Genomic DNA, 72,089 nt, shown 5'->3' with positions numbered 1-72,089 from the left:
AGCTTATCAAGCGTCTTGCCTTTGCGATCTCTGTAGTACGTGTTAGCAGTCCGCCTTTTTTCGAGTATCGTGATGTTACGCCTCGCTTCGCCCTCTTCCGCGGTAGCATGCAGGCGCCCCAAACTAGGGTCGTTCTTTTGCTCTGCATCTGCCTCCAGCATCTCTCTGTATACCTCCCAAAGCCGGTCAAAACTGCGCGAAGTGGGCGCCAATACTGACGCTCCAGCGGGCTGGCTATATTTCCTGCGGTTTCCTTTGCGCCGCAGCGGCGTTGATGTCGCCTGATATAGGAACAACCTCGACCCCTTGTTCAGCCACTAGGTTAGGCTCTATGATTTCAGGTTCTGCTCCGATTTCCGCCTGTCCCTGTCCCAGGTCATGAGTTAACCGAGCTGCGAGCTGGCGGGTTTTAGAGCGCGTTAGTGGCTGTACTTTTCCTTCCCCAAAGATCTGTCCTCGCTCGCGCAACAGCCGGACAGACCGCTTTGAGAACAGATAAGAATGTTCCAGCGGAACTGTTTTGGAGACGGCTGCCTCCGTCACGAATTTTCCAAACAGACCTGAAATCTCAACGCTTGCCATAGGTAAGCAAACACTGTGCTCCTCCGAAACGTGTTTAATCTACGTACGTTACTTCTCCCGTGAAATCCTCAGAAGCAACATTGGATGGGTGCACTACATGCATCGTAGCCGCACTGTCCCTGAGCCCTTTAGAAGGCTTGTCATTTACCTCTAACTCATGAAGGCAGGGGCAAAGCAGTTGTAGGCTTTCATCACTACCGTTCACTTACGAGAACGCCATTCGCTAGTTTCTTCATTTTGCAGCGATGCGCCTTGTTTCTTGACAGTTATAACACGCAACACCGCACCGCAACTCCTTTCTCCGCGCCTTTTCTACCCCTTCGTCCTTCGTTTGATCGCCGCTCTTCTCTGGAGTCTTTTCGGTGGCCTTTTTTGAGTTGAACTCTGCCCCACGTTTCCATTTAGAGCCGGCCGTCTAGAAGAAAAATACTTTCTTGAGCTAGTTCCTTTTTATGACTGACCTCGTTCCGCATTCGCCATTGTCCGCGTCGAGAATTCGTCTGCGAGTTGAGCTGCTCACTCGACTTCCTCTATCCTTTTTTTTTGTCCTGCACCCAGAGCTTTACGGACGGTGGATTGCTCCGGAAAAAATGCTCCATACAGACGCACTCAACTAACTTGCCCTTGCTTTTGTACACCCCTGCCCCCTTAAGCCACTCTACAAGGTTGCTTCTCAATGTGTACGCAAACTTCGCATAATCCTCATTGCTTTTTTTTCGCCTTCCTAAAGCGCTGCAGAATTGCCTCATCTGAAAGGCGGTATTTTTTTCACTAGAGCCGATTTCACCTTTTCATAGTTTTCCGCATCCTGTTCGCTAAGCCTGGCGATCACATTAGCCGCCTCGCACGGTAAAAGACCTAGCAGGCGTTGTGACCATAAGTTTTCTGCGATTTTGCTCTTTTGGCACGCCCTTTCAAGGTTAATTAGGTACAGACCGAAGTCTTCGCCCATATTGTAGGGATACATCCAATTGTCTGTACGGGGAGACGCTACCCTGTTTAATCTATCATTAATGCTTGCTCCCTCGTTTTGGGCTGCCAGACGCTGGCTTTCGAGTTGGAGCTCCATCATTATCAGTTGTCTCTCTTCTGCTGCTTGCTTGTCTTTTTTCTCATCCTCTGCTTTCTTTTTGCCATTTCCCACGCAATTTGCATCCCTTCCTCATCCGAATCACTATTATTGATTGCTTTTATGATTGCCTCAAATGGTGGCTGTGCCACTCACTAATGTTCTATGGCTCTGTGCAAAGTGCTCACTCATAGATGCAGAACGATGTCTTCTGATTCATTCCAAACGCTGCCAACCAGTTGTTGAAGGTGGGGATCGGGGTCGCTTCTCGACACAACCTCGGCCAAGATGACGCCAACTCCGACCCGGACAGGAGTGCCGCTGAGTGAAGGGTTCGTTAGTGAAGAAAGAAGACTTGGTTTATTTCACATATTTACAAGCTTTTGAGTTCAGAAGTGAGCTGCTTAAACTGCCTCTGCAGTCCAGTTTTATACACTGCGTCTTCCCTAAATTCCACAGGTAGGGGACGCCTTCCCCGTGGTGAGTGTGGCCAAAACTTCCACTCTCAAGCACAAACGGACACCTCCGCACACATGGACACGCCCCTGGCATAAGTTGAGCCCGAGGGACCCTGCCGGCCAGGACCCCGCCGGGCTGGTAGTGGACGTCAGCTGATTGCCCAGCTCTCCTTCGGTCGGTGAACTTCAAACAAGCCGAGGCGCATAGCCGGAGTGCCCCGTCGGGAGATAATCCTAAGTGTTTATACCATTAGCGATGGCCGGCGAAACATGAGCACGAGCCGCTGTGCGGATTAGTTCCCACGATGGAAGCCCTGTACACGTCCGGATCCCGGGAAGCCAGTAGTAGTCGGGTCGGTAGAGACGCCGAGGAAGATCTGAAGACAGCCGGAACAACTTGGCTGGCGGCGGCGGCCACTCCTTAAAAGGATTTTCGCAGAACACCGCACACCGCTTGTCCCACGCCACGACCAGGCGAGCGCGGTAAGGGCACCCCGCAGACACCTGGCGATAGATGCTGTCTTGGTGGCAATCCTCGAGACCTGCTGGCGCCAATCCTAATTCCTGCTGGCGTCATTTCCTAATACCTCACAGGGCCTTCACGCGCATGAACGTATGTTCCATTAGAATTCAAATGTTCAATGTCCGCTGCAGCAAGGATAGGCTCATGGCTCATGGTGCAGTAGGCAACGGTCATAACGGGCCCTGGTCAGCACGTTAAGGTTTAGAACATGGGCAACAGGCACATTGATGGCAGATTTTGCTAAGAAATCAGGCATCGAATTTTAAGTAATGCCAGAGAATCTACTGAAAACGCACTTCTTGCACATGAGGGGGCACAAAGTACGTTATGGATCGGTACAAGAGACTAGTCCTCAAGCTTTTGAAGCGCTGCCAAGACTGAGAGACAGTCTGAGAGAATGATTACATGAGAAATAATGCCGGAAATATTTGGAAACGCCACACCAATAGCGGGAAATTAAGCAGCAAAAATTGGTGTATAATCAGGGACTCGGATAGAATACAGCAGTATAGTGCTTGGGAATAAACAGCTACTGCTTCTGTTTCGCCATGTTGAGATGCATCTGTGATAATAACTAAGTGGCTCGGATACTGGAACAGGTATTCTTCCAGGAGACCATTCAGCACTTTGGCAGACAAGTTCTTTGCATGTAGCGGCAGGGTATGGCTGAAGTAAACAGCTGATGCAGCCTGAAGACAGCTAACGCATTGCACGGACCTAAGCGAGACTGCAAATCTAGACAGCGGGTAGGTACTCTGTAAACAAAAGCTGAGGTATTCACGGTGCCGCGGCGCTTACTCAGAGACTTTTATCTGTGGATTTTTGTGCGCCAAAGTTGCGCCTGGGCTTTTAGGGACACAGAAGGGGGCGGATTAATTCTGAATGCGCGTAATTCTTCATACACACTGAAACCTCGGTACAAGAGCCACTGCCAGTATTGAACTCTTGACCTCGTGCACGATAACGCAGTGCCACAGGGCCGACACGGTGGTATGTCGACGCGTACAGTAATCGAGATTTTTTGGTATTGTATGCTTGATGTTTCGTTTCTTGCTTTGAATGTTGAGGCTCCTCAGTTTACTGCCGATTTGTTTCCCCTGATTAAGAAAATAATAGACAAACATGTGCTACTTCATTCAAAATGCATTATGTAGGGGAAGTGCATGGTTCAGCAGTCAGTGTTATTAAGGATGTTACATGTAAAAAAATCAGAGATTTCGCATCACCAAAAATGAACGGCTACCTACTGACAGGAGCACAGTTTTCCATCTAGCACTTGCCCCCCCCCCCTCAACTTGTCCTTTTTTGCTTGTTTAGTCCAGGGGTACTGGCAGTATTGGGTCGTCGACCGGCAGATCTTCCAACTCACTGTCTTCATTCGGTGGAGGCAGTGAATGCTCGGGGATAAATGTTGGCTCTGCGAATTTTGTCGGTGGGCTTGGTGCCTTCACCATGCTGGGCATGCTTCCATTGCCGAGCGGTGGGGTTCGCGGAGGGTCGAAATTTTCGTTAAGTAATAGTTGCTCGATCGGTTCGCTTACGTCGTAACCCCAAATCTCCTCGCCCGACTGCGCGGAGCTACGGTCCTGGTCACCGTCGTTTTCAATGCTGCTGTTCGGGGTCGCAGGAGATCGCCTTGGAACCTTCGGCTCACTGGCGCCTTCTCCGCAAATTCCATGCACAGCGATGGTTCGGGTCGTTGCTGGGAATTTGTTGAGTGTCGTTCACTCGGCGTCGAGGTGGTGCTGGTTGAGGAGACGTCGTTTTGTCTTCCAATTTGCAAAACAGCTGAGATGAGCGACATGGTGCACGAGGAGGGGGTCCGTGCTCTGCACTGCGCGCGGAAATTGCGCGGCACAACCGAAGTCGACCCACTAGAGGTCACTCGAGCGGGCACACGGCAGAGCGGGCACACGGTGTCATGCGCAAGCAGCTAAGCGGAGAGGGGGTGCTGACTTGAAAGTGCCCGAACAGGTACGTGGTTCACAAAGTGATCAGCAGGCTTGGGGCATTGATAGCACAAACTCCACCTCAACTGACTTCGTTCACTTGAATAGTCATGAAAAATAAATAGTCACAATGACGCGCACACAACTCCACAAAGACCTCTTAAATGATAATAAAAACGAAACTGTAGGCACGTGCACTTCTGCAAAGTACCAGTTGTCCACTCACTCTAGTGGGACGTCCACTATGTCGTCTTCGACGCGGCAGTCTTCCTGGCAGGAGTGAACGTCGACGAGCAACTCACCCGGAGTGACGTCGGTTCCAGGCGCAAACTCAGGGGGGCTGCTGATCTCCTGATCGTCGTCAGAGGAGAATTGGAATAGATAGAGGAAGCCTCATTCGAACGAGGGGATCTCCAAGTAAGAGCGAAGGAAACCGTCTGCAAAAGAGGAAAATGATCTGTGGACTCTTTTTTTTTATTCGAGATGTTTGCCATTAGGCAAATAATGAAAAATAATGAAATTTTTGTGTAAGTTCTATGCGTTTTGTTTGATCTGTAAGTTTTTAGTTAATATAATCTGTAATATATGTTTCTTTTGTTGATACTCTTACAAGTGTTGAGAGTGATGTATAGCCTTTTTTTTTACTAACTTGCTTACTTAATTTTGGTATATTGTTGCCTGCATGCTTGTATACATTTTCTCTATTGGACCCGTTACTAGCCGTTGGCTATGGGTCCGAGCAGTGTTTGTGTACAATTGTAAAGCAACAAAGATCAATAAATCAAATAAAAAAAAAGCTAGGAGTGTACACAAGCTTTGCTTAAAACGTGGCAAGAATTCGGCTGAATTTCGCCACTAGACTTGCAGAAGTTGGTCAGAGATAACCCTTATAGACATAAATAGAGATTTAGTCGCGGTATTTTGCAGCGCAAGAGGGTCATGGACGCCTCACATTGCCTTGAACTGCACAACCGCACATTCCAAGGAAATGCCAGGTGCTGAAAATCCGCTGCAGCAAGGAGAGGCTCAAAGCTCAAGTAGTGGAGACTCTGGAATCGTTGGAGGCATGCTACAGTCAAGTAGACAGTATTTGGGACGAACGGGACAATATGTCCACCAAGGGCGGGCGTTACTAAAAAATCAGCCCTCTCATTAGAAGCATGCCACAGTGCCCAGGAACCCTATGAAAGCGTAGTTCCGTAATATGTGGGGGAATAAAAAATCGAAGGGAACGGCTGATTGAAGTATGCCTCAACTTTTCGAGCGCTGTCAAGAGGGAAAGATTGTCTGAAGGTATAATAACCTGAGAGATATTGGAGGGAATCCTTATTAAGGCCAACTCAATGGGCACAAACTCGGCGACAACAATAGGGGCACAATCAGGGGCCCGAAGAGCCCTTGAGTGAATGCCAATGGCTGCATTCTCATTTTGCTGAGATGCGTCTGTAAGCACGGCAATATGGTTAGAAAAATTATCCACATACTCCTCAATAAGCACATTTAATACTTTGGCAGGCAGATTCTTAGCATTCCATGGGCACGTGTCGTCAGAGGAGACTGCTGTATCATGCCGGCGGTGGTTCTCTGGCACGACTGAATTTAATTGGTACAGAAATTCTTTATAGCAGCGAATTAGTGATCACAACCTGAGGAAGATTATACCTAGTCCAGAAAGTGCTAAGGATCAGATACGGGTTCGTTGTAAATACGTGGTTAGCCAATCGAAGAACAGACTCCAAAGACATTAACATAAAGTCCACATAGTAAGAAGCTGAAACCGCAAATTTCGAACAGGAATCTGCGCTTCCATGTACAGCACAGCATTAGCCACTGATTTAGGCAGACCTAAGCAAAGGCGCAGAGCGCGTCGCTCTGTAACAAAAAGGGGTTCAAGCTCGTGCCTTAGGCACCCAGAAAAGAGAACTGAGCCGAATTCAAGTATTGGCCCTACATAGGTCTTATAAAGTAAGAGCAGTGTCCTGACGCATACCTAATCTTTTGTTGCTGAACCCCACCAACCCGGCCAAGGGCACGCTCACCTTTAAACACAATGCTCCTAATTTGGGGCCGCCAGTCTAGCTGCGGGTCATATTTTATACTCCAATATTTAATAGAATCAACTTGCGGGATTAGGATAGTGTGATACGAAAAAAAAAATGTAAAAAAGGGACGACTGTGGGAAAACAAGGACGGCACGCTTGCTGACATTTAAAGTCAGTATGCTATAAATATAATGCTATAATGTGGAGAGAGGAAAATCAGAGTTCATCAGGGTTCCTTACATTCCCTTTAGTTTTGGTTCCCGCGCGACTGCTCTCCATACTTCTGTTTTTTTTTAACAACTGGTGAGGGAGTCGAGCACCTTATCAGGCGCCACTAACTGAAAAAAAGTTTTTCACAGCAACTATCCAAAGCGAAATGAACGGCTAGAAAATGCATGAAAAATTTTTTTTTCAGCTGGTTAACGCCTTAAATGGGTCATATAACTCCTCTAATGTCTGGTTCAAAAGACGTTTCAGAATCTTACTTGTCGCCGTAGTATAAAAAACGTTAAAAGTAGTCTATGGAATAACTCTTCCAAAAGTCGTAAAAAAGACGCCTAGAATTGAGCAGCAGCAGAATATTGTCTCCACGAATGCATGTAGCTTAGAATTCGTTTACAGTGCGATTTGTAGCATTAATTTTTTACCAGTGAAATTTGTTCGCTTTGTGCAGCGAAAGAGGAGCCTAGGGAACTCTATCCCCTCAGGCCCACATCAGGCTTGCACGGTGCACAGCAAAGTAACCCTACTGCACGCTGCAAGCTTCATGCTGGCGATTACTGCGGCTGTTCCGCATATATGAATTACATAAATAACAAGACCATACTGTTCTTTATGATGAATAAAAGATCATATCCAGAACAAACGCACAAGTAGCGCCGGAGCTGGTTGCACTAAAAGGGGCAGCGGTGAAAAGAGTGCAGACCTGGAAAAATTGTTTCATGAGCATCTGATACAGATGAATGGTGCATAACAAAAAACACTACGACACAAGCAGATAAGGTCTCATTCGAAATCTCCGGAGACGTGCTACTTTGCCTAGTCGCGCTGACATTGTGCACGTGTATGCCTACGCTTGTTATGTCGCGAACCATTCGTTCGATGGCGGGCAGTTTCATTAAAACTGCTCGCATTTGCTGCCCTCCTCACCCCGCAATGTAGGGTAGCTACTTGTGCTACAACACTTTACTTTGGACGCGGCACACGCTTTGGGTTACAGCACTAGAGGCCTGCCTGTGTGGTTGCGCGGCGGTTACCGCGCAACCACACAACGTACACAACTACGTACTGCGCGGTTCGTTATGGCTTCTGCTCCAAAACTGACGCCGTGACACTCCCAGTTTTAGTTCTCCTCCCCCCCCCCCCCCATGTGACTTTGCGGTCGACGTGGCGACGTGAATGCGCCCGAGAACCCAAAACTATGGTGTAGAATATGGTTTTTATTTACTACTCTCTGATAGGTTGCTCTCTTCATCCGTAAACCTATGGTGTAGAATATGGTTTTTATTTACTATTCTGATAGTTTGCTCTCTTTATCCGTAATAATTTACTGCATTCCTCTCGTCGCAGATAAGTAAACAAAAGCGAAGGTCGGTCCAAACATAAAACATATGTACGTAAAGTTTCGAGACTGATTTATTTTCTTCTCTAGAAATTATTACCCAAAACAATTGTTTGTGCTAGTGTTCCTGCATATGCTGCCGCAGGGAGGAGAGTTGCGCGAAGGTCCGCCATCATGTTCCAATCTCTGCGGGAAAGCCACCGCTCGTGCTCAGAGGGGCTGCGTACATGGGCTCGCTGTGCAGAGTGCTTGGGCTTGTTTTTTTTTTATTTGCGTAAAAATTGTACTCGATCGCAATTTTCTAAACGTAACGCCAAAAGCTAATATGTGATTTGCCGAGGGTGTGCATACAGGATGAAAAAAAATTACGCCATATGTTAACAAAAAATTGTAGTCATGACAAATTGACAAAAAAAATACTAGAAACGGCCTGCGAGTTTTTTTTCTGGAAAAAAAATTTAATGAACAAGCAGTCCCGTTCCGGATGAGACAGCGTCTGTCCCATCCTATTTTCTTCTGTGTGCGTCTTAAGAAAAAAAGGGTATTGCGGTGAATTACTTTCTTCACCACTAGCACCGCCGCGTGTTCTGTGCGAGTTATGCACGGAAAATATTAAAACGCATCTCCCTAGAACCACATTAAAATGATTTTGCAACTTGTTGCAGGCAAGCAGACTGAAGCATTACCAATGCATTGAACAGGCGAGTCGGATCTTAAGAGAAAATTTCAAACTCAATTGCTTGCCTAAAACATTCTACAAAATGTACCCCGTTGCTAAATGCAGTGAAATGACGAACCTTTAAAGGACCTTGAAAGTATTTTTCCTCGTTGATATTATTAGCTTACGTATTTTTTATTAAAAAGCATCTTTTCATCTGTTAAGTTATATTTCTTCGCGCTTGAAGCTGCGCATTTTCAAAATCCACTTCAATTGCCGACGCACTTCAGCCGCTGAACTTCCAAATCGCAGTTCGTAAAACGCTTTGCCGTTTCAAGTGTGGTTCTTGCATTTTGGCGCACTGCACGCAGTCATAGCTGACAACTGCGTGGCTCAATGCCACAGCAGAACCCCAAACCTGACGGCACAGGTGTGCACGGGAAATGTGTTAAATGAAGCCAACGGCGTGGGCTCACGTGAGGCGTCGAGCTGAGGAGGGGTCGCTCGGCAGTGCGCCTGTGAACACACACCTGACGTCACGAATATCATGTGACCGCCTGTCGGCAAATGGCGGTTGGAGCGGCGAGGCAAAACAGATGCGCAACTCTGCTACCTGCTGGAGCATGTACAGAAACAGTCTGGGTCAAGTTGGTGCGCCCTCTGCGGGCAGGAGCCGCAGCGGTGCCACACACAGTGAAGCCCACTCCATGGTAGGGGTACGTACAGCCGCTTGCTCCGCGCGCGTGGTCCTCAAAATCATATTAGCCTCGACAGCAAGGTTCACAGCTGCGCGGACGGACTCGGGACGCCAGAGGCGGACCTAGCGCTGGACTTCTGGGTTCCGAATGGCGTGCGGGCCAAGCCCACGGTTCTCGGTGGCGCACCCGGCAGCGACTGCGACGCCAATCGATGAACTGCCGCAGAAAGGTCGTGGTAGCTTTGCCCAGGCTCCTGCCGGCAAGCACGCAGTCGCTGGTATTGGAGCCGGAGCTGGCCCGACACATAATGGTCGGCGAGGAGGCCCGCAATGGCACCGTACCTGCCTTGCTCCGCGCGGGGCAGGTTCGTGAGCAAGCGGAGGGCCCCGCAGCTTGGAGACGAGCATCATAGCCCTCGTGCTGGCGTCCCATCCCTGCGCCGCCGCGATGTTGTCCAGCTGTACCTGATAAGCCTCCCACGGAGCAGTACCGTCGAAAACCGGCAAGTCCACCGCCATCTCCACCTGGCGGACCAGAAGGGACGCGCCCGCGCCGTGCATCGCACAATCGTACTGCGGGGACAGCCCGGCGGGCCTGGGTGCGGATGATTCTATGGTGGTGACGGAAGGCTCCGAGCCGCCACAGTTCGGGTAGATGCTGGGGCCCACGCTCGACCCCCTCCAACCTCCCTCTAGGTGGTCCAGTCGCCGATTGAGGCGCTCAAAGGCCGCCTCCAGCGCCAGAGAAAGGGGCAGGCCGTCCGAACGCCAGAGATAAGAGGCGCCGTCCGCCGTGCCGTGTGCCGCGTCCGCCGGAGATAGCTCGCCGTCCTCGGCCCCTTTCCCAGACTGTTTCCGAGCGCGGGTGGGCGCCAACCCACCGCTTCCACCAAAATATTCAACGGGACGACGGTCCCGCCCAAAGGAAAGCACACAAAGTCAGCGAGCAGGAGGAACACAGCCGGCGGCCCCAATCTTAATCCTAGTCTTAGCGCACTCGCTCTTCCGCGCACTGCTCGCGCCTCATCTTCCGCGCCGGGCACTTGGTCGGCGTACGCCGTACCCTGGGCGTTTATTCCTGTAACGCTATATATATATATATATATATATATATATATATATATATATATATATATATATATATATATATATATATATATATATATATATATATATAACTCTCAAGATTAATTCCCAAGGAACTTACGTCTTCTTGAGTATTTTGAAAACCACGAAAACCTCGGGAAATGAACATACCAGGGACATCCGACAAGTCATGGACTCCAAACGAACGCAGGTATAAACATGTGGATATGTACATTACTTCCGTTGAAGAGGATAACCTATAATCATATTAAAAACCAAAACCAAAAGCGATCCACAACAACCTCTCGTCCGAAGAACGCTAGGCCCTTAACTCTTTAGGTCGGCGGTCCGACATCATTATCAAACCTGCGGACAAAGTTGGCGCTATCGTTGTTATATAAAAGTCCGAATACCTAAAAGAAGGTTTCCGACAATTGGAAAATAAAAATTTTTGCACTAAGCTCACAAGCGACCACAGAGGAGACTTCAAAATCGAAATTAAGTCAGCTAAAATCTCTTCTCCAAAAACAAAAGATATCCCAGGACATGTTTAAAGCAATGAAGCCGGTCAAACTAGTCCCCCGGCGGCTCTACCCTCTCCGCAAAATTCACAAACCAAGCCGCCCGGCCGTCCCATTGTCTCAAGTAATGGCACAGTCAGGAAAAAATTTCCGGCGTTCTCGACTGTCTATTCAAGGACGTTATACCAACTATCCCCGCCTGCGTTCAAGACACTAATCGCTTTTTCAGAGTGGTGTCTAACACTGAAATTCCTGATGAGAGCTTCTTAGTCACAATGGACGTGACGCCTACATATGCAAATATCCCCCACTCAGTCGGCCTACGCGTGGCGGTGGATGCATATCTGACGGATCGTCCAGTTCACCTGGATGGGGAAACTCTCTCTGCTATTCTTGGTTAAGTACTCAGTTACAACCACATCGAATTTGAAGGAAGGCACTTTCTTCAGGTGAACGGTACGGCGATGGGGAACAACATGGCACCTGCCTACGCCAGAATATTCATGTCGACAGTCGAAACACAATTTCAGGACACTCATCCTTCGAAGCCACTGCTCTACAAACGCTTTCTGGACAATACCGTTCTCATCTGGCCTAAATTTCCACAGTGGAACAACAACAAATTTCACCCATCTATATCGTTCATCCGCAACATCTCCAAAACATCTATAAACTTTTTGGACGTAACAATTTATAAAAAAGGAAACGTAATTAAGACAACTCTCTACGGAATGCCCACCGACCGCCCGCAGTATCTACATTTTAAGAGCAGCCACCCGCATCACGGCAAGACGAGCATACCATACTCGCAGGCTCATAGACACCGACGGATATGCTCTGAGCTCGTTTACTTTGACCGCCATGCTGAACAACTAAAGACAAACCTTTTACAGAAGGAATATCCCGCCTACATCGTGGAGGATGATATATCCTGAATGCTCGCGGTCTACACGAATAAAACACCGGGTTTCCCAAAACTTACAGCTTGGTGAAAGGCAAACCAACCTCGTTCTCCCACATACATCAAACATACCACGCGTGAACAATATCCTCTGTAAGCATTTTAACATTATCTTACAAAGCAGTGACCTGTCCCGCATTTTTAAACAGCCACCAAGAGCGGTATACCGGCGCATTTGGAAACTCATAACATTTGAGTTAAATACAGAACTTCGCCCAATACTAACCCGAACCCTGGGTGCGAAGCCTGCCGAAAACCCTGCTCCATGGTTTGCAGTCACATGCTGGCAACTAACATTGGAAAAGGTACCTTCTCTGACGTTACTTTCACAATCAAAGAAACGCTAAATTGCGACAGTGCAAATGTGGTCTACATGCTTCACTGCGGTGTGTGCGGCATGCAATACATCGGCCAGACAGGTTGTGATTAAATAACCACAAGGCCCTCATTCACACACTGTCCAACCTACCCTTTTCTAAACACCTATGTTTGCCGCAACATACATTCGAAAGCACCCGGGCCGTCCACCTCCAGTCGGGTTTTCAAACAGGCCGCCAAAGAGAATAAATAGAGTCGCATTTGATACACAAATTTCAGACGTTAATCCACGACTTCAATGAGAAGTTCGGCAATTTTGCCTTCCTTCAAAGCCTATCCAACTGAAATAGGAGAAAGAAGCTCCCTTTTGTTATTTGTTTTTATTTTATCCTGCTCACTATGCGCCCCCTCCCACCCTCCTTTCTCCTTTTCTTCATGCCGGTTCCCCTTTTCCTTCTTGTCCTCCTAGCCCCCTTCTCGGATTTGTCCGCAGTTGGACGCGCGGCGGAGGCGCCCTCTGACGAACGGCTAGTGGTTGCTGTCTGCAGCGCATCGCTGCGGGATCGGGTTTCCGCACGTCGTCTGGACGACCGCTCTTCCGCCGCTGTGGCGACCCGCCGCCGTCGTAACGGCCACTGGATTCTCTAGAGCAGGGCGAAATGACGCGGTCTTGACAGCTTACAGTAAATTACGTTCCAAGACTCCTTAACACCTGCACCGCTGGGGAGCGGGTCATGCTATGTGCGCTGTTGTGTTCTGTCTCAGTCTATTCTGGTGCGTTTCTTTTTGTAATTTCCTTGGTTTCCGTTTTTTTCATTATTTTCTACCCTTGTGTTCGAACTTCACGCTTCCGCCGAAAGAACCCTTTCTAGCTTGCCTCTCCTCGGCGCAAACTTACCCCTCTCCGCCACTGCAAAAAGTCTGCTAGTTCTGTATGTTAACTTGTTTAACTTGTTTCTTTCGCAATCCTCCTTTCCCCTTGATAGACGCCGACACTCTTGTTTCTACTCCGTGATGTGTGTGTATGTTTTTCTCCTACAATAAAAGAGAGAGGAAATGATATGAACGATGTAGTGCTCTCCCATTCAACGGCACCACAAAAAAATAGAAATCTTTTCCATATACCTTGTATTCGGTGGCTGTTGGCTTCCTTAATATACTTGTCAAACGAGCCTCTTATTTCCCTTTCCTTGTCTGCTAAGTAGCTTAACGATGGTCTCTGTTCTGGCAGCCTAGATTCCATAGGTAGCATAACAGGGTTCTCGCACCGGTTCCGCCCTCGCCGTTCGACGACGTTTCACGTCACACTCTCGGCAACACAGGACGTACAACGTCCGCCGTTATCGACGAAGGTGGCGCTGGTGAACGCATTCAAGGTTCACTTCCACTACACACAAATACCCACGAAAGCAGCAGATTGCACAGCCGTCACCGTAGCTCAGTTGGTAGAGCACTGGACACGAAATTCGGAGATTCGAAAGTCGTGGGCTCGGACCCCACTGGCGGCATTGTTGTTTCTTCTTCTGCTTTATATTTATTGTATTTAAGCTACCGGTTAAAGTATTATTGTGCCACTGATCAGCACCACAAATAAAAAATTGAAACGTTCCCCCTATGCACCTTTGCTTCGGTCTCTGAGGGCTTCCTTTATATATATATATATATATATATATATATATATATATATATATATATATATATATATATATATATATATATATATATATATATATATATATATATATATATATATATATATATATATATATATGTGTGTCTCTTCCCTCCCCCCAAGTGTTCTGAACTCGTGCTTTGCTGTAAACTTGTAAACTTTGTAACTTTGTACCTCGCGCATTCTCTATAAAAACTGCGTGTTTCAAACGCTGTACTACACTCGAAAAAGGCTGGTCCTCCAGCCGAAACGTCGTGAATTAAATCCTGTTATGTTTCTTCAATTTTTGGTGATTTTATATTATATTGACCAAATCAGCTGCCAGAAATCACTTTTGGTATATATATATATATATATATATATATATATATATATATATATATATATATATATATATATATATATATATATATATATATATATATATAAATTAAAAGTTGAGAACGCTTCATTTAGCCATAGATAAATCTATGGCTAAATGAAGCGTTTTCAACTTTGAATTTTTGCCTCTAGCAACCAAACACGTTTATCGTTCTATATATATATATATATATATATATATATATATAGTGTGCTTCCTGGAGCGGGCCCCGCTTCTGGCGTTGGTCCGGGCATATTCCGCGACGCGGGCACACCAAATTCGGTTGAAGGCGCCTCCTGTACAGATCAGCATCGACCAGTCGAACGTGGAGTTTGCTCTCTCCACACGTAAATTGGATGTTTCGTTCGGTTTAAGGAAGTTTCACGCCTATAAGTGGCGGCCTCATTTGATGACACGCTCCAGCCCCCCGCCGATGCTGTGGCATTAACTCACTCACGATTACACGCGGCGGACATACACCTTCATTCTCACTTGTCCGGATACAACATGTACGCAGACGCCTCATACAGCGCAGTTTCGGCTGTGCATCATACATAGCCTTCACTAATACTGCACAGTTACTCTCAGTAGGTTGCTTCAGAGTGGAACTAGCCTGCTGGTCGCCTTCGACGTGGCCCTAAAATATTCATCAACATTGCCTGGCACAACGCCTGTACACAATTACACCGATTGTTTATCACGTTTAAAAACACTAAATAACTATAGCATAACAAACCATCACATATTTGTAATCAAAATGATTTAAAAACATTATCGACTTCCTGACCATTCCACTCATTCTATATTTCATCTCACACAGGCGTTCTTGGCAACGAACTTGCCGACCTCATCGCTGTCCGCGCCAGGCGATCCACACGAATCAGAACTTCTAAAGTGTCACGAACCTCCATTCGAAAATTTTTACAAACCTGTGTAACTGCACAACGGCAACGGTAGTGGAATGATAACAATGAAGGCGCAGGAATACACACACGGATACCCAGCGTTTACAAAATTCCAAACACATTTCCCTCACCGAAGTCTCTCACCACACTCATCACGGGACATGGCAGAATTCCATCTTACACAGATTTGGTTTGGCCTCTCTATCAGCGTCTCTCTGCAAGCCACCCTGACGGTGACCTTCATCATTACCTGTCATCATATCCAATTACCCAAAACATAGCTGATCGTCTACCGTGTCCAAACAGCCATGTGGTTGCTGTGGCTGGATGACTGTTATTGCGTCGCTTTTTTGCTACGAATTGTATCGATTGTCTGTAACTCGCTCCTAAATTACACACGTCCGCATTAAAACGGCATACATTTCACTCACTCACACACATGAAAACGACTGTGTACCGTATCCTCCGGGGGGACATTCGACCCAATTATGGGTGGACACTACTGTGTCCTCCCTTCCTGTGGCGGCGTGTCACAGTCTCACAACACACGTACACTATACGTTTGTTCTTTCACACTTACTTCAGTAAACTCCTTCACTAGACTTCCCTCACATCTTTTCCTTCCGATCACCTTTCTGCACACTTCTGATCTTGTAGCGCCCTCTCTTGGGTGGCGCCGGGAACACGGATAGCGCGCTCCAGCCGGCGAAGAAAGACGGCGCCAGGGCCCGGATTACGGAACTCGCTCCGGCCGCTCTACAATTGAGAGCGCTCTAAAATGCCCGCTCCTTGGTCGCCAGCGCCATTTGAAATGTTGCGTCATGGGAAGCTGCAATGGCGTCACAGACAAGAAAAAGCACATGCCGTTGCACAACTAATTATGCCCGTGGTTTTAGACTGTAAGACTTCGTCTAAAGAGTTTTAGAGGGAAAATGGCGGCGGTGGCGTCTGCTATTTATTGGTGGCGGAGGCGGCAACTTCGGCGCCAGCAACGACGAAGGACGGTGCACGAGGACGCGTATGTTTTGCCGGACAAGCTGTTCCGTTGGTTATTTCGACTCGATAAGAAGAAACTGGAGTGGTTGTGTGACGCACTTGCCGACGTACTGCGACGCGTACGGACGAGCGCTTTGTTAGTGTGGCTGCAGGTGCTGTGCGCTCTCCGTTTTTTTTTTTTTTGCCTCCGGGGGCTTTCAAGTGTGTCGGCAACAAGCAGACCGTCGGCATCGCACAACCGACGGTCAGCAAGTGCGTGCGGCGTGTGGCTGAGGCCATGTACAAAGTCGGCGCACAGAAGGGATGGGTGCGTTTCCCCTGTGCACCCTGAGGAAAAGGCGGCAGCTAAGGCGATCTTCCTTCGCCGCGGCACCATCCCCGGTGTCGTCGGCTGCTTCGACGGCACGCTGATTGCCATCAAAGAGTCGCGGGAAGACCCATGAAACTGGGCCGCATTCTGGAGCCGCAAAGGATACTACGCGGTGAACACCATGGTCGTGAGTAGACTGGTTTTCTCACCGCATGTGTTCGAAAGCCTCAACCTCGACAATGCAATTTCACGACTAAGATTGTCTGCCTGTGCTTCTCGCAGATCTGCGACGCAAACATGAAGGTTATTGCGGTCGACCCTCGCTGCCCGGGGTCTTGTCATGATGCCTTTTCTTGGCGCTATTCATGGCTGCGTCGGAAGGGGGAGCGCGGGCTGCTGGAGGATGGAGCGTTTCTTCTGGGTAAGCAGCCTATTGATCATCGGGTCACTTCGACAGCACATATTAAGCTGCAGTACTGTGCAGTGGCTCATACCTAAATGAGACGGGCTATAACGTAGATGACATGTAACAGTATGATGTATCGCATTTATTTTTGTGTATTTACTGTTACTACCGGAGCAGAGGCTCAAGACACATTGTTATAAAGTGAATCATATATCAAGCGTAAAACACTAAGGCAAAAGAGGTGTGCACATCGCTGGTGTTGTGTAGAATATCACAGTACAACATTAACTTAGAGCGCTGCGCTTACAGAGGTACCCTTTAGTCATGAAACTTCTACATGCATATGAATTCTGGTTCAGCATACTGGTTTTGAGCTCCTTGGTATGAATCATTTATTACATAGGCAACAACACACTTCACTGCAAACTTTGGTGGTGCAGGAGACAGCGGATATCCACTGGAGCCATGGCTGCTCACACCAGTGTCAGGGCATCCTGATGCAAATAATGCAGAAGGCCAGTAAAACGCAGCACATGACTCAATGCTATGTGCTGTGGAATGCTGCATTGGCGTTCTGAAAAGCCGCTTCCGGTGCCTTCAAATGTATCGGACACTCAACTACGAGCCGGAGCGGCCGGTGGTCATCATTGCAGCATGTGCTGCGTTGCACAACATCTGTCTAGAAGAAGCCCTGGGAGCAGACGAAGACGACACTACTGATGACCCTGACAACAAGGGGCCACCTCTGCTTGCCGGGTACTTGGCGTGGACAGGATCCCGCATGACCTACCTGCGTGGTAGAGCAATGCGAAACCGTATAATTAGCCTCTTTGGCACAAACCCTCCGCAGAGGCGAGCACACCTGCAGATGGTGCCGCGACAGCGGCAGCGGCAGCAGCAGAGGCAATAACAGCACCACCGGCAGTAAGCTTTACACCATCTGGCAGCTGTGGCTGCAGTGACTCACCGTGCTGACGTGGCGAGCTGTCGCAGCCACTCTTGCTACTGGCAGTGCCATTGCCTTGTCTTAGTGCGTGAGCCTCTGTGTGATATGATGCCCTTGGCCACAGGTAGCCACATTCCAGCATTTCTAAATTACTTTTTCTTACGTGTGCTTGAAAGCCTCCAGTGGCAAGATATCAAGTGCATACACCAGCTACTACTGCTCCACCGAGAGTGCTCACAAGTATGCCTTTCAGTGCATCAGCAAGCTTGCCGCACAGCTACTGCACTTTGTTCTTCTCAAGTCGAAATGCACGCCAAAACAGCTCGTCCAACAAGTGAAATGCATCCTTGTACACCATCTTTCGCCGTTACTTACGTCGACCTGCCCATTTAGCCATACAGTCGCTTGCGGTCACTACGTGTTTGAGGAATGTGCACTAGGAAAAGTGTAGTGTGGAGACCGCAAGGCACCAGTAAAGCGTTTGTTTTTGCCCCACATTTATTCATTGGTCACAATAATTTTTTTTCGCCACAGCTGTTCATACCAGTTTCCCCAACTGTAAAACACAGCAGGGAAACAAAATCATGCAGCATCAACAGTGAATCGCATATGCCTTGTCGAGTGCTGCACAGAGATTGCACAAGAACAGTTTATCTTACACTGTGGCCAAACCAGCGAGTTGGCTGTATATTTTTAAGGGCGGACAGTGCGAAAGACATAGCCGGAAAGCAGAAGAAACACAGGACAAGCAGACGTCCTATGTTTTCTTTGCTTTCCGTCTGCTTACGCGCTGTTTGCCTTAATAAAATGCTTCATCATGACTGCAAGCTTGGATGCTAGTAGTCACAGCTTTGGCATGTTGTGCATACTTGTAGGCCCGTTGTAGCCCAGGTTTGCACTTTGCTGAAACACATTACATAACTGGTGGAATGCACAGCAAGTCTTATACAAGCCATTGCTCATCGTAGATTGTACTGGACTAAAAACCATGTTACATGTACAAGACACACGAGTATCACAGACGATGATTCCAACATGGCTGCGTTGGAAGTTGTAAAGGGACCCACAAACGAGAGCCATAAACATTGTTGCATCATACCTTTAAAGGCGGAGCTCAAGCGTCCCCAAAATATTTTTTGCCTGCATTCACACCAGCTCAGAAGTGACTTTGGACGAATGCTGGCAAGTCTCAATTTTCCTCGAGTCTCTTGAGGATAGAACACGTTACAATGCGCACAATGGACACTGTACAGAAAAGCAGGAAAAGTAATGCGACAAAATACAAACATGCGAACAAACTTAACAGGAACAAAATCGAAATGTTCAAAATTTATCCAGAATGCACATATTATGACGCCCCGCATAGCTACAGTCACTTCAGAACACTCTGCCCCACATATTGCACTTGTCCCACATATTGCAATGAAAGAAAACAAGCACTAGAAATTGCACCTTGTGCACCTGCCATAGCTGCAGGTAAACAATTTAAAGAAATGAAAAATAAAAAGTATAGGAGGCTTCCACAACTGGAAGAGCTTAAAATACATAACTGGAAGAAAATGAAAAGTCTGTGTGGAGCATCAGGGCCTGCAGAGCTTACAAGAAATAAAAAATTGATGCTATGGCACATGCCAGAGGTGAAACAGCACTTCAATAACACAAACTAAAAATGGTACGCATCGGCAACTTGCAGAGAAGCAAACAATGTAAATAAAAATAAACACAAAAAACGGAAATTTTAAAATGCAAACTAAATATAGTTCAATGAGTTTGCATCTGGTAGAGATGTAAATAATGTTTTTTGAATAAACATAAACATATGAAGCTTTTCTTTCAAAAGTATAAAAACACACAAATAATGCAAAAAAAATGAACAATTCAATGCGGTGCAGGTGGCTCAAGCTGCTTTTGTAAGGTCAGCGTCAGTAGGTTCACGTTCCGGATGAGCAGCTCTTGCTGCCCATTGATGCCTGCACAGCATCTGCCACCTCACGTATGGCCTGCATGTAAAACAACTCCAATTACAAATTATTAGTGACAACCAACATTGAGATATCGCTGAAGTAATATGTAAATGTCAGGTGCTGAGATAATTTGGGCAGATTATGGTAGTAGAAGACTCGTGTCAGTTTCATAAACTCAGCAGTCCCAACCACGTCCCTCAAGATGCGTCAAAACAGAAGTAGATGTGCTCAAAAGATAGCACTGATATTTATGCTTAAGGTGACAGTTTTTACTCTGCAAAGTGCAGTGTGCACTGTGAGTACGCATCTCCAGCACGCTCTGCTGAAAAGCAGTGTGCTGGCGGTTCCGGACCTCAGCAAGGTCTGGCAAACGATGCGATTCATACAGCGTCTCGGGCAGCAGCTCACTGGCCTCATCTAGGCGTCGCTTCCCAAGAAGGCTAGAAGTGGCACGCGGTGAGGGCTGCAGTGGGGGCTGCGCCGAGGGCCCCGGTGTAGCGTTGGGAAAGAAAATATGCTCATCACGCAATGCGTCATGGAATAAGCAAAGAATTTGGTACAATGTGTTAAAGGACTTGACATAAATACACAGGAAAGCAATCTCGGGCAGCATTTTTGTAGCATATTTTATGTGCATATTTTCTAGGCTAATAGGAGATATCTCAGCCTCACTGCAAGAGAAACATTCTGCACAGCGTAGCAAAGCCGGAGAGAGAGTTTTGTGGATTGTGCAAAGTCACTGCAGTTATTCGGCTACTGCTGCAAATGCTGCCAGCAAGGATAGTGCTATTACTTTCAAGCAGCTGCCAGAAAGGGTAGTATGGAGCTTGAATAATGGCAAGCCAACTCACGGTCTGTGGGGCTCAGTGTGTCTTGTCGACAACTTGCCGAGGCTCCCTGTTCATCTCCTCTGCTGTAACAGGGTAAAAGGTGCGGCTGGTTTGCACTGGCGAACCATGATGCTAAAAGAGCACTAGCAAAAAAGAAGCAATCAATAATGCTAGAACACTAGTTTATGCATTCCTGCACCTCCTCCGAGAATAAAATAAATCACAGATGGGATAACCAATGCTTGTAAGGCGCAAGTCACAGACGTAATGTTTTTAAACGGCCGGCCCCTCGTTGTTGAGAATCGACGCGAGCTGGTTCCACAGCTCGCGCTTTTCAACAGCTGTGTATGAGTTCGTTAGGTCGGCAGAAGCCCGAGCTAAGATCGGATGGCACTCCATAAACTCTTATATGATTAGCTCTTGCTCGCTCGACTTTCTTCGTGTTGGTGCCATTTCGAGACTAGAATTCCCGCGCAGAGAATTTCAGCAGCGAACACAGCGGGGAAAACAGGCAATTGTTTCTGTTCCGCTTTTTGAAAGCAGGGAATAACAGGAAAAAAAAACCTTTGCTCTGGGTTCAGGCTGATATGTTTTTACAGGAATATATGCGCGTGCTGCGCTGCACCAACTTATAGCACAGCCATGAACGAACGAAAACAAGCAAGGTTATTAGTGTGCGTCCAACCGCCTTGCTTGGTTTTTGCTCCTTCCCAACTGAATCATTTGTGCCAGACGTTCATGAGGCCAAAAAAGTTTATTTTATCGAACAAACCGTGCTTCGTTGTCGTCTTGTATTTCGTAAAGCAAAAGAAACAGAACCCAAATCATATACTTGGCACGTGGCATCTTTAAACTAACAACACAGGCTTACCTCAAGTTGTCTTCGTAGATTTTCAGGTCCGACGTTTCTTGCAGGTTCCTTTCTGGAGGCCCGTGGCCTTCACTGGCTTCGATAAGTGTTTTCTGCGCACTTAGGACAACCAAACTAGCCGTGGGATCAGCTGTTTTCTTGAAGGCCGCCATGTTCACTGTTTACATCTGCCAGCGCGCCCTCATGGCAACAAATTTTACCCACGAAGACAGTTATTTGCAATGTTCTTGTTTTGCTTCATGGTAATAAAAGTGAAATACACTTTTATGAAAGAATAAAACATTGTTTCTTTTATTCACAGCCTGTTCTTATAAAAAAGTTAGCATACGGCGCCTTGCCGTGCAGATAGGCCTCTTGTCGTGCAAATAAACGCTTCCCGGGCGGCACCCTACTATTCATTGGTTGATTTCGCGTTCCGTCACTCGTTAACGTCTCGCCTTGTCGTCATGCTGTCGTCATTTTGACGTCACGCCCTACAACTTTAGAGCGAGTTTGTAATCCGGGCCCTGGCCGTGGCTCGTGCAGCCATGGCTCGCAGTTCTGTTCTGGTTTCGGTTTGAAGCAGCCGTCTTGCTCCTTCGCTGCTGAGGTGTTTAGTCTACAATCTCTCCCCATATCTCTACTACTTCTCTTCCTGCGGGCAGCTATATAGGAGCTTCTCGCCATAGAACAAAAAAGGGCGAAGAGAAGAAGAAAATTTTTCTTTTGAACTAACTTTTGAACAGTCTTGATCGCCGAACCGCCGCTTAATGCTACTGCGGGGAGCGCATGGGCCAAAGGGACGGCACTATCACAGCGCCTTTCCATGTGCGGCGCTGTTTGTAAACAAAAACAGCGTTTAATAGGTTTTGTGACACATGGTGCGGCAGAATCATCAGAGAAGCAATTGAAACAACATTTCCGTGCGTGCTGGAGTGCCCGAGTATGCGTGTGGGATAGATCTTGCACATGCCGTACCACGGCTCCGACTAATGCCTCAAATTACTACAGCACAGTGAGACGGCACCATTGTACAATCTTTTATTTTCTCCGCTTTCTTGAACACGATTCTTCATGTATGCGCAACTGAAATGGTCCGTGGTCTTTTCTCGGCACACGAAAATAAGAACTTCCTGGAGTGACGAGGGTGAAAATAGGGAGCGTGAGGAGAAGGAGTCGTGACACCACTTCGTCGGACACCGTTGAGGACAAGCAATGCTCAGTTTCTCTAAGAGCAGCTGCTGAAAGAAAATGGTAAGGACACTGTCACCGGGCATGGAAATTTTGGAACCAATCGCAGAAGTCGCGGCCATGTTGCGCGAGGCTGCCTCGCTGTCACAAATGCGGGGAAACTACCTTTAACGACGAACAGCAGCTCCTGCGCAGTGAAATAATAGAGAAACAAAGAAGCCGCTCCTTGCATTCGCACACGATAGCTTGTTTCTCAGAACGTACACATTCAGTTGCATAATCCTGCAAACTCGCGGCTCTCTGAAATTCATTTTCCACAAAAAGGTATATGCACTGTTTTCTGTAGAACTGTAGTAGTTATACTGACATTTCAGAGAGGTGCGTCTTGAATAGGCATTGCCTGCATTGATTTTTGTTCAGTGAGATCTGCTTGTGGGAACTGTTGCGCCTTGACAAAAGGCCGGGCCTAAGCCATGTTTGCGGCGCGTCTATACTTCTGCTTGCGCCCGCAAAATCGCGCGTGGCGATAACTGTTGAATCACGAAACATGTCGTCTGCGACATCGTGACGGTTAAGCCAAGGCATGCAGTCGCACTCAGGGGCTTCGCAGCAATTCCACGCGCAGCAATGTGCAGAAACAAGATCGCGCATATTCTAGAGGAAAGGATGTGCTCTTCAGATCGGCAGCTAGACGCGTGCCTTCTCCGAGCACCAGGACTAACGCACACTCGGCTAGGTGGGCGTCGTCGACGTACTGAGTATTGCAGGCGGGCACGGTGAGCTCTTCAAAAATAGCGTGCATGCCTCCACGGCGTAGCGCGGTAGCGAAACCGGCAAAATCTCACCAATCAGAGCTCCCCTTTACGCTCTGAAAGCTTGACCAGTGTTTTTGAAGAGGCTTGGAGCCTTGTTTCTTTCAACTGGATCTCCGAGAGGTACGCTTGGCAGCTGGGGAAGAATGCGTGAAATCTAGTTTTGCTCGCTTTCAACGCTGCAACAAAGCCAGCATGTTCATTTACGTGATACTTTGATTAGTACAAAATTGACTATTAAGTTTATATGAAAATGTAAGTGTAACAAATGTAAGCTAGATCGTGCGGCATAGGGCTCATTTCAGTGAAGCGGTTTATACGTGTGCAGTACTGCTATATGTTAAAGACGTGAACATAAAAAAATAGTAAAATAAAGTATACCGATTGCGCTACAGTAATAAGCGGGTAGAGGTGCCAGGGAGCCTCTCAGCAGTGGCATCAGGTCAGCGACATAGCCGGAGGAAGCTCAAGTCTCAAATTCGCCACCTTTGCAGTCATCATCATCCTTTTCATCAATATGCAGGTAGAGTGTGCTCTACGACAGCGTCATTAGCAAAGCGGAGGTTCTTCTTGCATTAGTCTCCAAAACCTTACCACAATTTGTGCACACCATAGCGCTTTCAATACCACCTGTTGGCATGCAGTGAGTAGCAGCCGTAATGCATAAGACCCTTCCCGACTATTACACAATCCTCCTGTGTGGGATGAAACATCGCAACTTAACACCTATAAGTAAACGATGGTCATATGTCGGGACTTGTTATGCTCAATAAATTTGTGTACATCATTACTGGTCATCTTGCAAACCAACCTGTTTGTCCAGTAGGGCAAAGTCTAAGAACGACGTTATTCTAACAGCGACGAAAAGAGTGAAAGAGAAGGGGGGGACAAAGTGCAAGCCGACCAGTGGGCACATTTTTCCACCCTAAATATCAACCTTTAGATATATTATGTTAATGCGCCGCCTTCTCTATGATCCACCTGAGGCTGCCATGCATTATCGGAACGAAACTTGTCCGCTTTCATCAATCTGATCTGTAGTCACCTGATAATCTCCTGGCTTCTTTTACTATTGCTTGTGGTAAAGAGTTTTAATTTTACTTCTACAGTTGCGGTCATGATGTGCAATCTTTAGAAACCACAATGTCTCAATTTAACCTCTCTAGAGGGCACTCGACCTTCAGAGAAGCTTTCCACAGTCGCGCCGCTCGGCTACGCCCATGCTCGTAACCAGCCAGGCAGAGAGGTTGGTTAAAAAAAGTACTCCTCCGATATACCCCAATTGCACAAATCCAGCAAACTTAACCTTAAGGAAGAAGCTTCGTGAATAGCCTGAACAGCCATCCTTAGCGGTAACCTTGCTGTGCAGCTAAATACAAACTACAAATGAAGTAAGAACAGTGCGTGCATATTCCTGCGAAATCAGAGTGCGAGACACCCACTCTGAGAGGCTTGTGTGTTTGGATTAGCGTCCGGACAGTGCACTTGGGCTACGAGAGATGCCGCTGTGGAGAACTAAGGATTACATTCAACCACCTTAGCAGGTAGAGAAGTTCACCATCTGTATTTCATCTTTACGATGATGATGATTTAGTTTTAATGGCGCTTCGGCAGCTGAGGCCAAAGAGCGCCGCGCCAAAAATTGATTTCCTGTGATCAAAATGGAGTCAAAGAAGCGGAGCATCAGGACTGGGATAAGGTTGTGCCTTTCAGAAACCAGTCGACGTAGGGCATCGAACCTCGCACCTTCCCTATACGTTGCGGAAACTCAAATGACCAGGCCACCGCTGTGGTAATTGCGACTGTGGTGCTATCTTTCATGCTGTGTAAATATGCGCTGAGAATAAGGTCTTCCTCACTTGTTGCAATAATGGAAACATCACTTCTTTATCCCAAAGCAGCAAAACCGTCGAGAAAAACTTCTAAACTTTGTTTACCGACCGCCGAATATTATTCCTAAATGAGAGAATCACAACATGATCGGATGTTACCCATCCTCACACCTGTTATGGCTCCCAGCCATGCGAATACACACTGCCTTCATTATTGAATCAATCTCTAAATAACCATTTATGAACCCCGCTCATTGCATGCAATTTCATTAATATGCATTTTAGCGCGATGATTTCTCCCTGTGATCACCCTTCACCTGTGCTGGAATTGCTTTTCCTCGAGGAACAGAGACCACGTCACTCTATGCTGAGGGGTTTTGTGTGAGTTTATTTCGCATTAATTTCCGGAATAGAGTTCGCACACAGTAAAAAATCAGCAGGACTCAATTGCTGAAGAGAAAAAAAATATTACAGTCATATCTCGCACCTGCAATACAGCTTGCGGAGACCACCTCGAGGAGAATTAAATTCCCCCTGCAATGCAACTGCTCTTTTCAAGGCATCGCGACCCTGCCTTCATTGTATTCATGACTGGAGATGTGCTTTAGTCTCATTTTAGTCACAAGTCATAGAAACGACATCATTCTAAAGGAAGACACCAGTTAGAACACACAAAACCAGTCATCTGCACGATGAGGATGGGAGGCCAAAGAAACAAGTACTGAGACAAAGACCAACGAAATAGCGAGAAACACATCGTATATCTCGTAGTATTATCTTTAATTTCGAGAAGAAAAATGTTATACAGCCAGAACGTGCAGATATTAAATAAAGGAAGAAATTTTAAATTTTAAGCATCCTTAGTCCGCACACGCATTCTGGAAAATATGGTATTTCTGTTCAGTGCACAAGAGAATGTCTTCTTTGTCCCATATTTCACCGATATCTTAAGAATGCATATGTTCTGGACATTTTATACGTACAAAATACGTTTTTGTTGTAAAAGCCAGCAAAGTTATCAGTGCATGTGTGTCGTAATACTAGTAACACTTGTTGAGTTAGATTGTTATTCAAGAAGCAAAAGAACGGACTCGTCACAGAGGACACAGAAAGGGAAGACGAGTTCACTGACTAAACACTGAAGTTTTGTTGTCCTTACACCTCGGTTAATGTAAAAGGAGCATAAAGAAACGAGAACAACAAAGCCTCATGGACGGACATCGGAACCAGAAATGAAGCAAGAGAACCGTGATTATTCACCTTCCGATAAGAAGCGCGGCTCATAATCCAGAAAAACTACGGAAGGGGAGCTGACACAGCGCTATTCTTTCAGGCTCGCGATTTTTGCGGCCACAATGGTTTTTCTCGTCATTTTGTCACCGCACTTACACGGCACGCTCGTCTTCCTCAACTCCGTAATGCATTTACAATCTCGGCAGCGAACGTCCAGATGGGATGAAATGCGCTCTGTCAGAATGTACTCCTCTCATAATCTTTTATTAAGGCACCTGCCGGCTTGCCCTACGCATGCACGGCCACAAGAAAAAGTTTCTGAGTACACGAAGCCTGCGGAACAGGAAGCATAGCTCTCGCGATGGTTTATGGTGCAACCGAATTATCTCCACCCTTTTTGATTTACGCGCTTGCACAGACTTTACTAGCGATCCGGAGCCGAAAGACGAACGTTTGTTCTCTTCCTCTTGACTTTCTCAAGTTGTGTGAAATCCTGTGTGCGTTGGAAACTTTTTTATCTACATAAATGACATCCTTCTCATTACTAACCCGCGACCAACTTTCGTAATACATTCTGATTATACGCGCCTATTCTCCGCTAGCAACACAAACGACCTGACCGAAGAAGCAAACAGTTGCTTAGACCTTTTAAATACCGGGTCCATGGTAACCTCATTAGCCAGTATCATAAACAAAACAAAATCCCTGCTTTTCAGACCAAGAAATAAATTAGTGCGCGATACAGAGCTTCCACCTAAAGGTGGGTCAGCGCTTTTGTATGTGGTCCCTGTTGTGTAAAGTCTTGGAGCCTTAACACAGCTGTCATGATAATGTCACCGAAAGCCAGCAGAAAGGGCAGAAGGGCACACCAGGACTAGCCAGGCAGACACTCAGTGAACGAACGCACGAGCCGGAAAAGACAAAGATTAGCAGGTGCTGTCTGCCCGCACGGCGGCGCCAGTAAATGGCTAACACTGTGGCATTGCCCCTCCTCTTAGAAAGGGCATCGCCCCGATGCCGCGGAGTCACGAAAATCCGGACTTGGCAGGATAAGTCATAGCGGGCGTGGTAGGGCTTATCCTGGCAACGTGGACGATTTCGGATGCCGCCTGCCGCCTGAAGGAGCGAACAGACTCTTGTGGGAGCACTTCGTAGTTAACGTCACTAAGTTTGCACAGTACCTCGTAGGGGTCGATGTAGCGGCGCAGAAGTTTTTCGGAGCGACCTCGCAGACGGATTGGGGTCCACACCCAAACTTCATCGGCAGAGTGGTAATGCACCTCCCGGTGATGAAGATTGTAACGTTGAGCGTCGCTTTCCTGCTGGGTACGGGTTCGCTGTCTAGCTAGCTGGCGGGCGGCTTCTGCGTGCCGAACGAACTCTTCAGCGCCAGTGACAGAGGGACGTGCAGCGTCTGGCAGTAACATTGCGTCCAGCATAGTCGTGGCTTCGCGACCGTGCACCAAACGGAACGGCGTGAAGTGCTTCGTCGCTTGAAAAGCAATGTTATTATATGCGAACGTGACTTAAGGCAAGATCTGGTCCCAGTTCTTATGGCCGGCGTCGACGTACATAGAAAGCATGTCGGCAATGGTCTTATTGACTCGCTCAGTCAGTCCATTTGTTTGAGGACGGTAGGCAATGGTTTGACGGTGACTGGTGCCACTGAGATGCATAACTTCCCTAGTAAGGGCTGATGTAAAAGCCGTGCCTCGATCATTTAAAACGACTTCAAGGGCACCGTGACTGAGGACAATGTTAAAGATGAAAAAGTTCGCAATTTCGACAGCGGTGCCGCAGGGAAGGGCTTTCGTCTCACAATAGCGGGTCAGGTAGTTGGTGGCAACTATAATGTACCTGTCGCCCAATGATGATGTTAGAAATGGTCCCAGCAAGTTCATGCTGACCTGGTGGAAAGGGATTCGAGGCAGATCAATGAGTATCAATAGCCCGGCCGGCTTCACATGTGTGTCTTGCGACGTTGGCGCTCGCGGCAAGACTTCACGTAGTGCTGGACAACTGTAGCAAGCCGGGGCCAGTAATACTTCTGCCGTATCCGCGCCAACGTGCGAGAAAAGCCGAGGTGGCCGGAAGAAAGGTCGTCGTAGCATGCGTGCAGAACTTCGTCTCGAAGCACCACTGGGACCATGAACAGGTACGGAGTGTCAGTGGGATCATAGTTTCTCTTGTAGAGGATGCCACCGCACAAGCAGAACGATGATAGCCAGCGTGTGAAGAAACGGGGCGGCGACGAGGTGCGACCTTCGAGGTACTCTATGAGGGGTCGTAGATCGGCGTCATCTCGCTGTTGTTGAGCAAGGACGGACGTGGTTAAAGTGTAAAGAAAAGCGGGATCGTCTTCCGTGTCAGCAATGGTGTACGGGAGAAGAGCACGGGACAGGCAGTCTGCGTCGCTGTGTTTGTTGCCAGACTTGTACACGATGGTAACATCGAATTCTTGCAAGCGGAGACTCTATCGCGCCAGCCTCCCCGATGGGTCTTTAATGTTCGTGAGCCAACAAAGCGAGTGGTGATCGCTCACGATTCGAAATGGGCGACCGTGCAAGTATGGGCGAAATTTCGTTACCGCCCAAACTACAGCAAGGCACTCCTATTCCGTGTTAGAATAATTCGCTTCTGATGGAGACAGATTGCGGCTTGCATAAGCAATCACGCGCTCAACAACATCTTGCCACTGAACGAGGATGGCACCTAGACCAACGTTGCTGGCATCGGTGTGTAGTTCCTTGTCCGCCTTCTCGTTGAAGTGGCCAAGAATGGGCGTAGTTTTGAGGCGGTTCTTGAGGTCATCGAAGGCCGTCTGCTGTTCTTGGGCCCAGATGAAAGGTTGGTCGTCCTTTGTCAAGCGAGTTAGATGCTCGGCTAGTCGGGAGAAGTCTCGCACAAAACGTCGGTAATAGGCGCAGAGACCCAAAAAACGGCGCACAGCACGCTTATCAGTGGGGGTAGGAAACGCAGAAACGGCAGCCGTCTTGTCAGGGTCAGGGCTAACACCTTCAGCGCTCACGATATGACCCAGGAACTTCAGCCGTAGGAACGCAAAGTGACATTTCTCTGGTTTGAGCGAGAGGCCCGCCGATCGTATGGCCTCCGGTACTGCACTCAAGCACTTGAGATGCTCCTCGTAGGTGGCAGAAAAAATGACATCATTAAGGTAGACGAGGCAGGACTGCCATTTGAGGCCAACGAGGACAGTGTCCATCATTCTTTGAAAGGTGGCAGGAGCGGAAAACAAGCCGAAGGGGAGAATCTTGAACTCGTACAACCCGTCAGGAGCAACGAACGCTGTCTTCTCGCGGTCCCCTTCGTCTACCTCAATCTGCCAGTACCCAGTGCGGAGGTCAAGAGAAGAAAAGTAGCGGGCATGACGCAGCCGGTCTAAAGAGTCATCGAGTCGAGGTAACGGGTAAACGTCCTTTTTGGTAATTTTGTTAAATCATCGATAGCGACAAAAAATCTCAGTGTCCCGTCCTTTTTGGCGACCAGCACAACGGGCGAAGCCCATGGGCTTGTAGACGGCTGTATGACATCATCCTGGAGTAATTCGTCCACCTGCAGTCGTATCGCCTCACTTTGCCTACGACACTCGATAGGGGTGTTGGCGAATAGGCCACTTACTGTCATCAACTATGATGCGATGTTTCGTTATGGACGTCTGCCTGACATTAGAGGTGGTCGCAAAGCAGTCATGAAAAGAGCCAAGGATGGTTTGCAAGCGGCGATGCTGATCAGCGTTCAAATCAGGGTTCACGTCAGCCTTAACTCTCAGACTAGGTCGTCCAGGAGGGGTGTCCCTGGAAGTTGACAACGCGCAGTGGGTGGCGGGCGCGCGAATTTCATCGAAATAGGCGATGGCTATACTTTTCGCCAAGTGGCGGTATTCTGCGCTAAAGTTCGTAACCAGAAGCTCAGTTCACTGGTTCTGCAAGGCAACGACACGCCGTGCGATGCAGACTTGTGGGCTCAGCAGTAAAGACAAGTTTGCATATTCGATGCCGTTGGACGCGCGGGGGTTGTCGCAGTCCACCGTAACAAATAAGCTGGCACGCAGTGGTAGAGTGACGTGGTCGCTGGACACGCTAAAAACGGGTTTCCTGGCGCACTGCTGTCGGCTACTGTGCATAGGGCGGAGAATGCCACGAGTTCGCCAAGGTCGATGCAGCCCCATTTTCTCGAAGAAAACCGAGACCGAGGTTCAGGTCCTTGGAGCACTCAGCCAGCATAGCGAAGGAACCAGTAAAGATTATACCGCGAATCTCCATCCTAGCGGTGCAGACGCCGAGCGGCATCACCACGTGACCGCCAGCGGTCCGAATTTGTGTTCTGTGCCAAGGTGTCAGCACTTTTCGCAAGAGGATAGCAAGACCACGGCTCATAACTGAGAAATCTGCGCCGGTATCGACGAGGGCAATCACATGGTGGTTGTCAGCGAGGGCTGGTATTTTGGCTTAAACAACCTCATTTTCTGGAACTCGCGCAGTGGATCGTTCCGGAGAGGAGGGTCGAGGTGTTCGTAGATAAGGGGCGTTGAGCCGAGGCTGTTCTGGGCGTCGGAAGGGGTCGGAGCAGCGGAAGATCGTGTTGAAGGGTCATGTCGGGGAGCGGAGGATCTTGTTCGAATTGCAGAGCAACGGCGGCCATACCCCCAGAGGTCGCCGTTTTCAGTTTTCCAGGCGTGGACTACGGGCCTGCCGAATGGACGGCTGCCGACCTGGGGTAGAGAACCGACGGGGCGACGGCGACCTGGACAGGCGCTGTGGCGAAGGCGCAGAGGGGACGCTGGCCGACAGGTACTGCTCGATGTCATGGGGTCGTTCACCATAGCGTGGCCGGGGTGCATCTGGTGAAAACCCTCGCAGGCCCATCCGACGATACGGGCAGTGGCACAATATGTGGCCGGCTTCACCGCAGTGGCAGCACAGTGGCCGGTTGTTCGATGTGCGCCACGCGTGTGCTTTGCTGAGGGGTGGTCGTGCGTCGGAGAGGGCAGTCGAAGTTGAAGAGCGTTGATGCGGCGCAGAAGGAGCAGGGCAGTAAAACGCCGGTGGTGCTGGCGCAAAACTGCGCAATGCTTCACTGTACGTCATGACATACGGCTCAGGCAGCCGCTGGGGACACGCCATTGGCTGCACCGCTCGACGGACTTCGTCGGGAATGACATCCGAGATGGCTCCGACACCCGGGTGTTGCTCGACAGGGCGAAGCTTCTGTAGCTCCTCACGCACAATGCTCCTGACAAGCTAACGGAGGGCTTCACTCTCGGTGCCGGACAGCGGCATGTTTGCGTCCATAGCAGTTATATTCGCCGGACGGCCGTAATGCGCGAACCTCTGCTTCAAGGCGCGCTCCATGCTCGACGCCTCCCGAGCAAAGTCAGCCACTGTGCTAGGAGGGTTGCGCACGAGTCCTACGAAAAGCTGCTCTTTCACCCCTCGCATAAGATGTCGCACCTTCTTCGTTTCCGATATGGTAGGATCTGTGCGGTTGAAGAGCCGCGTCATGTCTTCTACGAACATGACGACGCTCTCATTTGGCCGCTGCGCTCGAAACTGCAGGGTGCCTTCAGCTCGCTCCTTCCGTTCTTTGCTGCCGAAGGTGTCGAGCAACTGTCGCCGGAAGTCTTGCCATGTGGGGATAGCGGATTCGTGGTCTTCAAACCACGTCTTGGCGGTGTCTTCCAGGGCAAAATAGTCATTGCGTACCTTGCGGTCCTCTGACCACAGGTTAAACCAAGCGACTCGGTCGTAGCTGGCCAACCAGTTTTCCGCGTCTTCGAACTTGTCGCCATGAATTGCGGTGGGAGAGCGAGGCACATGAAGAAGCAGCGGTGGGGAACTGACGGCATTCTGGGTGGTCTGACTTGTCGAAGTGGACGTTATTGCGCGGGGTCGTGGGCTCATGCCTTACGAAGTGGGCTCATGCCTTAGAGAAATCACGAAGGATGTTCATTTCACAGATAAGGACTAATTACGGACCCCAAATGCTCATAATCGTTTTGCCATCATTGCTGAAGTCCTTGTGTTAATCTCAACTTCTTGTGTCTCAATTTACTCGGTCGATGTTTCTGTGCATTTTTCTTTTATTTTTCTGTAAACGGTATCTCGCTCATTACCTCCTCAAGTGAAATTACTTTGTTTTTTGTTGCCAATGTATAGGAGAATGTGTTCCCTCACCAAAAAAAAGCCGTGCTACAAGTCCATTTCGAACATATTTATTATTTCGTGTTCATTTTCTATATTTTGTTCCTTTGCTTAAATTGCAATACGAATGCTTTCTAAATATGTTAGGAGTAATATTTTGAAGTTTCTCAGAAATGCATCAAAAAACAGATGTGTTCACTTTGTATATTTATTATATATTAAATATATACAAATATATATTTTAAATACATTAAAATACACTAAAATATACAATAATTACATTAAACACTTAATAAAAATATATAATAAATAGCTAAAAATATACTTAAAAAAATATGCGTTTAATACATTTAGGTGTACCAAAAAAAATACATTAAAAATATTAACTACACTGGGTAGGTTCTACACGGGGGGTTCATATAGATGGATATGACAGTATTGAAGCAGCCGCGGAGGCTCAGTGGTTAGAGCGCTCGGCTACTGATACGGAGTTCCAGGGCTCGAGTTCGACCGCGGCGGCGGCGTTTTTATGGAGGTAAAACGCCAAGGTGCCCGTGTGATGTGCGATGTCTGTACACGTTAAAGATCCACAGGTGGTCGAAATTATTCAGGTGCCCTCCACTACGGCAGCTCTTTCTTCTTTCTCCTTTATCCCTTCGCTTACGGCGTGGTTCAGCTGTCCGCCGATATATGAGGCAGACACTGCGCCATTTCCTTTCCCTAAAGCACAAATTTCAATTTCCAATTAAAACCGTTTACATACTTACTCGCGTGTTCGAAACGTATTCCAATCATGTTTTAAGTGACGTATACTTCAGACGAATTGATTTCGTCTTTACGAAAGTACACTTTTAATATATTGACAAGATGCTAAAACCGTATTCATAATTTTTCACGTATTTGAAACGTGCTTGAACCATGCTTTAAGTGAGGTATTTTTGGTAAATCTCAATATATTTCGAATACCAACCATAAAATTTCAGCATCCTATTTCGGGCATATTCTTAGTGCATTCATGCATACCAAAGATGTTTAAAACACATTATAAATATCCCGAAGTATATAACAAGCGTATTATTTTTCTCTAAGCGTTGGTTTGCGTACCAAAACTTTAACCATTGTACGTGAGCGCAGCCGCACAATAAAGCTCCAATGTTAGTTTTTTTTTTGTCTCCGCCCCTAACATCTCGATTATGTAAATAAAGAGGACGAAACCAGACTCAATTATTGCTGTCTAAAGTCTCGTACAGTAAGCGCTCATACTCACCGCGAAATAATGGCACTCACCGCGAAATAATGGCACAGATGGTGCAGCGAGAAGCAGCCCAGTTTGGCTAGGATGATGCACTCGTAAGTCTATCCAGGACGCTGCGCGCATACTTGAGCCCGAGAACAACTCCGGCGGGAATCCACGCTCAAGAGTTGCGAGGCGGTACATGTAGATGGCATGGTCGCGGTCGACAAAAGACACCGCGGCCATCAGTAGGCACAGGCGAAACAAATTTGAGATTTCCTCACACTGCTGCAGCAACTTACAGCTTGCCGCCGTGACCACTATTGCGTGGACTTTATGTTTTCAGCGAATTTCCGGTATCTGCTCGTGGCGCCTCTGATTGGTCGGATTGCAAAAATTTCATACATATGATGTCGAGGCAGTTCATTTTTCGCACAGGTTTCAGATACGTGTTTCGGTACTTTCATTTTCGGTTTCCTGAGCAACCACCTTTCTCTGTAGAAGAAACACCGCTAGTGGTCCCGAGGAACAATCTATCAGTCTTGCCTACTTTTACATGACCCCTTTATTGTCCCTTTAAGTTAGTGAACATACGTGGTTGCGCCCTTTTTCGTAAATATTAATGCCAACCAAGAGCAGGGAAAGATATATGGAATATGCGAGCAGTCGTGTGAAAAACTGCAGACACCACGGGAATGGGGGCATAACGAGCTAGAACTAAAAGAACCGCGTCCACTTTCCCTTCGCCGCCATTTCGCTCATTAGCTGCTCATGCATTGGGCACGGCGGTTTCTAACCGCACTTCGTTAGTGATATCTACTTACAGCATTTAAACAACGTGTTTCATAGTTCGTGTGCCCTTTACGGTCAGGGTACAACAGCACAGTATGCTCAGGAGTGGCTTCTTAGTGCGTATTTCGCCCGAAGCTGTAAATACTCTTTTCGCGATCTCATCCGGGAACAACGATGAAGCACGACGAGCCATCGCCTCAACCCAGTTCAGCTTGATGAATTTCCTCAGACGCACAATCTGTGGCTTTGCCAAGCAGAGTAGCACGTCCGCTGCAGCCATCGTACGCGGGGCCCCACACTGCAGACCATTATGCTGACCCTTCTTGTATTGCTGGGGTTTCGATGACCAAGGTTTCTTTCATTTTGCTACGTTTCGAGCAGGCCGTGAACTGTGGATTAAGTGGCTGTTTAAGAATATTTCGCAGAAATTAATTTCCGGAGCACTGTTTAAGGACCAATTGTGCTCCCCTCATATTGAGATATTGAGTAATTTTATCGTGGATCCTATCCACAGTGGTGCGAAGGAATAAAAGATTGACTAAGTGACATTTTCAGGTGTTGCAGCCTTAGCCAGGAGATAGGATCACATATAAGCCATATGCTCAACTCGTTGATTACATAATCGTGCTCGCATAAGGCGCCAATTGCTCCGACATCTTTTTAGCTCATCTTTGAGTTCTAGACGCTTCGCGAAAACAATAAGGACAAGCCATAAATGTGAAAAGAAAACAAACCAAAAGTCGACCGAGAGGTAAGGAAGGTTGCCCTTTAAATGCTTCCTTTGGAGCATGCACTTCATGGGTCAGCCTCGAGCTGAAATAAAGAGCAGTCACTGAAACCACTGGTTTCTCTTCGTGAAGGGAAATCGGTCATAAGAATTTGCCGCGGTGTTATTTCTGTTTACTGACAGAACAGTAAGCTGATCTCGGAGATTTCCTGAATTGTCGACAAAGTTTCGGCGCATTTTTCTTGGACAAATTTTTGGCCAGGTAAATATTTCGGATTCACGAAAAATGGGAAAAATAATTAGTTTGCAGTAACAATACGTCTCTGATTAGTTCGAAGTCACATACACGAGAAAAACAATTACACAGACCGGGTGCTTTGTGTTGCTTTGTTGCTTCTTCTCTTTTGTCGTGTGTGTCGCAGAAGCGTACAGTTATCAGATGCGTAAACAAGTGGACCGTTTCTTAGCACGGCTAGGCACTGTTTCTAGTACATCGTTCGCGCTTTATGTGCAGAAGTGTTTTTTTTATCGCATGACGTACGCGTTTCAGTTGCGCGCAGTGATCAGATGCGCACTCAGCTGGCTCCTGTCTTATCATCGCCTAAATGCAACCTCCCTTCAGTTCATTCCTCATAAATATGTTACACTGAATAAAAGGTGCATATACGAAAATGCGCGGCCAAAGCACTGCTCACGCATAGTTCTGTCTTTTTGTCCCACCGGCACTTTGCCAAGGTCGAACCTCAGATCTCGCCAATAAAAAAACTGCAGCCCACTGTTACCCATTTCGTATTTGCTACCCTAAGAGTACACCCACGTTGTTCACTACGCTTTAATCATTCAGAAATCCACATCTGCCTTCTTCAGAGGTTGTGCTCTGCCACCAGAGAAAACGAGGCTCTGTCAACAGACAAGACTACGCAGAAGCGAAGGCCGGGGTTCTGGAAAGAGGTAACAACAGTTAAGAACCGAGGAAGGAAAAGCGCCATCAATGTGAGAATGTGACCTGCAGTTACGCATATGCTCTTACTGGAGGTCGGGCACTGAAAGAGAAGCTCTTCACCTATCTCCAAGCGAAGAAAAGGCGGTCACATCGAGTTCTGCACTTCGTAACTTGCGGACGCGATGCCAGAAAACAATGTGACCTTATCAAGGCAGTTCAGTTACCAATATAATAATAATTGGTTTTCGGGGAAAGGAAATGGCGCAGTATCTGCTCATATATCGTTGGACACCTGAACCACGCCGTAAGGGAAGAGATAAAGATGGACTGAAAGAAGAAAGGAAGGAAGAGGTGCCGTAGTGGAGGCATCCGGAAATAATTTCGACCACCTGGGGATCTATAACGTGCACTGACAGCGCGCAGCACACGGGCGCCTTATTGTTCTTCCTCTATAAAAACGCAGCCGCCGCGGTCGGGTTCGAACCCGGAAACTCCGGATCAGTAGCCGGAGTTCCCGGTTACCATGATAAAACTGAATTTTCTCCAAGTGAACATTCAATAGCACCACCCCGAACTTTTCGAGGAACCGAATATTCATTGCCCCATCCCCCTCCTCTGTCCATAAACTCAGTGTGACTAGTTCCACTGCGAACACAACACCGGATCTCTTGGATTCGAAACGTGGAATACGTGGGGAACAACCTTTGTTTCGCAGCAACTGAGAGCAATGGCAAGACAACATAACATGATGCGAAAACTATACTAATCGAAGATCTAAATAGTGTCACGGCGTCGCGGCCATCCACATTTTCTGTAAAAGAAGGATTCCCCTCGAGTAAGGTGAACCTACGCAAAACAGGCATACCAATAGCACGCGGAACTCCAACCTGTATGTAACAAAAATGGACGTTGCTTTAAAAAAGCACCCCCCTCCCACAGAGGCCGGCAGAGCTTTAAATGCAAGGAGAAAAGTTCTGCACGCGAGTAGCATTGTTGCATCAAAGTGAAATGCGGTACCCAGAGAGGGAGAGCGAAAAAGGCTACAATAATATCGATGCCAGCATTCTTATGCATGCTGTGCTTCATGGACACCTTAGGGGGTTCACGAAGACAGAACAGACGAAGATGAACAGAAGTGACACATGACGTTGGGCTATTCTGGTCATAGACTCAGTAATTACAAAATTGCGCGAAGAAGACAGGACCAGAAGAGGTAACGACGCAGACATCATTGAATCTTTCCTCGTCCTGTCTAATTCGTACAGTTTTATAAGTGCTGAAACATTATACGGGCCGTGAAAAGTGTTCCTTATTGACAATCTAACGTTCATTGGCTAAAGATAAAGACCTAATCTATACGACAATTCGGACCTGTCTGACAGCGCTCTTCTCAAAAGTGACTAAACTTCGAGTGCCAGGTGCTGTGCCGGAAGAGATGAACGAGAAAATGGAACGAACTGCTGCAAATTGCCCGGTTTCTCCTTACCTACTCGTACACTGCAAGACCAAGTAAATGCGCACAGTTGTTTACCTTAGCTGTCTTGTTCCAGAAATGCGCCTTCTTCAGGCAGCTTACGTGGTTCAATTGTCTCTGCTTCCTCTCTGTTCATTCCCAGCATACGACTGGTTTGCAACGCTTTAGTTACAGCCTTAATGCGTTGAATAACTCAGCTACAGAGCGAGAAACGGAGGCCGCTTCCGTGTACGACAGGTGGTGTTTTACCCATCATGAGCATTTGTTGCATGGCGCATATCACTTCAAGTGTGTTCGCCATGGCACGCTATGACAATTACTCAGAAGATAAACGGCATAGCTACGGCAGCTACAGGGTTCGGTCAACAGCAATACAGCTAGTGGAGCGCTAAACCTTTGAAGTCATACCGCCTAGCAGTTGCACTAGAAGCGAGTGGTGACAGTCATTTACTCTATCTCGTAATACCCACCTCCCTTTCCTTACGAGACGAATGCTTGAATATCTCTGGTGGCGTGTGACACTCACAGGGTGCAGCCGATTGACCTGGCGTCCACCTCAAAGCTGTGCCCCTTCTTGGCCAATATATCGGGAGCAATGTAGTTGGGGGTTCCGCACAGTCTTCTTGCGTTTTCCCATGTGACCAAGCCGGGTGGCGAGACCAATGTCGCGCACTTTTGGCTCCAGATTTTCGCTGAGAAGCAAACTGCCGAGCTTAATATCACGGTGTATGATCCGCTGCTGCAACATGTACCGGAACGCAAGCAGCGGTTGGCGCAGGAATCAGCGTGCCTGGGCATCAGTGAGGTACTTGTGGCGGCAGTGCACCCCAATCAAAGACTGCAAAACAAATACGAAAGGATAGCTAATCCTAAGGACACGGTAACTTCTACAGAAAAATGCTTTCAAAAAAGCCCGAAGGAAGAAAGTACCAGTTCCAGAGCTGACTGATAAAACATGAACCGGGAGAATTCTGTCCGAACAAAAGAAAGTGGTGGCCAGTTGAAGCGCTATATTCGATACGTCACCTTTAAGAACTGTATCTCCTGAGTAGTAACAACAGCCACGTGACCGTATTCCAGAAGCGATGTTATGTATAGGCATGCTATTAAGGAGAAGAGGCGGGGGAGGGTGTCGCAATTTGAAGGAGATACAAGTGTTTTGCCATCCCAATTTGCCTTGCCAACTTTGTGCCTGCTGCGGGCTTCAGTACACAGTGACAATGTAGGATACGTGAACAACTGCTATTATACAACGCCGTTAAAATATCAAGCCGGAGTAATACGCGTCAACAAACATAAATTGCATACATCGTAACACTAGCCCACTCCCATTCTTGCGTACTTGAAACAAGGCTACATGTAGGAATTGACGAGTAATTATTGGTTGGAAGCTAGAAATAACGGCACTACATGTTCTCTCTAAGAACGTACGAAGCATCGAGCAGAGTGCTGCTTGGCATATACGGCAGCAGCTTGAGGCTCAAAAACCATAAGATGAATCTAAGCAGGACTGTGAAAAAGTCATGGTGCATGAAGAGTGAACATACCCATCGGGTGCAGACCTCCATTATTATGTAGATGTTCTTGTCATCCTCGAAGGAGCCCCTGAAGCCAACAATGTGCTTGTGGCTAAGGCGTCTGTGTATTTTAATCTCTTTAGCAATCTGCATATAGCACAAATAGGCTATGAGAACAGGACTGCACGATAAAGAGGTGATAAGCGCAGCCACAAAAGCTGCGGCAGGCATCGTGCATTTATTTTTAGAGCAGTCAACTTCCCTTGAGAAGGTAATGCTGCAATACATAGCTCAGTCCAGTCACGAATATATGTAAGTTTGGAAACATGCGCCTGCGTAGTTCTGGAAGAAATAAATTTCCACAAACTACGAACACCTTTAGAATATTAATGGGCGGAATTCATACAAGAAATAAACATTTGTGAATCTAACTAAACGCGTCAATCAACACAAACCTCACAGAGCACTCACCTTTTCCTTGTGGTGAGACTTTACGAGGAGAGCCTTGGTGCCTTGCCTTCCAAAATGGCGTTCGTTTTTTCGTCCACGAGTTCGACATCATTCTGCGAGCGCACCCTAGAAAAAAGAAGTGGTTTTAGTTAATGCAATAACAGTGCCAGTCCCTCATAGTCAGGCATAAGACTCTAACCGTTTTAATGATTAATGACAGCGTAGCACGCACTTGAACCATGTGCAGATGACAGTTGTGCACCGCACGGCAGCGCGAATGCACTCGTCGCTGAGAGCAGCAAAGGTTATCTGGTTGAATAATCGGGGCCCACGGCGAGCCTTCTACGGCGACAAAGGTGAACAAAACTGTAGCGGAAAGTTTACGCACCAGAGGCAGTTACAAGGAAGTTACAAAGAAGGCTCGAAGCACCGCTGAAAACGAGCGTCGCCGCAGGACACATACGCTGCTTGGCTAAAGCAGCACAGTAGTGGTCAGATGCAATAACGCTGCGGCGTAGAAAGGCGGACGGCAAACACAGCAAGAAATGGGCAGTGGGTTAGCCGGAATTCATTCGAACCCAAAGGGTAAATGGAAGGGCGATGGGGCAGAAGAGACCGTAGTCCACAAACCAGCACGGTGCTGAGCGTAGCATTGGGAACTTGAGTTCTGGGTCCCCTGCCTTACGGAAGAAATCCACTGCGCGGCCCAAAACCGTGCTAAGCGACGCATCGCCCGCCTGTAACCCAAGAGCTCGCTTCGCCGAGTAATTTGCCTAGAATATAACTTGTGTTGGCTTTCCTGTCAATGAGACCATAGAACCTTCGAAACATGCTTGCAATAACAGCAGGCCCGGCAGGGAAGGCGGACGCCATCAAGCATCAAGAAACCTTTGCTGGCCGTTTAAACCTGCAGAAGCGCCAAGTTCTCAGCACACGAACGACCGAGTTTGAGATTACGCGCAAAGTCAGTCTTCATCAGTCCAGAAGGCGGAGCTCGGATGCGGCCTAAAATTAAGCACACCAACTTAAGTGCCAAATTGAAGTCTGAGGACAAACACGAAAAAATTAATAGGTTACATATTTGGGCTTTATAAGCATTTAAAACCCTATTTTACTAGTTTTAACAAGTTTTCCTTGTGTAGGCTTGTCTGGAAAGGACAATGTTTTCTGGTAAAAAATTATGGTGGTATAGCAAAGGTAAACCACCATCAATCTCGGAGCTGACTGGGTTGCCCTGGTCTTGTCACGCTCATCTTAAAATCTCTACCACGTACGAAAGAGCGCGCGCGCACCCCAGGAGACCGGCCATGCCCACATCGACGAGCTTACAGAGAGCACCACAACTGCACCACTTTCGCACGAGCACAATCCCATCAAAGTTTCCAGAATGTCCGTCTGATCTTTCAAATTAATGCACCTCCAAGGATGTCCTTGACTGGAAGCGAACGCGTCTTGAGTCAGCTGTTTTGAAAAAAAGCGCTTGAAGAGTCCGTCGAAGTATTCCGCAGAGAGCAGGAAGTGGTAAGATTCTAAACTTGACAGAATAAGTAACCAGCAAGATACATTCTGGCATATTATCTAGTGAAATGAACGTATTATTTACTGCACATGTTGAAGACCAAGCTGCAGGCATCACATATTCAGTTACAGTAAAAACTGACTTTATCTTGACAGTTTACTTTGTAAAGAGAACGATAATGAAAATGGGCGCCAATTTCTCCATTCCATCTGTAGCGAAACAGCAGAAATCGGCGTTGGAGCTACTTGTGAGCATTGAGAACAGCTTCGTCGACCCCAGTTGATGTCCCAAATCCGCAAACGACGACGACATCTGCTTGCTATGTTGTAATTAGGTGGATGGCGAAAGTGTATATATTTGTCTTGAGGGCAAAATCATAATAAATACTTGCGTCACCAATAAAACTACATACGCAGCTGTGAAGCTGATCGACTGTGTTTCATTTCTAATTATAGCTGCGCTCCATAAAAGTGTAGGTACAGAATAAGGAATGTAAAGGTTTTAAAACAGAAGTAAATTTAGTTAAACGAATGTACAAAGGTAAACGTTTACTGGGAACGACAAGAACGCAAGAGTTGCTGATATTACTACCTATAAACAATGTTTACAAGGCTGGTTAATGAATATTGCCTCTAAAGAAATGCCTCGTAAAGTGCCTGCTCTTGTTTCTAGCGTTTGGCAGAAGAAAAAGTGTGGATATATTAATGGAAGCTTATTTCTGCTAGGTGATCCCTGCCGCAATTCCACATACCCCATCGTAAGTGGCGGCGACTGTGGGCCTCTTTTCTTGACGTCACGGGAGGAGTACTCAGCCTTCTGAAATTCTCTAGAGGCTTTTGATTGTACCCCAGGCAGGAGGAGGGCCCCTCCAGACCTGCTTCCATTCAACGCGGAGGTCGTCTTGCACTTCTCAGAAGGAGAAAGTCGCAATAATTGTGATGACGTCACTCGCGTGCGGCGTCTGTCACGCATTTATGCCACGCGTGCCTGCCACAGCTTTCTGCCTACGCCCGGTTTTCGCACGAGCCAACTAATGCTCTAGCTTCAAAATACACTTTAATTACAGTAAATCACCTGTTCCGGGGACGCGTAGCAAGGAAGGCGCCACGACGCGCTCAGGGTGACATGGACAACGACGCCACCAGCACGCCGCTGAGTTAGGGGGGCTCCACGCGACAATGCGACAATGCTGTGATCTCTCTCGCAAGGCGTGGTACGTGTGGTGAATATCACTGGACCCCTTGAAGTTATATTAACTGGAAAGTTTTCTGGGCTTCTCTCCTGTTTCCTTTCAACAATTTCCCTTTCATACAGCTAAAAAGGCACCTCTTCACTTTTTTTTGAGCAAGACGGTACACATTTCGTCTGTGAACGAAGGTGTTCATTTGGACCGCGCTCAATATTCTGAAACTTGTCCATGCCGCAACGCAAAAACGAAGTTCACGACTTCGCAAGTGAGCACAATCAGATAGCCAAACATTCCGAGGACGCAGACCATAGAATCAACTTTGACGAAAGCGCCATCTCCGGGACCGTATAAAATTACCAAAAAAGGCTCTTACTCGAATCTTGGCACAATCAAACGATCCTTAACCAGGAGAAAAAAACCTGCCAACGACCGTCCCATACCTTTCACATCATCGTTTTCCTTCTTTTGGCCACCTTGCGCTCTACATAGAACTTTAAAATATGCCAGTCACGGAGGAACAGGAGAAGAGAGCGAATAAATGGTTTGCAATGAATATTTGCCCGCGCTTGTCTTTGTGTCGTCTTTCTCCGTTTGGTTCAGGGTTTGGTCGATTTCATGCCGCGCTTTAAATGTAGAGTTAATTTTCGCGTTTTCATTGCTACGGTATGGCGCGGAATAAATAAACAAAAAGAAATCCACATTTAGCTTCGACATTCAAGTGTATGAATTCCTTTCTGCCGTATAAGGTCTAGCCTTCTGATATGCGTACAGAAGGAGTATGTTTTGGGACATTGTATGCATAAGAAAGAAAGAATTGAAGGTCAAAAACATAGTGCACTGGCTGACAAAACTGGGTAAAGTTGAGACCTAATGACTTGCTTTAGTTAATTATTAATTAGTTTTTGGCGAAAGGAAATGGCGCAGTATCTGTCTCATATATCGTTGGACACCGGAACCGCCCCGTAAGGGAAGGTGTAAAGGAGGGAGTGAAAGACGAAAGGAAGGAAGAGGTGCCGTAGTGGAGGGCTCCGGAATAATTTCGACCACCTGGGGATCTTGATCGTGCACTGACATCGCACAGCACACGGGCGCCTTAGCGTTTTTCCTCCATAAAAACACAGCCGCCGCGGTCGGGTTTGAACCCAGGATCTCCGGATCAGTAGCCGAGTGCTCTAACCACTGAGCCACCATGGCGGGTAGCTTAAAGTCAAAATGCAAAAAAAAACGTAACACTGAGATGCGATGGGCTCTTTACTGCCGCTAGCCTGTAGACATGCCTCCCTGGTAGGCATAGAAGCCTGTAGCTGCCCCTCACGGAACGCAAAGATCTGAGGCCGCTACATGCGTTTTGCAAATAATTAAGAAACAACAAAATAACTAGAGCAAGCGCTTTACAGCCACACACAGGTAAGGTCCACCGAGACCAAGCGAGGCGGCCAATAAACTTTTCTCGTGTTTAATAATCTAGAGTGCAACAGCCACCTAAATTATACATAAGGAAACTATGAAACAGCTTTGCATCATTATCTCGAATAGAAGCTAATAAGTATTACGAGTGCATAGGAAACCTGATGAGACTGACCACGACTCATAATGATCAGAATGCAAGCCTGGACTTACCATGAATAATATCACGATCTGAATGTGAGCCCGTACTCATGGCTCAGATCACGATCTGAATATGAGTTCGGGCTCCCTCACGACTCAGATCATGATGTGAATGTGAGTCCGGGCTCACTCACGACTCAGATCATGATCTGAAATGACCGTGAGCCCAGGTGAGTCCACTCACGAGTGATTTCGCCTACCTATGTTCCTGGGCCAATTAATCCCAGTTGCAGGTACCATCCACACATGGGAACATAGCCGACTGACTGGGCTCGCGTCGTCATGTGCTGAGCAATCATATTTGTTCCCGCGTAGTACATCTTACAGCCTTTCTTCTCCCCAGCCAGACCACTCTAGTCGAGACACCCATACCGGGCTGATAAACCACTCTGGCATTAAGACCGCGGTTTGAGGACCATCTGATATGAGAGAATGCCAAGTGCTTTACAGAAAAAAATCTGGCATAAAGTTTGCTTTCTGTGACAACGTCACTGTTGCGAATAACATCAGAGTTAGGCCTTCTTTCTCGCCGTCCAATTAGTGACTTTAAAGACCCCGGGGACAATAATATTAATAATACCGCAAAATAAAAAAAACTTTTGACTACTCAACAAGGGCCACAGCACGTCCACCCCATAATAAGAGTCCGGAATAAAATTTATTCAGGTTGTCCCCGCAAGAACCACTGCACCAATTTTTTTCACGGCGTTCCTGATGCACTTTGTCAGCCGATGGGGCAACTTCGTTTTAAACTTTCTGTTCAGGTCATAAACTTGCTGAAGGGGCAGGCAGGCTACTTCCTTCATCGATGAATATCAAGCGCCTTTCAGCGCTCGCATGCAAAATACAAATACTGTTCGTACACTGCTCCTCTATCCATCACAGTTCCGAGGGGGCGGCCAGTTCCTATATGCTCGTTTGACGTTGCGCTCACGTCATGCTGCAGGTCCACGGCGCACCGTCCAACCCTGCTGCGATGAACAGCGCCCGCAGAGAAACGCCGAGTAAGACTTAGGACAGCTGTATTCAGCTCTCTTTGTTCTATGGCTCTGCATGGGTATTTTTTTTTCGGTAGCAAAAGCCGCTTCTATTCCTGAGAAAATTGCGTAATTTTTCGGTCCCCCCATTCAATCTCGTGACGTCTACGCCGAAAAGGCGTCACCAGTGTTTTCAAGCTAACGCCTGTGCAGCCAAGCCGCTGGGATCTGCGTGAAAAAGCTGTGCTAACGCACTGCTGTGGCCTTGTACAATGAGGGGGAGGGGGGATGCGGCACCCGTATTTATTGTTTATGGCTTTTTCTGTCTTGTATAAGTCCTGTTCTCAGTGAAAGTGGCGCCTTTGTTCTTGGAATATGGTAATCTATCGATATAGTCGAATTTATGTTCAGAATTTCTGCAAGGTTACTTCCTGACTGGACCCTTGTAAGATATGTTGCGATGAAAGAACCGGCACAGTACCTATGACTCTGTGTGCACACGCGAACTGCGCCGTGAGAAAATGAATGAAGGGAACGTACATCGGGATGTAAACGTGACAACAACACTCCAGCAACAAATAGTTAGGGTGAAGAAGACACAAATTACTGTCACCACGAATTTCCCATAGTGAACAAAAACACACATTGTCGCATTCCTTCGAGCAGTTCGTCTATTCGGCGTTACCTTCCCTTTGTTTGCCATACTCATAAGCTCGGACGTAGGAATTACTGCTTCAGTGGCATCGGGGCCGAATACCAATTTGAAAACCACCTATTTTTCTGCGCCTGGAAAGACAGAAAAAAAATGTAAGACGTCACTCTGTGAACGCCTGACCGCGATGAGATTCACACTGAATATGACACCCTTCTTTGGAATAAATGAAGCGCGCACCCACATTAAGCTCCAGCGTCTTGTGCAGGAGTTCGCGGCACTCTTGCGTCAATAGGACCAACTCTTCCTTCTTGTTCCTCAGGGACTTGCGAACCTCCTCGATGTCTCGTAGGAGGGCCTTATTTCTTTCAGCCACCCGTGCGTGCTTTCTATCCAAGGCATCCTTCTCCTTATGGGCGCAACAAAATTTAACGCTTAAGAACACGTATGTTCATTTCTATTGCGGCAGTTTCCCTTGCTTGCTGTGCCACATGTGTTCGCAAAAGAAAAGCGCAGTTTCTTCCAACAAAGTGAGCACACATCAAGTGCAAAAGACCGATTACGATACGATGAACTTCATGTCTCCTACTGCACTGACAAACAACGTCATTCATATGTGTATTATTCCAAGTCGATTGTATGCAATGTCACAATTTGAGCGCTTTGCCATCAAGACAGCACTAGTAAATTTTCAACTCAGTTTGGAGGGGGGTGCTTAATCTTGAAATGCACGTAGCAGAGCTCCGTGGTGTTGCACAGTATCACGTTAGCAGGCACCGTTTTCAGCTGGTCCATCTAGACATTATTGAGGCTCCGCTATAATCTTTCTGCGCCTCTGAAAGTGCTGAAAATGATGTATATTTTTCGATATTGCTCCCACAGGGTTGAAAAGAAAGCTTTTTTCTAGTTCGGTTCGGGTTCATGCCTTTCGGGTTCATTTCTGGGTTCGGCTCCAGACCGACATTCCGTTCTGGTTCGAAAAGGTTCTAACGTGTTCGAACCGGTTCAAACGGATGAAAAAATTCTTACGACAAAACAAAATTATGAACGTACATGGGTTTCTGTCAGCACTGTTGCAGACTTACGTTCCTGTGTGAAATGTTATACAAAATAAAAATGCATAATTAGTTTTATAGCAGATGTTCCCACTGTACCCACTTTAACTGTCCGCGACAAAAACTACAGGCATTTACGGCAGGAGCCGCAAGATCAAATAAACTCAAAATTAATGTAAATGGGCTATGTAAACGCTATACTCCATCTGATGATGGACATAAGAAGAAAGGCTGTGCATTTTGCATCGGCAAAACACTGCAGCTTCAGCAGTTTTGGAGACACCATCGCTCTAGTAATGAGGTCGTCCGTGAAGCTTGTGTCAGTAGACAATTTCTTCTACGCACAGTATTAACGCATGCGCAGTCAGTCCATCCTCATGTGCCCTCTACCTTACCACACAATATTAGGAAGATGTCCTGCAGCCGAAGCGACAGATTGCAGCTTCGAGGGAACGACTGGGCGAACTAGTCCAGCAGTTTTGGAGTGCAACCGTATAACTTTTGTACCCACGCGCTGCAAAAAACGATTGTTCAGCCCCGATTTTTTCTACGAAGCACAAACCCCGGACTTGCTAGACGCCACAGCGGCACACCGCCGAAAGGTGTTAGGTGGAATACCCTATAGGCGCCGCTGCGGCGGAAGGCAGACAGAGTTTCGTCAAGGCTCGTACAAGTTCGGTTCCGTGTTTACCCTGTGGTTCAGCACAGTGTTCTGCCTCCAACCGCGGCCTCCAAATCCGGCCCGGGCCATACTTCCAGCGCGTCTATACTTCTCTTGCTTGTGTCCTGAAAATCGCGCATGGTGATAACTGCTGAATCATGAAGAATATAGTTTGTGGCAACGTGCTGCAATGCGCAGAAACAAGATCGCTCATATTCTAGTAGGAGGATAAAATATTTAGGTCAGCAGATAGACGCGTGGCTTTAGGGAGCACCAGGAAACACACACACTGCTAAGTGGGCTTCGTCGACGTACTGAGCGTTGCAGGCTATGAGATCGGCAGGGCAAGCTCTCTAAAAATGGCGTACATACCTCCATGGTGTAGCGCAGTAGTTAAAACGGCAAGCTCTCACCCACCTGAGCTCATCTTCATGCTCTTAAAGCTTGAGCAGTTTATTGAAGACGCTTGGAGCCTTGTTTCTTTCAACCGGTTCTCCGTCAGGTGTGCTTGGCAGCTGGAGAAGAAAGGTGTGAATGCTAGTTATGCTCGCCTTCCGCACTGCAATAAACCCAGCTTGGTCATTTACGCGATACGTTAAGTAGTGCATAAAAGAGTAATAAAAAAAATGTAGAGGACAATGTAACGGTAATTAATGCAAGCTGGATCGCGCTGCATAGGGCACATTTTAGGCCAGTGGTGGAGACCTTCGTGTTGCAGAGCATGTATCGGGTACCTGTGCAGGCATATGTCCTGTTTTATGTTAAGGAACAGCTGTAGCAAATGCGTGAGCATGAACAAATTAGAAATTGCCCTACATAATAACAGGGGTCAAAGTGCGAGGGCACCTCTCAGCAGTGGCCTCTGCTCAGTGACTAACAGCAGGAAGAAGTCTCAAATTCGTCATTTTTAGAGTTATCATCATCCTCGCATTAATAGGCCAGGAGAGTTTGCTGCAGGACAGCGTCATTAGCAAAGCGAGGGTTGTTCTTTCAATAGTCTTCAAAATCTTACAACCAATTTGCACACCCTAGCGCAGTCAATACCATCTGTTGACACGCAGTAAATAGCAGTATTAACGCATATCACCCTTCCCGATTCGTGTTTTCACAATCCTTCTATGTAGGATAATGACCAAAGTGTAGTACTTGTGAGGATATAGTCACGACTCGGTAGAACTCCGAGGAGAGCTAAAAGATGAAAACGGTTTAGCCGGCACCACAAAGAGTCCTTTCTCGAGATTCTAGCCTCGAGCTCGTAAACCCAATCGCCGTCTTCATTCGGGAGCAACATGGAATCCGGCATACTTGTCACTGGTCACCCATGAAGAAGGCTGAAAGGCGTCATACGAGTCGTGTCTTTTGCCGTATTGTAGGCGAACGTGACGTGGGGAAGAATTGGTTTGAAGGCAATAGGCCGTGGTTTCATGAACACTTGTACCGCTGAGGCGGAGAACCGTTTCCAACAGCTCGGTCGTAAAGGCAGTTCCTTGGTCAGTTATAATGAGTGCCGGAGCACTATGCCTGGGGACAATGTTCTCAATGAAGAACCGAGCTGCTTCGACGGAGGCACCCCTGGCCGGAACCTTTGTCTCCGCGTAGCGAGTCCGATAATCGGTGGCGACAATTATCATTTATTCCCGGCAGTAGACGTAGGAAATGGTCCCAGGAGGTCCACGCCAATTTGCTTGGAAGGTTTCTTTGACACTTAAAGAGGGTGGAATAGACCGGCTGGTTTTGCAGGAGGTGATTTACGGCGTTGGCAGTCTACGCACGTCCGTACACGCACGTAGTGCGCACGTAGTGCTTCACTGTCGCCGGTAGTTTCGGCCAGTAGTATCCGCACTGTACTCTAGCCAACGTGCGGGTGTAGCCTAGGTGGCAGGCGGTAGGCTCGTCGTGGCACGCTTGCGAGACTTCCGTACGGAGAGCTGTTGGGACGACGAGTAGATGACCGTTCCCCCCGGACGGAAGTTCTGGTCAATAACGTCGTTGCGAAGAATGAAGAGACGCTACGTGGGAAAATCCTAGGCGCAGCCGTATTTCGCTTCTCCAAGAAATCAATAAGAGGGAGAAATTCCTGGTCCTCTCTCTCCTGTTGGGAAGAAGTTGCGTCATCTATGACTCCTAAAAAAGCAGTGTCTTCATCGGTCATGATGGAGGGTTAAACCGGTGCTCGCGAAAGGCCGTCAGCATCCGCATCCTTCTCTCTGGATTTCTAAATAACCGTCATGTCGAACTCTTGTAACCGAAGGCTCCAATTCTGTGAATCTCCCTGAAGAGTCCTTTCAGTTAATCAGCCAACACAGAGTGATGGTCGCTAACGACTTGAAACGGGCAAGCGTACAATTTCGGAATTTCGTAACCGCCCATACCACTGCAAGGCATTTTCTTCTGTTTCCGTGTGGTTCGTTTCTGCGTTAGACAGAGTCCTGCTGGCGTAAGGAATCACTTTTTCTACAACGTCCTGGCGCTGCACCATTATAGTACCTAAACCCACATTGCTCGCATCAGTATGAAGCAGAGTAGCGAAATCGTCATCAATGTGCGCTAGGACAAGTGGCGTCTGCAGAAATCAACGGAGCTCATTAAAAACTTGGTGCTCGTCATCCTCCCAGCGAAAGACAGCTTTGTCGCGTGTCGGTGAAGTTATTGGCCAGGCCAGTCGTGAGAAGCCAGCAATAAATCGATGGTAATAGGCACGAAGTCCCAGGAAGCGCCGCAACGTCTTTGTCGGTAGGTGTTGGGAACTTGGTGACTGCAGAGAGCTTTTCGAGATCAGGCCGGCCACCTTCCAGGCTAACGACGTGTCCTAAGATTTGCAGCTCCCCGTAACCGAAGTGGCACTTCACGGCTTTTAGTCTGAGGCCCGCAGATCGTACGGCCTGAAAGACAGCTAGAAAACGGCGTAGATGCTCCTCGAATGTGGCCGAAAACACGATCACATTGTCAAGATATGCCACGCATGTTTTTCACTTGAGTCCCAGGAGAACAGTTTCCATCAACCTCTGAAATGTTGGCGGTGCTGGGCATAAACCGAATGGAAGAATCGTAAACTCATACAATCCGTCGGGAGTGACGAATGTTGCCGTCTCCTGATCTCTGTCATCTACTTCAATTTGCCAATATCAAGTTTTCAAATCTATTGACGAGAAGTAACGTGCATTTCGTAGCCGATCAAGGGAATCATTGATGCGATGGAGGGGGTACACGTCTTTTTTGATCACTTGATTGAGCTTGCGGTAGTCAATGCAAAATCGTAAGCTGCCGTCCTTTTTTTTTTTAACAAGTACCACGGGGGAAGCCCAGGGACTCTGTGACGGCTGAATAACGTCGTCTCGAAGCATTTCGACCACCTGACGCGAATAGCCTCGCGCTCTTAGGGAGCCACACGGTAAGGATTTTGTCGAATCGGGCGAATCGCGTCATCCGTGATAATGCGATGTTTGGTCAAAGGTGTTGGGCCAACCCGCGATTCTGAGGCAAAACAGTCTCGAAAGTGATCTATGAGATCCAAAAGACGTTCCCGTTCTAAAGACGACAGATTTGGACTCACATCGACTGAGTGCGGGCGCCTTGCTCACTGATCCTTCCAGTTGCAGCACGAAATAGTCTTGGTCACTTGGGACGCTATCGAAGAAGGCCAGAGTTGTGCCTTTCGGAATTTGCCGACGCTCGTCGCTGAAGTTTGTCAGCAGCACTTCGGCGTGCCCATTGGTCAAACTGACTAGTCCTCGAGCCACACGGTAAGAATTTTGTCGAATCGGGTGAATCGCGTCATCCGTGATAGTTCGATGTTTGGTCAAAGACATTTTGCCGATCCGCAATTCTGAAGCGAAACAGTGTCGAAAGTGATCTATGAGATGCAAACGACGTTCCCGTTCGTTCTGAAGACAACAAATTTGGGCTCACATTGACAGTGTGTGCGGGCGCCTTGCTCACCGATTCTTCCTGTTGCAGCACAAAACAGTGCTGCGCAATTGGGAGGCTGTCGAAAAAGGCCACACAGTTGTGCCTTTTGGAATCTGCTGACGCTCGTCGCTCAAGTTGGTCACCAGCACTTCGGTGTGCCCATTGGCCAAATTGACTCACCCCCGAGCTAAATAAACACCTCGGCTGAGTATCAGGGTGACTGCCCGTTCGGCGACACCACCGCCGGTATGCGCCACGTCGCACTTTACTTCAACAAGAGAGCATGATCGCGGAGGTAATGTCACCGTCTCATTGGCGACGCGTAAGGTCATCAGTGGTACTTCCGCATAACCAAGGTCTCCATGATGTTTGGTAAAGGCAACGATGTTGTCCCGAAAGCTGACTACAGCGCCATGAAGGCGCAGCAAGTCCATGCATAAGATGATGTCTTTGCAGCAGTTAGGGAGAATAACGAAGCTGCCAAGAAACACGGAGTTTCCTATTCCTGTTCGGGCAGTGAACTTGCTGATCCCCAGTAGCTGGTGCCAGTACCTGATCCTCAGCACTTCTTACTGGCCCAGTCTATTGGGTTTTTATTTTGTGCACCGTGACAGCCTGTTTTTGGCTAACAATTGAAAAATATGCCCCTGTATTCACCACAGCGTGTATCTCCAGATCAATGCATATGGCATATGGCGTGGTCAGCGCTAACAGTTTTGTCTGTGTTGCTCGTCTCTTTCGAAATTTGCGGCGGAAGTGCGCTAAGGTCGGCGCTGTCAGTTTTGTCGCCGGGGCTGCTCATCTGGTGCTGCATTTGCGGCGGCAATATAGGCGGTATTTTTGGTGGTAGTGCCACAGCGTCAATGTGAAGAGCGGCGTCAGAATCATGGGTCGTGGTCGGCAGCTGCAGCGGTAGTGAGGGCTTTGAAAGTTTTCGACTGGTTGCAACCTCCCCTCGCGAGGTTGCAGCTGTTAGTATCTCCGGCGAGGGCTGGGGTCCGCCGTCCGCTGACGTCAGCATCGCTACGACGCGTTGCCGAAGAATAACGCTGCGGAGATGGGGAGTGGCGGCGGAAGCCCGGTGAGTCGGCTTCCCTGCTGAGCGGCGGGTCCTCGATTCGGACACGGCCAGCGTCGAAATGGCGGCGAGCAGAAGCAGGCAGAAAGGCCTACCCTTCGTGGCGGTAGCGGCAGTACCGGTACATATGACCAGGTTGTCCGCAGAAGCACAGTGGTCGGCTGTCATAAGAGCACCACATGTCAATTTGGCGCGGTTGAGAGCGGCCGGATGGTGCCCGCTGAGGCCCCTGGAAGAATCGCGTCTGCTGACGGCTCAGTGAGCTGGGGGGGGGGGGGAGTTCTGGCGGCGGGCGATGAAGGACTTCTGCATAGCTCGCGGGTTGCGGCTCGTAGTAAGGTGCAGTCATGACTGCCGTGTTGCTGTCGGGTTGTGGCACGTGGTATGTTTCGCAAATGTTTCCCCGCGTTGTCAACTGGGAGAGACTCATGGTATGGTGCAGAGGTGACAGGGCGTACCGAAAGTCTTCCCTAACAACTTCAGCGACGGCCTTTGATGACTGAACGCTCGTAGAAGTATTTCGCTGCAGCTCCTTAAGGACAATTTCTCGAATGAGTTCTTGAAGAGTGGTCCTATCGGTTGCAGTGGGCGCCACCGCAGTTGTCCGAACACCGTTGAAAAGTCGGTCGTACTAGCGGCACCGTTCTTGCAGGGCTCACTCTATAACTGTAGCGCCCTTGACGAACTCACTGACGGTTTGAGGTGGGCATCGCGCCAAGCCGTCAAACACCTGCTCCTTGACACCACGCATCAAATGCGGTAGCTTCCTTAGCTCACTCATATCGGAGTCGGCACGGCGAAAAAGGCGAGCCATGTCTTCCGTAAACGTAGCTATGGTTTCATTTGGCTTCTGGACGCGCACTTCAAGCAGGCGCAGCGCACTCTATCTTCGATCAGTGCCTGCAAAAGTGTCTACCAGCTGGTGGTGGAAGTCATTCCATGTGGACAAACTCCTCGTGGTTTCCAAACCAAGTCCTAGCATTATCCTGAAGGGCAAAATAAACGTTGGAAAGCTTCTGATCCGCGCTCCACTGGTTTAACATGGCCACTCATTCAAATTGGTCGAGTCAGTCTTCCACATCTTCAAACGCGATCCCGTGGAAGCACTCTGGCACATTGGTTTCGTGTAGAGTCACCGGTGTAGGGTTGGAAGGTGCCATGGCTTGGGAGACCTGGCGAACTTTGACGTTTGAAGCGTCGCCCGGCAGATGACTGTACTACGGGGAAAGGCCTAGACGGCGGCTGCTATAGCGCGATGGACAGGCGTGGCGATGTCCGGGATCCGTTGTGGACTGCCGGAAGGAATGCATACTCAGCACGCTCCACCAGTGTCATGACTCGGTGGAACCCCGAGGAGAGCTTAAAGATAACATCGGGTTACTGGTCAACCATAAAGAGTCCCTGCGTGTTTCAGTTTCTTTCTCTTCCAGCCTCCCGCTCGTAGACCCAGTCGTCATCTTTGGCATCTTCTTGCATGTGGTAATATCCTACGATATACGTTATTTTAATCGGTTACGCTCTGCTCGCACGAATAAGTTATATCCCAACTGAACACCTATACATAATGATCACGTGTCGGGACTGGTCATGCTCAAAACATATGTGTACCTCGTTACTGATGACATGAATAGTTTCTATTGCTAAGTGTCATCTTACAAAACCAGACTGTTTTCCCGGTACATCAAAGTCTAAAAACGCCGTTATTGTAACAGCGACGACCAGAGTGACGGAGAAATGGGCGACAAAGTTTAAACCGACCAGTCGGTAGATTTTTCGATTCTAAATATCAACCTTTAGCCGTATGAATATATTTTAACGCACTCTCTTGTCTATCATATACCTGGGGCGCTGAGGCATTATCGGAACGAAACATGTCCTCTATCTTTCAGCTGAACTACACTCACCTGATTTTCTACTGTCGTCTTTTACTCTTAGTTGTGGTAAAGAATGCCGTTTTAATTCTACAGTTTCGGCCATGATCAGCACACTTACACCAATATATCTATTTTAACCTGTTTAGAGGGTCCTCGACCTTCAGAAAAGCTCTTCACACTCCTGCCGCTCGGCTACGCTCATGCCGGTAACCAGCCAGGCAGAGAGGTTGGCTTAAAAATGCTCCTGTGATATGCTCCGATTGCATAAAACCGGTAAACTTCACTTTAAGGAAAAAACATCGTCCATAGCCTTAACAGCCGTCCATAGCGGTGGGCTTGGGGTAATAATAAATACAAACTGCGAATGCACTAAATACAGTGCGTGCACATTCAAGCGAAATCGCCGTGCGAGGCGCCCACTCTTAGAGGCTTGTGTGCCTGGGTTAGCGTCGGGATAGTGCACGCGGGCTACGAGGGACACCGCTGTGGAGAGCTAAGGATTACATTCGACCACCTTAGCAGGCAGAAAAGCCTAATATCTTTCATCCTGATAATGACGATGATATATTTTTAATGGGCACAGGCAGCTGAAGCCAAACAGCGCCATACCACAAAATAATTTTCTGTGCACAAGGTCACACTCAAATATACACTTACATGCATTTCACCACAGAGAAGCAGGGAACTCGGTCAGGGATAAGCTTATGCCTTTTAGAAACCATTAGATAGCAAGTTTTACAATCCTCGGTCAGATTTTTGCTTTTTTTTCTTATCTCCTCTAGAACGCTCATGCTTACATGCAGGATCTTTTATGCAGCGTTCCCTCTCGCCTATGTAGGCCTTGCCACACCCCTCATTTGCCACACCCCTCATTGTATTTTGCACACCCCTCATTTCGCACATTTTACAAAAGGTTTTCCTTGCTTTCTGGCACAAACACTTTGTCTGCCGCTCTCCTTTTGCCGTGCGAGAGCAGAGCTCTTCTATCTTAATAAGAGCCCGGTGTTGGCCAATTTCTTAAAGGTGTGCTTGACCTTGTGCATTTAAGGTAACAGCAGAGGTTTCATGCCATAAATGCTACCACACGTGCGAGGTTTTCGAAGACGAAGAAGTGGTTATAGCTTCCAGACAGAACGCCGATGACTGCATCGCGAAGCGGACGCGTCTGTGCGCTGGCCACCACTTTCTTCACCAGGCATCGTGGGTCTCCTTCAACGAATGTGGTCCACAGTACCAGTGATTCTGTGCTCTTATTCGCGCTTTTCCCATTCATTTTATTTTGATTTCCTTGACGAATGCTTTTGATGCCAGGAAGGTTTTAAATGCTTTTAAATATGTAGAGTATTTTTAATTCCTTTAAAAGAGCAGGTCGAATTTGTGTACCATGACGTGAAAGTGGAGATTTTAGGTGCTTTTAAACGACTGGATAAGTTTCGGTCTTCACGCTTGAGGTTTGTACTGCGAACACATTAATATATTTGGACTTAAAAGTGCTCCTGTCGGATGTTCACGACGGTTGTATGTTCCAACCTGGGGTAGCAAATGACCTACTTTCTTATGAGTCGGCACTCAGCGTTCATCAAGTCGCAGCAGCACAAAATGAACGAGACCTTTTAGAAACGTGTTCCGGCTGGACAGGACAGGCTACTAATGTCTATCCTGACAGCGGTGACTGAAACTCTGCTCCCGAAAATAAAAGAACCCGCATAAAGACAAACCAAAGATACGAAACCTGTTATGGTACCTTATATGTGCAAGATCACACATTTTCAAAAGTGGCCAACAGTACCCAGTACTTTCGGTGTTCTCGGCTCATAGGAAGCTAGGGCTCTGCTCTCGCACGGCAAACGAAAGAGACAGTGGTTGTGCCAAAAAGCTTGTAAAACCCTTTGTAAAACGCACGAAAGGTGGAGTGCACAAAATACCACTAACTTTTGGTAAGGCCTACATAGGCCACACAGCATGCTGCATATATTATCGTGGAGGGCATAATGAGCGTTCTTTAAGAGATATGGAGAAGGCAAGACTGAAAAAGCATTGCAAAACGTGCAAGTTTTGACCATGTCTTTATAAAGTAAAGATTCTTAGCAGGAGAGGAGCGCCTTATCGCAGGAAATCAGGAAAGCGTTCCTTATAACAACGTGCACAACTCTAAGTCACACTTTAGTGGCGTTATGCGAGAGTGATTTAACAAATTTGAATTCTGTCTTAGAGAGTGTGCTGATGGTTGCATGTTTTTCCCAGACGTGTCGTAAAAGTATTTTACGCGCATGCGTTGACTTTTCTATATCGGGTGATGGCAGCCTCTGAATAAAGCAGTTATATGTTGAAGCTCGCCCCGTCTGTGTCTTTCTTTGTGTCTTTCTTTTAGCGCAGTTCCTTATGGCTTTATAAGACGGTAACGAACAAGCCAGACACTTCTTGCTGACCATTTTCATGTCTGTTAAATTTAAAAAAGTCGGCAGACGTTCTTAAGAGTGCTTACGTGTAAAAGGTAAGCCCGCTCACTGGCTTTGTGAACGCAGCCGCCAAGCGGCGTGATGTAAGCTGATGTCATGTAGCTGGCAATTCTACCTCTGCATGGCTCTACGCAGCTGGCGCCACGACGCGGCCGCACCCCCTCTCTTCTTCACGCTGATCCGCCTTAATGGTTATGATGCGATAGGTAATGGGTTAATGCTGAAATATGCAGAATTGGTTTTTTCTACTTAACACTCACAGGCCACTCCTGGCGAAGTGGTTTAGCGTTTAAACGGTGCGCCACTGCCCTGGCAAGGTAGGTGCTGCCACCAATGGAATTCGTGCGATTCACGTTGCTCTTCCTCAGCAACATCGTGCACACAAACACAAACATACACGCGTTTTCGCTCAATGTCCCAGAGCATTGGTTCTAGTGAGGCATTTTCTTCCGCAAACTCCTGTCAACCAATTTGCACTACTTCTCCTTCAAGGAATGATGAATGTGTTGCAGCACTAATTATAAGTATCAATTTTTTCAAGCAACTCTTATTTTTTACGCGGCATACGGCAAACTACCGAAGACACTTGCCACTCAGCCACTTCCGCTGCAAGTGTACAAGTGACGCGTAGAACACAAGTGCGCTTTCTAATATTTCCAGCTGAAGAAGCGAGTAACCGCGGTAAAACATTTTTAAGGCCAAGCTCTCGTAAGACCAACAGCCACCTATGTTCTGCAGGAAGAGGAGGGTTATAGTTCTTTTGCGTCATGCTAAAGGCATATTATTCTGTTTTTTTTTCTCGCAGGTCATGTAAGCGACGTCCAGCAGCGCCTTATCATAGGCTTTCGCCACATGGTCATCGAGCGAGATGTTCCGTCAATCCTGCATGCCACTTGCAGGGAACATCGTTTGTATACATACTAACGAACGGAAAGGTTATATTCAGCTTTACTCATTTCTATTTCGGTTTTTTTCATTGGTAACACTAGGTGAAGTCACAAACGACTTAGCCTCACATGAAGAAGCACCCACCTTTCCTCTCGGATGGTTCGGTATGCTCGAACTTCGCCGAAGGAGCCTCGTCGAAGCTTCCGGCGTTCTTCGGCAAAGGTCGATACGGCTGAACATATTGGTTTAGATTCCGGCTGTAACGACACACAGGAGCAGAGTTGTTGCTAAGCACGCTCATGAAAGCACGTCCCAGTATATGGGGAGGGGTGAAGGCTTGAGCGCGGTGGGAAATGTATCTCTGAAGAGTGCTGCAACGGTTGGAGAAAGCGGCAACGAGTGTCCCTTCTTTTGAATGTATATACATTCGAGATGTAATGAGCTACTCAGGGCATGAGGGCTCCACACGTAGACACAACGATAAGGTTATCTCAGCAACGGAGCAGAGCCCTGTGGCCTGCCATCGTCGATAGGATCAGACATGTTGCCATGCTACACCATCCCCTCTGAAAATTGTGGAACCCGGCCACGCGGCCGCGTTTTGATCGAGGCGAAATGCAAAAGACGCCCCGGTGCTGTGAGATGTCAGTTCACCGGTTAAATTTCTCCACTTTATCGAAATTATTCCAGAGCTCTCCACTACAGCACCGCTTTCTCTCTCTCTTTTAGCTACCACCTTCCTCCCTTCTATCACAGAGGAGGTTAGGTGTTTACTGAGAAGTTACAGGTACTGCAGCTTTCATTTCTCAAGATCCAATTTGTATGTATAGATTACACTTAGAGCGCCTTCCAAGTTCCCCGCTGGGCGAAGAGCAGCACGGAAGACAGCATCCTCCAAGAAAGCACAGGGAATGTGCAAAAAATATCTATGGGTCTGTAGGTTTGGTTTAAAGCCACCCATTCGCTAGGAAGCATTCTAAATTCCACGGTGACTCCCTCTCTCTACGCATGCTTTCTCACTCTCTTCCTCTAATTCTCTCATGTTGATCCGCTTTCTTTCTTTCGCCTGTGCACGCAGCAAGAAGCACTTTTGACCCCACTGCCAATGTCAAGACATTATTGCAGGCAGGTTATTGTGCCCTAAATTTCCAACCCTTGTAAGATTCAGGACAGTAACCAACTAAAATGTGCTGCTTCGTTTAACACGTGTGCAAAGCTTCGCAGCTCACAGAAGCTCTGCAACAGCCACCCTATGCTGATGAAATCCACGGCTTGGATAACTGGTTACGTGATATCCATGAAAGAAAGATGATCTCACAACGTACTCAATGGTGTCTACCACAGATCCGTGAGGGCGCGCAGGTGCTCAGTGTAATGTCAAGAATATGTCGAGATGAAACCAAAAAATACAGGATTGCACTTAGTCTGCTTATGAGCAGAAATGCCGAATCCCTTCTTTTTCTGTCTCCGTTTTTCATTTTTATTGTTATAGGGAGTAGGCTTATCTATGGCGATGTCCATGGCTACTGTGACGTCTGTTTCAGAGGCGGCCAAACTATGTCGACTTTCATGTCTGTCGTGACGTTCGAACGACCTTCCCGGAACTCGAACCCATGACCTTGCGGCGCTCGAACTCAGGAACTTTTTCATATTGCTATCATTATCATTACTGCCATCAACACTAGCATCTTCACTATCATCATCTAAATCCCTAGCACTATCGTCATGATCATCGATATCACGAACTGTCCCTATCGCTATCTCTAGCACTCACTCTATCAGTAGGTATACTTATCACTGTCTATCGCTGTTTTAAGTATTTATTTGTTATCACTACTATCATTACATATAAGTTTCTATCGAGTGGGTCAACTGTACACGCCAATCATGAGCCCAGAAAGGCTTTTGCCTTAATTAACGTGGCCATAACAAAATCGAGAGCACTGATGAATGTGGAGAGGTTTATGGATACGGGGCTGACGATTGCGAACGCGGTACTGTGCCTGACATCAGGCACGTGTGCCGAAAAAAACATTATCCACGGAACTATTCACTAATTGATTCTAGCTGCTCCAGGTTAGACAACAAACGAAGCTCTTCAGAGGGATATGGGTTCGTTTTTCGATGCACAGCAACCACTGAGAAAATTATTCTAAGTCTACGTACTTTCTTGTACAAGACACAGAAAAAATTGTGGTGATAAGGTGCAGGAAAAGTGCAAGAAAGTTTACCACCGAAAACGTATGCAACGACACAGAAAAAGAAGCTACCACGACCATCAAGAAGAAAGTGCGCGAACGGAGAAGACGAAGTTGTTCCTGTCCAGAACTCTATCTGTTTGTCTCTGAAGTTTTATCATTTTTCTCACAATCAAGAAGGCGCCGTTCCCTCTTCGTGACGGCGATGGAAGTGTAGGACGTCCGGACTCCTCTGGAACCCGGTGAGTCGGCAGAGCCGCCCAGAGGAAGCGTTTCTACCTATCGAGGGAGGCAAGCAGCCACGCCACCGCGCTGCACTCAGTCACAAGTGAGGATTCCTCGGCGGACGACGGGTTCGTCCCAGTGATGAGCAAGAAAGCCAAGAGAAGACTGCGTAAGAGCGGAGGATTCGTCCTCATCAAGTACATCTACCGTCATCACGACGCGTGGTGCACCGGTGCTTTCAGTTCTGTTTGCGCCTGAAACGCCCACCCACAACCTCAACCTGCTGAGCAGACAAGCTACACCGGTGTTCCTCGAGGCTCGCGTCCCGGGGGTGGTCAATGACGTCAGGATCAACAGCCGAAAGAACCTCATTGCCATCGATGTAACGGAGCGGAGCGCCCTGGAAAGTTTAGCGACCATCAAGGTCGGAGACAATCCGTCCGCTCTCTGGTTCTTTAAAACAATGACACAACCACTGACGTCATTTACGACATCGATGCGAACATCTCTGACTCCGACCTGCCGATACTCATTAAACCAGCGACGAGCAGCATTCGAAATAACCAAGGTTCAGCGCCTCGGCAAGTCTAGGTGCGTCAAGCTCAGTTTTAAGCGCTATTGTATCCCATCGCATGTGAAGGTTGGCCACTTTCGACATGCAGTTCGCTCATTTGTCCCGAAGCCGCTTCAGTGTCAGAATTGCATGAAAATTGGGCATGTCAGTGGTGTTTGTTGTGTGTGGGGTGTGGTTGTGGCCGAGGGGCTCGGGCGTCCGCCTCAGCTGCAGAAGGTGGCTGGTTCGAAACCTACCACCGGCAACCCACCGGTAAAAATGGGTACAAGCGTCCCCCGGCCCGGTGCCCGGCTTCCTTGTGTGTGTACGCTTGGAAGAAGCTCCACAAGCCCCGCTACGTCCTGCGGGGCAAAACCAGTTTCGAACACAATCAGCCTGGAATGGTGGTTCTTGAGAGGTCGCAACGTGTGTTGCGAGTGAGGTGAAGTTAAGTCAGTCCGCTCTGCGAGAGTTCAGCACATGAGGACACCATAGCGTGCCCGCGCTGCTCTGAACCACATAGCGGTGACAATTTCCGCGCTACTGTCTTGAAGTGCGCCAACTGCCGTGGTCCTCATGACGCTTCTTCGAAAGTCTGCCCCCGCCTGAAGAAAGAACGGGCGGTGTTGAAGCAAATCGTGCGAGGCCGTTCAACGCACCGAGAGGCCACACCTACGTTGCATCAGCGTCGTTCACGTCGCCGACGATCTGGTAGAGAAAATGCTGACAGCGGCAGGGAAGCCCCCATCGCTCCTGCAAGTTGTTCTCCCCCTCCACTGAGTAATGTAAGTCCGGTGACTGGCGAAGCTGGAATGATTGCTTCAGAGGTGACATAGCCATCATTGCCGCAGCCACTCTCAACCTTGGTGTCTGAGCAGGCACCACTCTCTCACTGTCCCAGACCTACAGTTGAGAGAGCCCAAGGCAGAAATCCAGCCATAGGTGAGGAAGTGCAGGTGTTCGCCATCTTGAGGTCCGTTATGAATGCCATGCGTGTGATGCTGTCTAGCTTTCACTTCTCAGCAGCACGGAATGCATTGCAGGTACTGGACGTGCTAAATTCAGTCCTTTCAGCTTTCCAGTAGCAGACACAATGGCTCTCCCAGCGGTAACATTTGAAAGTCAAGTCAGAGAAGCATCCATTTTCCAGTAGTATGCCCGTGGACTCAATTCCCGCATTTAGGATATTCGCGAATACGCCTATAAACACAGATTTCCAATCCTTGTGATTTGTGAGCGCAATTTACAGAATCCCAACCGAATTTCTGGCTATGAAGCATTTGCATCCTCCACGCACAAGGGAAATAGCAAGGTCATCCTCTACATTCGAAGGGAGCTTACTTATGTGCACCATACGGTTCCCCCTCACAACTATAACCAGTACGTCTGTGTAACCGTGAAAAGGCGCACCTTGACGTTCACGCTTGTGGGCGCGTACTTATCTCTAACAACGTTTGGCGCCGACAGATTGAGGGACTTGTTGGCTGTAACACCTGGGCCTTGGATGTCACTGGTGACTTTATTGCGCATCACGGCATGTGGGGAGGCATCCGGATGCATTCGAAGGGAGCAAGTCTTTTCCCTAAAATGCCTTAACGACGGTTCTCCAACGCATATACGCGGCTGTCTTACAGCAGTTGTCTGGATTTTGCGTTTGTGTCTCGGTGCCTTGCGAGCCGCGTCCGATGGTTTGTCGACGTATAAACGCATGGAAGTGACCACATCCCCGATATTATATTGTTCCTAGTCTCGATAGATGCAGATCTCCCAAACGTTTGCAACGAATAGACTGGTCTATTGCAACATGCATTGAAGAGCGCATCAAGGAGGTTATGAAACACTCAAATTGCTTGTTCACTCTTATGCCAAAGTTCGCATACTTCAATGTAGAGCTGCAGCGCCTGTGATCACTTCGACGAAGAGCTGAGAGAAAATACAGGCGCACAAAGTCGCTGCGTGACTTAAGGAATGCAAGGCGCACACAGAATAAAATTCTGCGCAGAATTCAAATCTTTCAGGCTGACTGTTGGAAAGAATTCTGTGAATCACTGGATCCTCGAAAGACTCTCTCACGCATCTGGAGTGTGGTGCGTGGTTTGCAAACATCTCAGTAGATCCAACCATTTAAGTCTCTCGCACTCCAACTAGGGTTATGCGAAGCGGAAATTGGTGAAGAGTTTTGCGCAAGAATAGCAGGTCCCAGGAACGAATCCACGACTCTGAATTACTGCGAAGTGCCTAGATCCAAGGATTCGCGAATGGACCTTCTTTTCTCCTTAGAAGAACTAAACGCCTCCATGGCCGGTTGCAGACGGCTTTCGTCGCCGGGGCCTGATAAAGTAACATACTCTGAACTTGCAAACATTGGTCAGGAGGCTTGACGCGTTCTTTTAGACCGCTTCAACTCACCATGGTGTGCGGGTACAGTTCCGGACGCGTGGAAATCAAGTCGTCTGGTTCCTATCCTTAAACCTGGAAAATCGCTGCTTGACCTAGCATCGTGCCGTCCAATCGCATTGGCTAGTTGCGTGGGCAAACTCATGGAAAGGATGGTACTCTCGCGAATGGAGTGGTATCTGGAGCGCTATAAAATATACCTAGATGTAATGTCCGGGTTTCGGCGGGGTTGTTCTGCTAATAGCGTGATTGACCTGGTGTCATCAGTTCCACATCGGAAGCATCTGAAGCGCTTGACCACGGCGTTGTTTCTGGTTATTAAAGGGGAGTATGATAACGTCTATCGAGATATAACGTAAGAGTATGATCAAGATATTTCGGACTGTCTGGAAGGTGCAGAACTTGGTGGTCGCATGTTCGGCTGGATACGCAGTTATCTATCCAACCGATCACTATTTATGCAGACTGAGGACGGACCACCATCTTCACATTACACTTCCCATGGGGTCCCACAGGGTGAAGTACTCAACCCAACGCTTTTAAATCTTGTGCTTGTTGGCCTTGTCGATGTGCTACCACAGTCGGAGAGTGTCTGAGTCTATGCAAACGATATTTGTATCTGGGCATCAGGAGTTACGCGACCACAAGTTCGATCAAGGCATCAAAAGGCGGCAAGCATTCTTGCGGCCTACCTACGCCTGCAACGCCTGGAGATTTCTACTGAAAAATGTCCCGTCGTTACATTCACACGACAGAGCATGTTCCATTACCTTGTGCGCATAAATGGTCAAAAATATCGTGCGAAAGAAGCCATCGCTTCCTGGAACTAATCATCAATCGCAATCGAAAATGGAGCTCACATGTCTCGTACATGAAAAGGCGTCTGACATCGATCGTTCACGTTCTCCTCGTACTCTGAGGGAAGTTGTGGGGAGCATTAGTGCGTTGGATGCTCCAGCTGTACAGCGCATTATTCATGGGATTCCTTCGGTACAGTATCCCTGTACTAGGAAACTTAGGAAGACGAACATACGGTGTCTGCAAAGTGTTCAGGCTCAAGCTTTGCGGACGTGCCTAGGACTGCCAAAATGCGCCTCTACAGCCGGAACAGTACTCATCGCTCAGGAAAATTCAGTGACTGCCTATAACACAATCGAAGCCTTGAGAACGCATATTCGTCACCTCTCTAGGACTCCCGCACAAAATTCTCAGGTCTTCCTGCTAACCTCCCGGCGGGGGGGGGGGGGGCGCCTGCAGCTTGCAGGCGTTGGTGAGTGGCGACACCACGAGTTCCCGAGCATCCGCAGGGACGTCACATCAGGGGGATGATGGTGAACAGTGCATCACCACGGACCCGAGCACCCGCGCATCGCCGTGTGTGGCATCGCCATGTCCGGGCAAAAGAGGATCGTGGTGGTTGAGCCGATGCCGAGCGTTTGGACCTTTAAGGCCCCTCAGCAGAGGCAACACACCACTTTGGCCTGTTTCCTTGTAGACGGCACCTCCTTCCTGACCCGACCAGGGGAAACCGGCAGTCGCCTTTACCTGTCATTCCCTCTGTCTTTCACTTTCCTATCATCTTTCTTAGAACTTTCCTGTCTCCTCCTCCCTTCTCGGTTTTTTAACTTTTCTTAGGCGGCTAGGGTTAACCTGGCCAACCACTCTGAGTTGAGTCATATTTGGTTATAGCAGTGGTGTACAGCTGGCGTGGGCAGGGCTTGTTTTTAAGTTCCTGTCCCGTCCCCTTGTTGGGCTTCGTGGTGGGTGGCTGGCACCATGGCCGAAGAACACTTTTTTTGTGGCTGCCTCCTTTCTTTCAAATGATCGTCCTCTGAAAAGACGGCGGACCGATGTGACCTCACAATTTTTCGACAAAAAGAAAATAACTTTCCCAAAGTTCCATATTGTGCACAGTGAACGAAAAGAAAATCCAGCAAGACTAATGTTCCTATTGATAGCTTCAAAAGTTCTCACAGATTCATTAGGTCCGAAGTACAAAGTAACAAAACTGGCTAGTGGATACCCCCGGCTAGAACTTGTTGACATCATTCAAATATCGAAACTGGCAGTCATCGAAACTTTCGACGACATCCCTGTGTCTGTAACGCCCCATAGATCGCTAAACACTGTGTTTAGTGTCATCTCCGACAACGACTTTCTGCACCTGACAGAAGCGGAAATGCCGGAAGGAGAGTCCTAACAAAATGTAACCAATGTATATAGAATAAAAATACGCAAATAAAACAAACAAATTCCAACAAAACACCTGGTACTGACCTGTGCTTCCTGCGCCCTGCCCGAATCAATCCAGGTAGGGTACGCAAAAATTTCCGCCCGACCATATATCCCTAACCCCAGACGCTGCTTAAATGCCAAAGGTTTGGCCATGGCTCCCAAAGCTGTCGCGGCCGCGTTACATGTGCCAAATGTGCCTCCAATGATCATAAATCCGAAGACTGCGATGCAGCATCACGCTGCGCAAACCGCGAAGGCGATAACGCCGCTTATTCAAGATCGTGTCCTGCATGGAAAAAAGAAAAGGAAATTATTACCATCAAGACCAAAAAGAATGTTCCAAGAATTTTCCAAGAAGAATTTTCCTTCACCGCACATACAAACTTCGCTGATGTGGTGCGTGGGCGCGGCGCACCACAGCGGCCTTCACCTTCCCAGCCCAAACTAAGTGAGGTTGAGGCAGGGCCATCCGTGGCCCTGGCAGATGCAGCGAGAGCTGCTATGCCACCCCCACAAACGGGCCCGTCGGCCTCCAATTCGGCGGCCCGCAAGGCTTTCCCAATTCGGGAGAAGTCCACCACCCCCCTGCCCGTGGAATCCCCACGGAACTTCAGCGCCTCCACTGAGGCGATAGATAAAACTCAGAGCTCGCCTCGGCTGCAGCGGTGGGGGGGCTCCCCTGACCGAAAAAAAGAAAAAAATCACAATAACAGGACATCAACAAGGAGGGGCCTGAGGTTCTGAATACATCCCCTTAAAAAGTGGAATGTTCTGGGTAACCTGTACGGAAGTGATCACTTTCCAGTGATAATTAACTTTTCATCACCACCACCAATCATTCCAACTAAACCACGCCGTTGGAAACAGCACTTAGCGGACTGGCCACTGTTTCAAGAAAGGGCCTGTCTGGAGAAAATATTTTCTGATAAACTTAGCGTTGACAAACTAAAAGAAATATTGCGGCTGCACGTATAGCCCATTCCTCAGTCGACAGGAATAGTACGACAAAATAACAAGCTCTGGTACACACAAGAATGCAGAGACGCAAAAAGAAACAAAACAAAGCCTGGGGAACTTTCCGAAGGTACCCTACACACGACAACCTCAAAAATTTTAAAAAGGCGAGAGCAAAAGCATGATACATACGTCGCAACGCTGAGAAAACTTCATGGAAAAACTATATGTCGACAATAAATAGTTCAGTTATACACAAGAAAATGTGGGAGCAAGTCCGCACACTTAATGGCAGCTTTACTCCTGTCACAATTCTTTTCCTAACAGCTCCGGATACACAAAAAAGCATTAGCGAACAGGCCGAAAAACTAGGGGAACACTTCGCCACAAGAACACAACAGAAAAATGACGGCTTCCGACAAGTGGCAGTACAAATGAACATTACAATAAATTAATTACACTACAAGAAATCCGTAAAATACTTTCAGCCGGCAAACAGACAGGACCAGTCTCAGACGAAATACATTATGAAATGCTTGCTCACCTCTCCGAAGTCGCTGTAGAAGTTTTTCTAAAATTCTTCAATAAAATATGAGAGTTCGAAAAAATACCAGAAGCGTGAAAAACGCAGTGGTTGTGCCATTCCTAAAATCTGGAAAACCGCCAACTTCGGCTGGTATTTACCGGCCAATAGCACTTACGAGTTGTCTTGCTAAAAGTTTTGAAAGTGTGCTAAATATTATGTTAATGTTCATCCTTGAGTCGCGAATACTTCTTGATATCCACCAATGTGGTTTTAAAAAAGCATGCCGTTCAAACGACCATCTCGTCCGTCTTAAAACCACAGTCCATAAAGCATTCATACGCAAACAGCACTGTCTGGCAGTATTTTTGACTTGGAAAAAGCTTATGATACCACCTGGAGGTATGGGATTATTCGTGACCTCGCGGACAAGGCATCTGTGGCAGAATGCTGAACTGTTTAAAAGACTTTCTTTCTGATCGTTCCTTTCGTGTACGTCTAGGTTGCACGCTTTCGAAAAGATTCATCCAAGAAAACGGCGTACCGCAGGGGTGTATTCTTGTGCATGAAATGCGAAGGTCGTCAACTTATACGGAATATATCAACTTATCAAATGCGAAAGACAGGTACAACTTACACTGAACAAACTAGCGACTTGGGCAGACCAAAACGGATAAATGTTCTCTCCACAATAAACAGTTGCTGTCCTTTTCTCACTGAAAAGAGGCATGCAGATTGATCCCACCCTGCACTTGAATGAAAGTGTTCTACAACTAAACAAGAGCATAAATTCCTAGGCTTGACTTTTGACAGAAAGCTCACACTCTTATCCTACATAAACAGCCTCAAAAAGAAAGCTTCTCGATCTCTAAACATACTGAAGGTACTCTCACGGAAACTGAAGGTAGTCTCACGGAAACACTGGGGGCCCGACAGGTTATGCCTTTTGCAGATCTACCGCTCCGTAGTACGGTCACCTTTGGGCTATGGATGCATTGTGTATGGGTCTGCAAGAACATCATACCTCAAAAAACTGGATCCCTTACATAACATGGGTCTTCGTATATCAACTTGCGCATACAGAACATCCCCCATAAATAGCATATATATAGAAAGAAATGAATCATCTCTTGCAAACAGAAGAGCAATACTTACCTCTGCATATGTACTGAAAATGAGATCCTTACTAAAACACTTTTGTTACCAAGTGCACGTTTAGAAGACTGTTCAATAATAAACCACAATCCGCTGCTTGCGACTTCACGCTAACAGGGTTTCGTAAAAAACAAACACCGTGAACACCTACTGCAAGCATGCTTGGCTTTGAAAGAGAAATACTCAAATTACATGGAGTTTTACACAGATGGCTCTAGAACAGCGATGCACGTTGGAAGTGCCGTAGTACAGGGTAAATGGGAAAAAATTGTAAGATTGCCAAGTTATGTATCAATCTTTACTGCCGAATGATATGTAGTGCGTATGGCTTGGACAAAATATTATATGAGAACATCGAAAACACTATAATATACACAGATACCCTCAGCCTACTCACAGCGCAGCAGTCAAGAAATGCAGTCGAACACTTAGTAGGCCATATCATACACACCATTGAAAAGAGGGAAATGAGAGAGCAGACTCAGCAGCAGTGCGAGCTCGAAATGATGAAATCAAAAATGTGGACACCAGGAACGTTTCATTTAAGTAATCTCATGTCACCTTCGCATAGGACACACATTTGACACACAACTACTTACTTACAAAAGAAGCTAAACCTGTTTGTGAAAGATGCGAAGAAGAGCTCTCACTAAACCATATCTTATTTACATGTTCAAATCTGGAAAAGCTAAGAAAGAAGTATTTTAGCCAATTTTATAATCAATGCATTCCATTTCACCCAGCGCTACTCTTGAGTGATAATGCAATTGTTGACATTTCTTATGTTTTTAACTTTTTACGAGAGGTTGGTTGTCTTAATGAACTCCACACTTTTATGTGATACACCTCAGCCACTTTCTCAATCCTGAGAAGATGCTGAGGTGTGTATTTCATTGGTTGGGGGCCTCGACATCCTCCCTCTGCAAAGGATGACCGCTGAGGTTACCTGACCTTCTTTAAAGCTTTTACCATTAGCCATTTAAAAACTTTTTCTGCCCTTTACCTTTACTAGGTGAAATGAAATAACATTTTAGGTCCTTTACACCACCGTTTTGTTTTCCTTTTGTATAAAATTCAGCACAAGACAATTTTCTACACCTTGCGTTTGTCGCATGATGGCGTTAGCCGCCTATGTGCCATAAAAACCAACACAACCCCTCCTGCTTACCGGCCGAGTACATCGTATGCGAAAATTATTGATGCCCATTGCGACTTCCTACCAACCCAATTTACACCAGCCTCTAGACCGTCTTGTCCATTATGGAGTCATCGACGATACTAAAACAGACCACTATAGAATATTTGCATGAGAAACACGGTCACCGACTGCACGTATACACCGAAAGCTCAGTGACACCCTTCAAGTTTTTCGGGCTCCGTACTCATCCTCATTAGGACCATACCTAAGAATGTGAGAAATCACACCGGACTTCATCGACTGGTGCAGAACTTACTGCTATTCGTGTCACCATTGAGCATATCACTGAAGAAGCATCCCAGAAATGGTCTGTTTGCATTGGTTCAAATGAAGCCCTCCAAGCATTACAATCTGCACTTCGTCATGGGTCCTATGAACAGTTTGTCGCTGAAATTCGAGAACTCCACCACACAGCCATCAGCAAAGGGCACGATATTGTTAACCAATGGCTGCCAGGACACAGTGGCATCGCAGGCAACCACCGCGCGGATGAGGCCGTGCTAACTGCTCACCATGAGGGTGATTGTGTGTCCATCCCCATCGCAAGAGACGACGGAGCGGGCAGGCTTAGACCACTGTCACGGGACATCAAGCTTGATTTGTGGAATTCAAGCCAATCCTCGCATTCGCGTTTAAATACTATAAACCAAGATCTGAAGCTTCCGCTTACATCCGGCCTACCACCACGTGAAGCAGCTTTGTTGTGTCGATTGTGGCTTGGTGTAGCTTTCACCAAGCACTACTCTTTCTTAATATGTATGTCTGACAGCCCTGCCTGTGCCATCTGCGGGTGTGATGAGACTATAGCTCACATTCTTTGTGCATGCCCTGTCTACAGCGCCGAAATACAGTCTCTCTGCCTTGCACTGGAGCATCTAGACCTGCGCCCACTGAGAGAAACGAAGATTTTCGGCCACTGGCCGCGGCGGTCGTCGGCGGTGAACGTCTCCAAGGCACTTTTCCGCTTTTTGAAGACTTCTGGCCTGCACGATAGGCTGAGACTTTACTGAACGCTTTGACTTTGTGAACTCTGTACATCAATGTACAGAGCTCACAGTTCACTCAGTAGCCCAGATATAAAAGTCAACCTTCTAAAATGTTGAAGGAAAACTTGGATACCTCATTAAATCAGCAATAAATGACCCAAAACTTTAAAGATAGAACAAGACTTCTGGTAAGATATGTAGGTCAATATACAGAGGAAAAGAGCAATAATATGCAAAAAGTGGAAAACCTACACTACATGCATCCCAACCAAAAGCAACAGATCAGAATTACAAGATTTTTTAAAGCAAGCCAAGGAAACTTTGAGCGTGCTGTGCCTAACAAACACAGAGCATAGTCTACATCGCATATACAGCGCATAAAGAGAGCGTAACAAAACTCGCTGCATGTAACCCCGTAGGGAGCGCATGCATTTATTTCTGTAAACTCGTACCGTTGGAGAGGAAAAACAAGCGTAATTAGAAGTGCAGCGAACACGAAGCGATTCCTTTCTTTAAGACTTTGGCGCCATTAAAAAAGGGTAATTTCTAACGTGGGAGTTCATTTTAACGGCACCAACGAAATAGTCATAATGTGGAAAAAACATGACTGCGAACAATATTAATTTGTAGCTTCTTATCCTTGCCGTCCGCTGCTTGCTTTTTTCGGCAATTTCGGTCAGCTGCCTTGGGCAGAAATTGGTCAAGATAACAACATAAAACTCAGTTCAAGCCGCAAAAAAACTGCCGTAAAATTGTTCACGGAGCAACGAAGGCAGCAGCGCCCAATCATGCCTATGCGCAGAATTAAGGCCGGTTCGCACTCTTGTTTTCGCTCAACTTTGCATCCATGCATTAAACAAGAAAGAATGAAGAAATCAAATATCAGTCATAACCGAGCAGGCAGGCACACAAAATGCTTTGAAAATGGAGAATCCCAGAGAATGAAGAATACCAGTAACCGCATAGCATATCACGGTGGACTCCCGAACCGCCTCGTGCGGGAAGGGACAAAAGAGGCAGTGAAAGAAGAAAGGAGGGACAACGTTCCATAATGAAGATCTCCGGAATAATTTCGGCCACTAAAATAAGTGCCACTCTACGTTGAAGGGTTCGAAATAATTATATTAAGAATAAATTTGGGAACGCAATTCTCGTAATGCGTAGAACTCGCATGGTTTAATTGTTGCCGAGGTAATAAATTACTCAATTTTTGTCACCCGCTATAAAGCCTGCAGGGACCACCTGAAAGATAATTGCGTTAGCGCCAAGCAGGCCCCAGCATGGTAACTGTTCTTCTCGAAGGCATGCCGACCATATTTCGATAGCAATCACTTCATTGTGGTACGTCCTCCGCTTTAAAACACTCAGTAGAACATGCGTTATAGAAGACAGGAGCTTATAACAAGAGGTATGCTGTATTTTCAGTTCAGTCCAAAGTGTCGGAAATGGCATCATTCGAAATCAAGACGCCAGAAAGCACGCGCAAAACCTGCGAGATGCGCGATGGTGAGGTGGACGCAGAGCAGCACGCATGAGAGTAAAGAAAGCAGCAATATGAAAGAATTGCCTGCCGTTTAACTACTACTGGACCTGATTAGAGAGAGAAAGCTGTGGTGTATCGGGCAACCAGACGCGGCTTGGCGTCTGTAACGTTTAGTAGGTTCCAGTAGCGCGTTCCCTCCTGCTGCACTAGCAGTGAAATTAATGGTTGACTACGAGAGGCTGTCAGCCAATGAACGCTGCGGCCTACTGCTTCAGTGCCGCG

This window comes from Amblyomma americanum, chromosome 4 (assembly GCF_052857255.1).
Source record: "Amblyomma americanum isolate KBUSLIRL-KWMA chromosome 4, ASM5285725v1, whole genome shotgun sequence".
NCBI lineage: Eukaryota > Metazoa > Arthropoda > Arachnida > Ixodida > Ixodidae > Amblyomma > Amblyomma americanum.
This window is presented reverse-complemented; position numbering follows the sequence as displayed.